The sequence below is a fragment of the Mytilus trossulus genome, chromosome 6, assembly GCF_036588685.1.
Source record: "Mytilus trossulus isolate FHL-02 chromosome 6, PNRI_Mtr1.1.1.hap1, whole genome shotgun sequence".
Lineage (NCBI taxonomy): Eukaryota > Metazoa > Mollusca > Bivalvia > Mytilida > Mytilidae > Mytilus > Mytilus trossulus.
Genome location: NC_086378.1, coordinates 79,095,555 through 79,148,958, shown reverse-complemented (window position 1 = coordinate 79,148,958; position 53,404 = coordinate 79,095,555). Strand labels below are relative to the sequence as shown.

The window sequence follows — 53,404 nt, the reverse complement described above, 5'->3', positions numbered from 1 at the left end:
TTTATAAAGATTAACAAAGATCTTCTAACAACGCCAAATGTTAGCAAAATAAGGACATTTAGATTTAACCCAAGACAACCAATGAAACATGATCAATACAGAATCACTGAAATATGAAAATCATAATAACTCTTTTGTAGATAGAACAGTTAGCACTGAAGGTAGACAATGTTTTGTTTGTTTACATGATAACAGTTATATTTCTGTTTTGTTTGTTTTTGTAGATGACGGCAGTTATAGCATCATTTTGCATGTGTCGCCAGATATCTGCTGATCTAGATCATTCGAATAATAAGAGAAAGAATGCCAACAAGAGATGGATCAAACATAAAGACAATGCATGAATACCTTTTTTAACAATATTTTTTTTTTAAAGCAGTTACTTTTTAAATAAAAATATTTATCGCGTATTACTTTTTTAACAGATTGTCTAAATTTTGTAAAGCGTTATATGAAATCTAATGCAATATGTCGTCTTTAATTCTTCACTATTTCTTATTCAACAGCAACAAATGCATTTTACCATAACCAGATAAAAAAAATCTAATACTATCAAATGTTCTTTAACCCTACTAAATGAGCTATTCAAATGTGCAGCCGAAAAAGGTAAAAATCATTAAAAAAAACTTAAGCTGATCGTTTTCATATAAAAATATGATATTGTAATTTGATAACAAATATTTCAATGTGCAATTCTAATATTTCCTAACCTATTACGCGAAGTTCCTCTGATGTCCAATATTTATATTACCCATAACAGGATCGTAGAACTTGAATTACAAATGAAAAATACAGTATAAACCTCATCAGCCGTCAAAACTCCGACTTCTCAGGAAAAAAACCCGAAGACAATCAACAACGAACAATACATAGTGGAAACAGCCTGATAGGGCAAGGCACCCAATAAAGTGTTGATAAATTACCTTTACGTGCTCGCAATCCACCACCAATGCTCATCAATACTGTAATTTGTAGTGTGTGTTACACTACATATTTTTGAATTACAATTTCAAAATATATAATACCTATAACATTTACACAAAAATAGGAATCTTAACACCTTCACATTGTAGTTATCAACCGAATGGCCACCAAAGTTGGAGGTGGAAATTCAAATAACAAATAATTTGAAAAGCATGGCCGAAATCATAAGTAACACATTTGGTCCCAATATTGATAACTCGTCTACAAGGAGAAAACCAAAAACAGATGAACAATATGTGAAACAAAATTGGCTTTGTGTAGTACATGTTTCTACTTCAAAAATTTGTTTTCAGGTCTTATAAAAGATTACCTTTTCCGATGGCCCTTTGAATGCATAGTTATGAATGTTACTTTGTGCAAAGATGTTTGTGCAACTATATTATCGTTTGAGAAAAACGAGCATTGAATTTCAAAGAGTTTATGATGAAAAAAAGACAACTGTTTATATGTATAACTTATATCGGTCACTGACCAGTGACCTTAATAAATATTTAAATAGTATACACACCTATAACGTGTGTATTTCTAACACCAATATTAAAAATGTAACGGGTAAATATCCATTAAAGTGCTATACATACCTGGGACATTAATCAAACTACTTTATAAACAACTTTTTATCTGATAAAAATGCACTATATGTGAAGATGAGTGAAAATACTAGGTGTTCTTATGATTATTTACCTTACAGGTAAGTTACTAGTTTCTATGCAAATAATAAACATTGGGGATATATTGAATAATATTTGTTGATATATCGTATACAAATATAAAATATGAAAACTCGACTTTGTTTGAATCAGTCTTTATATTTAGACGTTTTGCAGCATGAAAATGAACAGAATTTTGTATTTATGGCTTTTCCAATATAATCAATACACACTGTCAACTGTTTTGATTTATATGTAACGGCTATATAAAAACGTAAATACTAATGGTATATACTGTTAAATTTACATTCGTAGTCTTTCATATATGAACTTAAAAATGCATACAATTTTCAGGTATCTCATCAAATATGACTTTTCAACTGAGCAGACAAAAAGACACTATCAAGCACAAATCTTAAAATGAAATTTGTTGTAAATATTACACTTGTGAACATGGGGGAAAATCTATAGTAATCGATACTTGATTTTAATGTATAAGCTTCTGTGATAATATATATATATATGTGGGGTTATTTACCCTGATTATTGTCTATATTGCCGAATACAGTCGTTGTTATGCAGTCTCATTGATTGATATGTAGCCAATTTTCAATTCTATGTGTGTCGTTCTTATCATTTGGTTTGAATGAAAAAACTCTATCCACTTACTAGTAATATACATGTAGATGTATAAACCTACAACTACTAAAATATGTATAATTTGGCTTTTCAAAACCCATTAACATCGAAATTTTCAATGACTTAGTTTTAAATTAACCATTTCAATGTGTAGAATCTTTTTTTTTGTGCAATCTGCTGTAGAATACCAATGGTGATTTTATTCTATACTTCAGCTATACTGAGCTTCACTATGTACCTAGTGCGGAAAAAAGGATTGCTGCAGGGAATTTGTTTTATTAACTATTCTGTACGGGGAGGGTAGGGTGTACAACCCCAACTATAAATAATGATGTATGTTCTATTTTAATGGTGATTTCTTTCTACTGATAATAAATGTATTGTACGAGACGATTTACCTCTTTTCCTAACCTAAAAAAGAAATGTTCCCTCAAGATGCAATTTCAAACAATAATTCACGGTAAAATTAGAGATCTCAGTGCATAACTTCTGTCACCATCCTCAAATTCTATAGCATACAGTTCACAGTGACCCAATGCTAATTTTATTTCAATTTCAGATAACACTGAATGAACGTAGAAGAAACAGTCGAAGCCTGTATAAAATAGAGTAACGTTGCTCCTCATCATGAATATCTTTGGTACAGCTGGAATGGTGTTCCTTATCGTTCTCAATATAACATTTGTTGTAAGTTGAAATTAACGATACATTCCTAGATCATCGGTGACCAAAAATCTTAGTAACTGATCTACAGCAATTAGTAGTTTAACAACACTGATGTCTTACTTTCAAACCCTGCTCGTAGCTGGTTAGTTCAACTTTGATCTTAATTGACTGTTCTCCTGGAGAATGTTGGTGGTTGGTGGTTCTTAACAGGCACTCCGGCTTTCTCAACCAAATAAATAAAAACAAAACTGGCCGCCACGGTATATCAAAACGGGATAGATCCGATTTCTCCAAAAAAATGCGTCCTTTTGCGCCACAACGCCAAGTAGAAGGAAAATGACTTCCATATTTCTTTGTTCGGATTGGGAACCGACAGTTTACACGGCAAACGATTCCTTTCTAAAACATATCTTCTTCTTACTGCTGCTGCATGGGTACTTCCCAATTTAATGTATGTAGTAGCTTGTAACTTCACTTTATTGTCCAAAACAAGAACATTGAAGTTCATAAAACAGTCGATAATATTTCCTAAAAATAATAAAGACCATACGCATGTTGGGAACAAAACACTGATTAATCAATATATGTGCCTTAAACACAATCTTCTCTTTTTGCATATTTTGTGTTAATATTCAGCAAAGCAATACATTATCTTCTCTCTCTGTACATGAATTGTATAATGCATTTGAAGTCATTTTTCTCCAGATGATCATCTTCATGGTGAAATATCTCCGAACATATGATAAATTAAACCAAAATTTAGAATACGTATATATTAATCATTTTATTTATGATACTAGAGGTGTGTAAATTGGCGCAAATGAGTTCCGAATATTGGCGCAATTGATACATTTGGAAAATAAAATTTGATACCCCTGAAAAACAGTAAATGGCGCAAAAGGACAGCAGCCATCAAAACGTGACAACGGTGACTTTAAACACATATACCACCAAAAATCGATCAATCATCAATCGTATGTCAACATTAAAAATTAGAAAGACAATTCATTGTCTAGAATATCAAGTGCATTTATCTTGCCAACAGGAATGGAATAACACTTGGTTCAATCGAGTATGCAAAATAATAGAAATAGCTTCAATGTAAAGATAATGTTGTGGAAAACATATACTTTTTTAGTTGCGGAAAACACGTCAGAACTGTGATTAATGTTTATGTACCCTTCTGTAGCCATTTTTGTACGAATTTTTCAAACCTCAATTGTACTAAAACTACAGATATAATGAATAAAAGACATAGTACATATTCCAAGGGGAAACTTGATGCAAACCATTATTTTTTACTGTTTCGTTGCATTTGATAGAGAAAGAGGACTTTGTGGCAAATAAATCAAGATTTCTATAGAAAATCCACAGCCTTTAATACAGAGATTTTTGTTATAAAATTTGAAACATAAATTACTCACTTGATTTTCTATGATGTGCTAGTGGGTTTTTTTTACAAAAAGTTATAAGCAGCCTGTAAATTCCAAAACACCTCGTGCTGAGTCGCTAAAGTCGAGCGCACCCTAAATGGTGTACTTGATTTTGGCCATATTTATATTTGTTTTAACCAACTACTACATTTATAAACTTGTTTTAAGGAAATCAATGCTAGCACTGCATGCAATAATCCTATATTTATCAGTCATCAAATTGCCAAATATGAGAGTACAAGGATACAGACTGTGGATTTTCTATAAAAATCTTGCCACAAAGTCCTCTTTTTCTATTAAATGCAATGGCACAGTAAAAAATAATAGTTTGCATCAAATTGCCCCTTGTAATATGTACGAAATGGCCTATCTCTATTATTCATTATATCTATAGTTTTGATACAATTGAAGTTTGAAAAGTTCGTTTAAAAATTGTCTACAGAAGGGTACATAAACCTTAACAAAACAAATATTTTGACTGCAAAATTCATTATAACAGGTAGCGCCTGAGAAAATATAACTTTTCGTACAGGGTGTCACCAAGACACCAAATTAAAATATGGTACGCATATAAACGTTAAACCGAAAAGGCCCAAAATACAGATAGAACCAATTTAAATCCTTTGTTACATGCCGTGGTTTGATATTTTACCAATCTTTAAATTTTCATAAGATATAAACATATATTATGCAAAAAATGTATACTAGTATTTAAACTATGAAATCACCGAAGCGCTTACATTTTTGACTTAAGAGCTGTAAATTCAATCTGATGACAATTGTGAAACCCATTTAGTGTTAACTTTTTATATAATTTGATCATGTTTAAATTTATGTATGATCAAACCATATTAGAAAGCCAAATAAGAATTAAGTTATTTACGTAAGGGATTGAGCCTACGCTCGGCGAAGTTGAGCATACACGTCAATTTAACTCTGGCTACGCCACTGATTTCAGGAGTGGAGCCTGTTCTTTTAAATTAAAACTATGAAAATAACAAAAATAAACTTGTTAAATTCGAATCAGCTAGAGAAATGTTGACTTCCGAATTAAAATGTGTTTTGAAAAGAAAAGAAATAAGGATTCCATGGTTGAACAGGAGACAAATTGCCGTCAAATACTTTGAACAGCAAAAAATATACAACTGCGTTTTCGATCATTTATTCAATATTAAACACATTGCCAGTTATGAGATCGATTAATAAACCCTCAAGTAGTCGAAACTTCGAAAAGGAATGAAATGTATGGCACATTTTTAGATTTTGAATATTTAATACCAGGCTGAAGCTAGCGAACAATAGCTAGCGAACAATAAGTCAGCGAACAATAAGGCGATATATCGAGAAACCAAAAAACAGAATAAGACAACAACGGCCGTTAAATAAAAAAATATTCAAAAAGGCAAAAAATCAGTTAAAATATAGCAATTTTAACTCAATTTTGAAATGGTTTTTATCCAATCTATTGATTTAACAAGTCGCATAACTTGTTACGCTAATATTCAGTACCACAATAACTCTGCTTTTATCACAGATTATTTGTAGGTGTAGGGCCACCTATGCACCCTCTTCAATTTAGAACGTATGTAAAAGTAGTCCTACCCTGTAAATTATAGCACCTTTTATGTCATTGTTTAAACTAGACTAGAGCTCAAAATTTGAAAAAAATGTCCAAAAATTAGGGGGGGTCGGCCTATTCCAGGGCTTCTAGAGAAAAATAATGAGGGGTGTCACGGGGAATGACTATATAGGTCTTGTAGAGGAGAAACAGGCGCTTCTTTTGCACTAGGTATCGAAGGGCGCTATGTTCAAAAATCTGAAACTAGAGCTCAGAATTTGAAAAAAATGTCAAAAAATTAGGAGGGTCGGCCTATTCTAGGACTTCTAGAGAAAAATAATGAGGGGTGTCACGGGGTATGACTATATAGGTCATGTAGAGGAGAAACAGGCGCTTCTTTTGCGCTAGGTATCGAAGGGCACTATGTTCAAAATCTGAAACTAGAGCTCAAAATTCGAAAAAAATGTCAAAAAAATGGGGGTAGGGCCGGCCTATTCCAGGAGTTCTAGAGAAAAATAATGAGGGGTGTCACGGGGTATGACTATATAGGTCTTGTAGAGGAGAAACAGGCACTTCTTTTGCACTAGGTACCAAAGGGTGTTATGTTCAAAAATCTGAAACTAGATCTCAAAATGCGAAAAAAATGTCAAAAAAATGGGGGTAGGGTCGGCCTATTCCAGGAGTTCTATAGAAAAATAATGGGGGGTGTCACGGGATATGACTATATAGGTCTTGTAGAGGTGAAACAGGCCCTTCTTTTGCGCTAGGTATCAAAGGGCGCTATATTAAAAAATCTGAAACTAGAGCTCAAAATTTGAAAAAAATGTCCAAAAATTAGGGGGGTCGGCCTATTCCAGGGCTTCTAGAGAAAAATAATGAGGGGTGTCACGGGGTATGACTATATAGGTCTTGTAGAGGAGAAACAGGCGCTTCTTTTGCGCTAGGTATCGAAGGGCACTATGTTCAAAAATCTGAAACTAGAGCTCAGAATTTGAAAAAAATGTCAAAAAATTAGGAGGGTCGGCCTATTCTAGGACTTCTAGAGAAAAATAATGAGGGGTGTCACGGGGTATGACTATATAGGTCTTGTAGAGGAGAAACAGGCGCTTCTTTTGCGCTAGGTATCGAAGGGCACTATGTTCAAAATCTGAAACTAGAGCTCAAAATTCGAAAAAAATGTCAAAAAAATGGGGGTAGGGCCGGCCTATTCCAGGAGTTCTAGAGAAAAATAATGAGGGGTGTCACGGGGTATGACTATATAGGTCTTGTAGAGGAGAAACAGGCACTTCTTTTGCACTAGGTACCAAAGGGTGTTATGTTCAAAAATCTGAAACTAGATCTCAAAATGCGAAAAAAATGTCAAAAAAATGGGGGTAGGGTCGGCCTATTCCAGGAGTTCTATAGAAAAATAATGGGGGGTGTCACGGGATATGACTATATAGGTCTTGTAGAGGTGAAACAGGCCCTTCTTTTGCGCTAGGTATCAAAGGGCGCTATATTAAAAAATCTGAAACTAGAGCTCAAAATTTGAAAAAAATGTCCAAAAATTAGGGGGGTCGGCCTATTCCAGGGCTTCTAGAGAAAAATAATGAGGGGTGTCACGGGGTATGACTATATAGGTCTTGTAGAGGAGAAACAGGCGCTTCTTTTGCGCTAGGTATCGAAGGGCACTATGTTCAAAAATCTGAAACTAGAGCTCAGAATTTGAAAAAAATGTCAAAAAATTAGGAGGGTCGGCCTATTCTAGGACTTCTAGAGAAAAATAATGAGGGGTGTCACGGGGTATGACTATATAGGTCTTGTAGAGGAGAAACAGGCGCTTCTTTTGCGCTAGGTATCGAAGGGCACTATGTTCAAAATCTGAAACTAGAGCTCAAAATTCGAAAAAAATGTCAAAAAAATGGGGGTAGGGCCGGCCTATTCCAGGAGTTCTAGAGAAAAATAATGAGGGGTGTCACGGGGTATGACTATATAGGTCTTGTAGAGGTGAAACAGGCCCTTCTTTTGCGCTAGGTATCAAAGGGCGCTATATTAAAAAATCTGAAACTAGAGCTCAAAATTTGAAAAAAATGTCCAAAAATTAGGGGGGTCGGCCTATTCCAGGGCTTCTAGAGAAAAATAATGAGGGGTGTCACGGGGTATGACTATATAGGTCTTGTAGAGGAGAAACAGGCGCTTCTTTTGCGCTAGGTATCGAAGGGCACTATGTTCAAAAATCTGAAACTAGAGCTCAGAATTTGAAAAAAATGTCAAAAAATTAGGAGGGTCGGCCTATTCTAGGACTTCTAGAGAAAAATAATGAGGGGTGTCACGGGGTATGACTATATAGGTCTTGTAGAGGAGAAACAGGCGCTTCTTTTGCGCTAGGTATCGAAGGGCACTATGTTCAAAATCTGAAACTAGAGCTCAAAATTCGAAAAAAATGTCAAAAAAATGGGGGTAGGGCCGGCCTATTCCAGGAGTTCTAGAGAAAAATAATGAGGGGTGTCACGGGGTATGACTATATAGGTCTTGTAGAGGAGAAACAGGCACTTCTTTTGCACTAGGTACCAAAGGGTGTTATGTTCAAAAATCTGAAACTAGATCTCAAAATGCGAAAAAAATGTCAAAAAAATGGGGGTAGGGTCGGCCTATTCCAGGAGTTCTATAGAAAAATAATGGGGGGTGTCACGGGATATGACTATATAGGTCTTGTAGAGGTGAAACAGGCCCTTCTTTTGCGCTAGGTATCAAAGGGCGCTATATTAAAAAATCTGAAACTAGAGCTCAAAATTTGAAAAAAATGTCCAAAAATTAGGGGGGTCGGCCTATTCCAGGGCTTCTAGAGAAAAATAATGAGGGGTGTCACGGGGTATGACTATATAGGTCTTGTAGAGGAGAAACAGGCGCTTCTTTTGCGCTAGGTATCGAAGGGCACTATGTTTAAAAATCTGAAACTAGAGCTCAGAATTTGAAAAAAATGTCAAAAAATTAGGAGGGTCGGCCTATTCTAGGACTTCTAGAGAAAAATAATGAGGGGTGTCACGGGGTATGACTATATAGGTCTTGTAGAGGAGAAACAGGCGCTTCTTTTGCGCTAGGTATCGAAGGGCACTATGTTCAAAATCTGAAACTAGAGCTCAAAATTCGAAAAAAATGTCAAAAAAATGGGGGTAGGGCCGGCCTATTCCAGGAGTTCTAGAGAAAAATAATGAGGGGTGTCACGGGGTATGACTATATAGGTCTTGTAGAGGAGAAACAGGCACTTCTTTTGCACTAGGTACCAAAGGGTGTTATGTTCAAAAATCTGAAACTAGATCTCAAAATGCGAAAAAAATGTCAAAAAAATGGGGGTAGGGTCGGCCTATTCCAGGAGTTCTATAGAAAAATAATGGGGGGTGTCACGGGATATGACTATATAGGTCTTGTAGAGGTGAAACAGGCCCTTCTTTTGCGCTAGGTATCAAAGGGCGCTATATTAAAAAATCTGAAACTAGAGCTCAAAATTTGAAAAAAATGTCCAAAAATTAGGGGGGTCGGCCTATTCCAGGGCTTCTAGAGAAAAATAATGAGGGGTGTCACGGGGTATGACTATATAGGTCTTGTAGAGGAGAAACAGGCGCTTCTTTTGCGCTAGGTATCGAAGGGCACTATGTTCAAAAATCTGAAACTAGAGCTCAGAATTTGAAAAAAATGTCAAAAAATTAGGAGGGTCGGCCTATTCTAGGACTTCTAGAGAAAAATAATGAGGGGTGTCACGGGGTATGACTATATAGGTCTTGTAGAGGAGAAACAGGCGCTTCTTTTGCGCTAGGTATCGAAGGGCACTATGTTCAAAATCTGAAACTAGAGCTCAAAATTCGAAAAAAATGTCAAAAAAATGGGGGTAGGGCCGGCCTATTCCAGGAGTTCTAGAGAAAAATAATGAGGGGTGTCACGGGGTATGACTATATAGGTCTTGTAGAGGAGAAACAGGCACTTCTTTTGCACTAGGTACCAAAGGGTGTTATGTTCAAAAATCTGAAACTAGATCTCAAAATGCGAAAAAAATGTCAAAAAAATGGGGGTAGGGTTGGCCTATTCCAGGAGTTCTATAGAAAAATAATGGGGGGTGTCACGGGATATGACTATATAGGTCTTGTAGAGGTGAAACAGGCCCTTCTTTTGCGCTAGGTATCAAAGGGCGCTATGTTAAAAAATCTGAAACTAGAGCTCAAAATTTGAAAAAAATGTCCAAAAATTAGGGGGGTCGGCCTATTCCAGGGCTTCTAGAGAAAAATAATGAGGGGTGTCACGGGGTATGACTATATAGGTCTTGTAGAGGAGAAACAGGCGCTTCTTTTGCGCTAGGTATCGAAGGGCACTATGTTCAAAAATCTGAAACTAGAGCTCAGAATTTGAAAAAAATGTCAAAAAATTAGGAGGGTCGGCCTATTCTAGGACTTCTAGAGAAAAATAATGAGGGGTGTCACGGGGTATGACTATATAGGTCTTGTAGAGGAGAAACAGGCGCTTCTTTTGCGCTAGGTATCGAAGGGCACTATGTTCAAAATCTGAAACTAGAGCTCAAAATTCGAAAAAAATGTCAAAAAAATGGGGGTAGGGCCGGCCTATTCCAGGAGTTCTAGAGAAAAATAATGAGGGGTGTCACGGGGTATGACTATATAGGTCTTGTAGAGGAGAAACAGGCACTTCTTTTGCACTAGGTACCAAAGGGTGTTATGTTCAAAAATCTGAAACTAGATCTCAAAATGCGAAAAAAATGTCAAAAAAATGGGGGTAGGGTTGGCCTATTCCAGGAGTTCTATAGAAAAATAATGGGGGGTGTCACGGGATATGACTATATAGGTCTTGTAGAGGTGAAACAGGCCCTTCTTTTGCGCTAGGTATCAAAGGGCGCTATGTTAAAAAATCTGAAACTAGAGCTCAAAATTTGAAAAAAATGTCCAAAAATTAGGGGGGTCGGCCTATTCCAGGGCTTCTAGAGAAAAATAATGAGGGGTGTCACGGGGTATGACTATATAGGTCTTGTAGAGGAGAAACAGGCGCTTCTTTTGCGCTAGGTATCGAAGGGCACTATGTTCAAAAATCTGAAACTAGAGCTCAGAATTTGAAAAAAATGTCAAAAAATTAGGAGGGTCGGCCTATTCTAGGACTTCTAGAGAAAAATAATGAGGGGTGTCACGGGGTATGACTATATAGGTCTTGTAGAGGAGAAACAGGCGCTTCTTTTGCGCTAGGTATCGAAGGGCACTATGTTCAAAATCTGAAACTAGAGCTCAAAATTCGAAAAAAATGTCAAAAAAATGGGGGTAGGGCCGGCCTATTCCAGGAGTTCTAGAGAAAAATAATGAGGGGTGTCACGGGGTATGACTATATAGGTCTTGTAGAGGAGAAACAGGCACTTCTTTTGCACTAGGTACCAAAGGGTGTTATGTTCAAAAATCTGAAACTAGATCTCAAAATGCGAAAAAAATGTCAAAAAAATGGGGGTAGGGTCGGCCTATTCCAGGAGTTCTATAGAAAAATAATGGGGGGTGTCACGGGATATGACTATATAGGTCTTGTAGAGGAGAAACAGGCACTTCTTTTGCGCTAGGTATCAAAGGGCGCTATGTTAAAAAATCTGAAACTAGAGCTCAAAATTTGAAAAAAATGTCCAAAAATTAGGGGGGTCGGCCTATTCCAGGGCTTCTAGAGAAAAATAATGAGGGGTGTCACGGGGTATGACTATATAGGTCTTGTAGAGGAGAAACAGGCGCTTCTTTTGCGCTAGGTATCGAAGGGCACTATGTTCAAAAATCTGAAACTAGAGCTCAGAATTTGAAAAAAATGTCAAAAAATTAGGAGGGTCGGCCTATTCTAGGACTTCTAGAGAAAAATAATGAGGGGTGTCACGGGGTATGACTATATAGGTCTTGTAGAGGAGAAACAGGCGCTTCTTTTGCGCTAGGTATCGAAGGGCACTATGTTCAAAATCTGAAACTAGAGCTCAAAATTCGAAAAAAATGTCAAAAAAATGGGGGTAGGGCCGGCCTATTCCAGGAGTTCTAGAGAAAAATAATGAGGGGTGTCACGGGGTATGACTATATAGGTCTTGTAGAGGAGAAACAGGCACTTCTTTTGCACTAGGTACCAAAGGGTGTTATGTTCAAAAATCTGAAACTAGATCTCAAAATGCGAAAAAAATGTCCAAAAATTAGGGGGGTCGGCCTATTCCAGGGCTTCTAGAGAAAAATAATGAGGGGTGTCACGGGAAATGACTATATAGGTCTTGTAGAGGAGAAACAGGCGCTTCTTTTGCACTAGGTATCGAAGGGCGCTATGTTCAAAAATCTGAAACTAGAGCTCAGAATTTGAAAAAAATGTCAAAAAATTAGGAGGGTCGGCCTATTCTAGGACTTCTAGAGAAAAATAATGAGGGGTGTCACGGGGTATGACTATATAGGTCTTGTAGAGGAGAAACAGGCGCTTCTTTTGTGCTAGGTATCGAAGGGCACTATGTTCAAAAATCTGAAACTAGAGCTCAAAATTCGAAAAAAATGTCAAAAAAATGGGGGTAGGGCCGGCCTATTCCAGGAGTTCTAGAGAAAAATAATGAGGGGTGTCACGGGGTATGACTATATAGGTTTAGTAGAGGAGAAACAGGCGCTTCTTTTGCGCTAGGTATCGAAGGGCACTATGTTCAAAAATCTGAAACTAGAGCTCAAAATTCGAAAAAAATGTCAAAAAAATGGGGGTAGGCCGGCCTATTCCAGGAGTTCTAGAGAAAAATAATGAGGGGTGTCACGGGGTATGACTATATAGGTCTTGTAGAGGAGAAACAGGCACTTCTTTTGCACTAGGTGCCAAAGGGCGCTATGTTCAAAAATCTGAAACTAGATCTCAAAATGCGAAAAAAATGTAAAAAAAATGGGGATAGGGTCGGCCTATTCCAGGAGTTCTAGAGAAAAATAATGGGGGGTGTCACGGGATATGACTATATAGGTCTTGTAGAGGTGAAACAGGCCCTTCTTTTGCGCTAGGTATCAAAGGGCGCTATGTTCAAAAATCTGAAACTAGAGCTCAAAATTTGAAAAAAATGTCAAAAAATTAGGAGGGTCGGCCTATTCTAGGACTTCTAGAGAAAAATAATGAGGGGTGTCACGGGGTATGACTATATAGGTCTTGTAGAGGAGAAACAGGCGCTTCTTTTGTGCTAGGTATCGAAGGGCACTATGTTCAAAAATCTGAAACTAGAGCTCAAAATTCGAAAAAAATGTCAAAAAAATGGGGGTAGGGCCGGCCTATTCCAGGAGTTCTAGAGAAAAATAATGAGGGGTGTCACGGGGTATGACTATATAGGTTTAGTAGAGGAGAAACAGGCGCTTCTTTTGCGCTAGGTATCGAAGGGCACTATGTTCAAAAATCTGAAACTAGAGCTCAAAATTCGAAAAAAATGTCAAAAAAATGGGGGTAGGCCGGCCTATTCCAGGAGTTCTAGAGAAAAATAATGAGGGGTGTCACGGGGTATGACTATATAGGTCTTGTAGAGGAGAAACAGGCACTTCTTTTGCACTAGGTGCCAAAGGGCGCTATGTTCAAAAATCTGAAACTAGATCTCAAAATGCGAAAAAAATGTAAAAAAAATGGGGATAGGGTCGGCCTATTCCAGGAGTTCTAGAGAAAAATAATGGGGGGTGTCACGGGATATGACTATATAGGTCTTGTAGAGGTGAAACAGGCCCTTCTTTTGCGCTAGGTATCAAAGGGCGCTATGTTCAAAAATCTGAAACTAGAGCTCAAAATTTGAAAAAAATGTCCAAAAATTAGGGGGGTCGGCCTATTCCAGGGCTTCTAGAGAAAAATAATGAGGGGTGTCACGGGGAATGACTATATAGGTCTTGTAGAGGAGAAACAGGCGCTTCTTTTGCACTAGGTATCGAAGGGCGCTATGTTCAAAAATCTGAAACTAGAGCTCAGAATTTGAAAAAAATGTCAAAAAATTAGGAGGGTCGGCCTATTCTAGGACTTCTAGAGAAAAACAATGAGGGGTGTCACGGGGTATGACTATATAGGTCTTGTAGAGGGGAAACAGGCGCTTCTTTTGTGCTAGGTATCGAAGGGCACTATGTTAAAAAATCTGAAACTAGAGCTCAAAATTCGAAAAAAATGTCAAAAAAATGGGGGTAGGGCCGGCCTATTCCAGGAGTTCTAGAGAAAAATAATGAGGGGTGTCACGGGGTATGACTATATAGGTCTTGTAGAGGAGAAACAGGCACTTCTTTTGCACTAGGTACCAAAGGGCGCTATGTTCAAAAATCTGAAACTAGATCTCAAAATGCGAAAAAAATGTCAAAAAAATGGGGGTAGGGTCGGCCTATTCCAGGAGTTCTAGAGAAAAATAATGGGGGTGTCACGGGATATGACTATATAGGTCTTGTAGAGGTGAAACAGGCCCTTCTTTTGCGCTAGGTATCAAAGGGCGCTATGTTCAAAAATCTGAAACTAGAGCTCAAAATTTGAAAAAAATGTCCAAAAATTAGGGGGGTCGGCCTATTCCAGGGCTTCTAGAGAAAAATAATGAGGGGTGTCACGGGGAATGACTATATAGGTCTTGTAGAGGAGAAACAGGCGCTTCTTTTGCACTAGGTATCGAAGGGCGCTATGTTCAAAAATCTGAAACTAGAGCTCAAAATTCGAAAAAAATGTCAAAAAAATGGGGGTAGGGCCGGCCTATTCCAGGAGTTCTAGAGAAAAATAATGAGGAGTGTCACGGGGTATGACTATATAGGTTTAGTAGAGGAGAAACAGGCGCTTCTTTTGCGCTAGGTATCGAAGGGCACTATGTTCAAAAATCTGAAACTAGAGCTCAAAATTCGAAAAAAATGTCAAAAAAATGGGGGTAGGGCCGGCCTATTCCAGGAGTTCTAGAGAAAAATAATGAGGGGTGTCACGGGGTATGACTATATAGGTCTTGTAGAGGAGAAACAGGCACTTCTTTTGCACTAGGTGCCAAAGGGCGCTATGTTTAAAAATCTGAAACTAGATCTCAAAATGCGAAAAAAATGTCAAAAAAATGGGGGTAGGGCCGGCCTATTCCAGGAGTTCTAGAGAAAAATAATGGGGGGTGTCACGGGGTATGACTATATAGGTCTTGTAGAGGAGAAACATGCGCTTCTTTTGCACAGGTATCGAAGGGCGCTATGTTCAAAAATCTGAAACTAGAGCTCAGAATTTGAAAAAAATGTCAAAAAATTAGGAGGGTCGGCCTATTCTAGGACTTCTAGAGAAAAATAATGAGGGGTGTCACGGGGCATGACTATATAAGTCTTGTATAGGAGAAACAGGCGCTTCTTTTGCACTAGGTATCGAAGGGCGCTATGTTCAAAAATCTGAAACTAGACCTCAAAATTTGAAAAAAATGTCCAAAAATTAGGGGGGTCAGCCAGCAGCGGCATAACAAAAAAAAACTCATCATAAATACCAGACGCGCGTTTCATCTACAAAAGACTCATTAGTGACGCTCGAATCAAAATAATGGTTGAAAGGCCAAAATAAAGAACGAAGTTGAAGATCATTGAGAACCAAACATTCCTAGCAGTTTTGCCAAATACAGACAGTTTATTCCTGGTGAAGAAAAACCTTAGCTTTTTCAAAAATTCAAAGCGGTGTTACTTTATAAATAAAGGCAACAGTAGTAAACTGCTGTTCAAAACTGATAAATCCATGGACAAAAAACAAAATCGGGGTATCAAACTAAAACCGAAAGAAACGCATTAAATATAAGAGGAGAACAACGACATAACACCGAAACGTAACACACACAGAAACGGACCAAGCATCAGACAAAACACCACGAGAATAACAAATATAACATGAAAACCAAATACATGAATTTGGGATAGACAAGTACCGTGCCACGTCTTATCTCAATATCTCAAAAATAAGAGAAAAAACAAACGACTCAACGTTAAAATGCAACACACACATAAACGAACAATAATATAACAATGGCCATCTTCCTGACTTGGTACAGGACACTTTTAAAGGGGAATGAAAGTGGTGGGTTGAACCTGGTTTTGTGGCATGCCAAACCTCGCACTTTAATGGCAAAGTTTAATATAACATTGAGATGACAACATAAAATTACAGGACTACAATACAGATAAATAGGAGAACATATTAGACAAAGAAAAACATGATTAATAGATAACAAAAAGCATCAGGTTTAAAATTCAATACGCCAAAAACGCGCCTTGTCCACACAAAAATCAACAGTGACGCCCAGATATAAAAGATCGAAAGTGAAAAAAGTACAAAGTTGTACAGCACTGAAGATCAAAAGTTGAAAAGGTTTCGCCAAATACGGCATTGTTTTTATGCCCGGGATAAGAACATTCTTATTATATAGAACAATTCATGCTATTGCAAACAGTAAATTTTATCAAATGTATATGAAAGAGTTAACATAAAGAAACTGAGGTATTAACTAATTACAGAAAACTAAACCCGAATACATAACTCCAAGATATAAAAGATCTAAAGTGAAAAAGGTACAAAGTTATACAGACCTGAAGATCAAAAGTTGAAAAGGTTTTGCCAAATACGGCATTGTATTAATGATAAGCCAAGTCAACACAAGTGCCAACTACTGGGATGGTGATACCCTCGGGGCAATAAATATCTACCAGCAGTGGCATCGACTCAGTGGTTGCATTTTAAGTTTTAACTCATCATAGATACCAGTATTTTAATTTTGTATTTACGCCAGACGCGCGTTTCGTCTACAATATATCAGTGAATGTCCTGTGAAGGGAAAATAGGCGCATCGTTTGCGTCAGACTTCAAAAGGTGCTATGTTCAATTTTGTCGAAAGTAACTAAAACAATTTAAGGAAAAACTCAATTGTCAGACAAGAACGCGAAAACAAAAAAAAAACAACATATCAGAGTCAGTAAAAACTAATTTTCAAATCTTGTCATGTAAAGTCATAATTTCCCCACCCGAATAACACGATAAAAGAGTTTGTAAAATGTGTTATGTAAATACTGATAAAAAGAATGCTGATTACTGGCTGATTTTCTTTTTCAAGGGTATGTCGAAAAGAAACCGACGAAGATAAAAGAACGTTAGTGCGAATGCCAGCTGGTATTTAACCTAAAGTTCTATATACACTTACAGACTTAATAGACAGTCTACTTTTTATTCTTTCAACAGTTTTTTCATATCAGAGGTTTTGTACCAGATAACCAAAATCAGCAAAGAGTACCGCATTGTTAAAAAGTATGATAGTAAAACTACATACAGACAGGGTAACTTTATCAATGACAATACAAGCGCCACAACCTTAAAGACGGTATAAGTACCCTCGTCCACGTGCGGGTGTTGTCTGATAAAAATAGATGTATACACATGGAAAAAAGTATTTTGTAAAATGTGTTATGTTAATACTGATAACAAATGCTGATTACTGGCTGATTTTCTTTTTCAAGGGTATGTCGAAAAGAAAACGACGAAGATGAAAGAACTTTAGTGCGAATGCCAGCTGGAATATAACCAAATTGGATTTGAAATTAAATAAACACTCTTTATTTTTTTCTGATTTAATTTGTTAAAATAGAACTTGTTAAACACTTGTTAAACACTATTTAAATATCACCTGAGTTTGATCAATAATTATCGACTCGATAAGTTCTTATCTGCACATGCAGTTACTGTACCCGTACACAGCAAAACATGTGTTTTTATCCTCATTGTTTTCAACACTTTAAATAATCAAGTTTATAAAGTTATGTGATTGACACCTTGAAATATGTCCTCCACAACTCTTAACCGCAGCAAGATGGCAGATTATCAGCATGAGAGAGGCAGGAATGTCGCTGTGACAACTTTACGTATTGTCGGTCATCACTTTTCCACTATAACACGATATAAAAGACTATCTGAGATCAAAAAGACCCCCTATGCCACCTGCTAAGGAAAATCAAGCATGATGAAGCTTAGTCAGAAAGAAACCCATTGCATAAAATATAATCCTTAAAAGAGAGAGGTGGACATACAGCAGCCTTTTAACAAAATTGTTCGAGATTGAATCATCCCTTCTGGTTATTGTGCGATAAGACCATTTCAGGGACGTTTGCTTACGAACAGACACACAGTTATCCGTATCCAATGTAGTGCAGAGCTCGCCAAAATTGGAAATAAGCATCGTGGAGGAAGATCCATTGTTCAAATAGAATTCTGTTTATCTTCCTTGGTCCAATCATAGCCCGGATTTGAACCATATCAAGGATGTATGGGACACCATTGGGCGTAATTTGCACAAAAGGACACCCCAGTCCAAACACGTGATGAAATAAACAATGCCCTTCATCAGAAATGATTGCTGCTACCTAAGCAACAAATTAGTCGATTTATGGCAGAAATCATAATACGTTAAGTGGCGGTTGACCGTTTAAATAGGACTGCGCACAAAGTACTATTTCTTTGGCGTATAAAGATTAACCATGATGTGAACAATCATCTTAAGAATAATTTTGAAATGTCTGACATTGTAAAGTTCGACTACAGTAAAAGTTGTAAAATGCAGTTTTTTGTACAAAAAAACACCTCATTTTGGTTTTAGAATTGTGGTTACATAAATATTTTTTTTTCAAACATTTTTGTTCGTTAAAATGCCAATGTTTTCATAAACTATGTTTCAATATTATTTTACAAATATGTTTTCATATTCCATCCAAAATAAAAGGCTGATTATTCAAGTTTTAAAAAATCAATATTTTGCAATACTTTTTTCCATGTGTATATATAAAAAAAGAAACATTACTTTGCTTTTTAAGTAAAATATATTTAATATATTAGTTTGTAATATTTTCACGATTAAAACTAATGACCTGAATAATCTATTCATGATCATTTAGTATTTTTTTTAAATTCGAAGATAACTTTACGCTATTTTCCGATTTCAAACAAATACGCATTTTTTCAACCATTTACCTTTATAGAGATGGAACGGAGTTGTCCTTTTGATCATTAAATGTATCGAGCACTATTCAATGTCTCTAGAATGACTTTGAAAGGCGCTAAAGAATCGTCTTAGAGATACTGGTACAACATTTTAACGTCCCCGAGGTTGCAACTCACGTGAAACGAAGTTATGTGAAGATTGGCAAATCCGTATTATTCATCTCCGTAGTCGATTTGGAGAAACTCATGGAAGAAGCAAAAATAGGCTATATGCGCAAACAGTTTGTAACCGTCTTCATCTAGGCAGCCTAAGAGTTCGTCGTTCGTTGAAGTGACCTATCCTTACGCAGAATCGAAGGATGTCGCGAGTTAAATGGAGAGGGTACAGATTCGATGACATACTAGTAGACTTTCATGGAGACTAATCCTTTTTGCTGCTGAATCCAAATTCAACTTGACATTTATCGATGGCAGAGACATGGTCTGCCGCAGGTGCAAGGCATGCCTTTTGATGCGTACGTACAGGAAACAAATTGGCTTTAGGGTGGCGAATTAATGGTATGGGATGGATAACCTACCAGGAAAGCCCCGATCTGACAATTAGTAAAGGAAACCTAAATGAAAAAAGGTATAGGAACGAAATTCTGGCTCCACTAGTTCTCCCGTCTCTCCGAAAGCATCGTTAAACTACATTTTTAACAGAAAACGCCCGTTGTAAACACATTTTAATGGGGTTTTGGAGAATAATCCCATTCGACTGTTGACGTGGCCAGTATTGTCTTCAGATTATCGCCAATGGTACATCTTTGGGACGAACTTGGACGACTCACCAAAAAGAGCCCAAATCCATCGGAAACGGTCATCCAACTTGAATAACACTTTTCGGGGAAAATAACAACAGAAAGGGTCATTGATAAAAAGGGACGATCAAGTGTAGTTTCTTCAGATACTGGAACATGAATGACCACAATATCACCATCCTGAAAGCTCTGAGGGCCATTTCGGATGCTGTAATGAAATGTTGGTTCATTCAAAAGCACGTATGAAACGGATATAAAATGGATGCAAATAGAATATGATGCAGCAATAAAAGAACGTGAGAAAAAATAATGAACAAGCTGGACAAGTATGACCACAAATTCAAACATGCAGAACCATTGATTTGTTAACTTCACGAAAATAAAAAGGCAGCTGAGATCCAGGTGATGAATGTTTGGTAAGCAAAATAAGAAGAACAAGAAAGAGAAATTGAATAGATTCACGGAGTGAGATGTGTTGAGACAAACTAGAGTAGATATCGAAACCTTGAAAATTGAGGGTAATACGTTGCATCATACTCATACCTCTCGTAAATACCACACACATGGCGTTTACTATGTGCCGCACTCAATGTAATGTCACGTCACTTTGACATCTTTCTATGATTAATACATCTCTCACATAGTTTAGAAGTCCTTTATTTCTATTTTAAGAAAGGAAAAGTAATACAAAGCTTAAAGCCATTTGTTCCGGAAAAGAACGAGCACTTACAAGACTTTAGAAGAATTTTGGATACATCACTGGATAGTTTCGATATAAAAATTGAGAAATTTTAGATTCATACTCACAAACAAATGATATTTATATAGGTCATCATGATAAAATTGCAGAAGATTGCTCGTATAAAAAGGTGGTGGAAGAGATTTAGCAAACAAATCAGTATAGTTCGTTAAGATTAAGAAATCCGTCAAATTAGATTTTTTGTATTCAATCCTCACAATCATCTATTTATAACTCACCCGTCAATACTATCGTTTTTTAAGGTAGCCATGTTACTGCCTCTAATACACCAATTCATATCATAATTTCACCTACAGACAATGTGTACCCGCAAGTCAATCCTCTCAATAGTACCGGCACGCCAATGAAATTGATGCACGTCGACATCTCTTTTTTTATAGAATGCAGCATATATTCATAGTAGTTACTCTGATTTATCAGAGAAAACCGCTGAATCATTGGTTACAAGTAGTAACCTTTACATTCTCATAACCTTTACAGTCTTGGAGAATCATCAAGAATATAGACCTTCTAGAGATGTCAGGTTAAGCATAGTTATTTTGGAAACAAGTTATTATGAGTTAAATTAATCATACCCCTTTCTACTTTTATTGTGCGAGTGCTGCCTTGTAGCGCCATTAGCCTGCTCTTTTTTGGAAGCTATCAAGTTGTCTTTTACGTGCAAGTGGTATGACTCTCTTTTAACACGTGATCAGTGGCGTATCCTTCCGACAGACTATCGTTGTTCCAGAAGATAATACTCGCAAATGGTGTGAAGGAAGAGCCGAAAATGTGGTCCCAGAAATTGTCTCCCAGAAACGGAGATGGAACCACGAACCTTTGTGTTTCAAAATAGAGGTTGTGACTCCATGTCTTATTGTTTGAACCAAGAAATAAATGACTGAGAATACCTTTCCATTCCTCCAAGAGATCATTTACATCACCCAAGTATACGATTATTGATGCGATACGCAGTATTTAGAAGTTCGGGAACCCTGTTTTTCCTCATTGTTAAAATTCTGGAATTAGTAATCACGCGGAACTGACCCTGCTGTATAGTGAGTATGTCTGCATACAAGTTACACTTCACCTTATTATCTTTCATATTTCTTATAAGTTGCGGCCACATGTCCTAAGTCGATCTCTGTTTGGTGGTGTTTTTGTTTGTTAATGAGATCATCTAAAGTACCAATCACGCAAGTGCGAATATATTTGGCCATAAAGTATTTGTTCACCTTCCCCATCATGGTATGTTCTCAGTGGTCGAGAAAAACTCGAGTTTCCTCAAATCTTACGGGATCGATCATTTGTCGATAGAGTAGACATCAAAGCAGTGTTTTATACATAGTACTTTGATCTCTTTGTTGTTGAATTCGGTAATCTTTTCCGTCCATAGTTTTATGAAAATGCTTGACTTGAATATGGTATGAAAAGCAACCTGGATCATCACAACTTCTTGGTCTTGGGCGGCACTTAGTCATATTGGCAAGTAAAACATAAATGAATCGAAGAATAAACGTGAATTCTTTATTCTGTTGAAACAGAACTGTAATCCAAGTTTCACTGAAACGAACAACGATCAAGCATCGTTTCTCGAATTTACGTCGAAATATTTTATCCGTTTAACAAACTTTTCTAAAGAGATATCTATACCGATTTGTACTTTTGTGAAGATGAGGTTTGTTTAACGGCTGACTAGATGAAGTCGGTTACATAGTGCATAGTTAACAACCCATGTTCTTAAACTCACATAGTTGCGAGTCGTTGTATTCTTATGTTGAGCATCGACCGCTTATTTGCAATAGGCGAGTGACTTATTTCAAAAAGACGCTTAGTTAACAACCCTAATGGACCCATTTTACGCACGGATGGATTATATATACACATGGAAAAAAGTATTGCAACACCTAGATTTTATAAAACTTGAAAAATCAGCCTCTTTTTTTGGATGAAATATAATAAAATATGTGTATGATATTATTGAAACATAGTTTATGATAACATTGGCAACCACAATTTTAATACCAAAATGTAGTGTTTTTTGTACAAAATCTGCATTTTTCAACTTTTACTGTAGTCGACTTTACAATGTCAGGTATTTCAAAATTAATCTTAAGATGATTGTTCGCATCATGGTTAATCTTTATACGCCAAAGAATTAGTACTTTGTGCGCAGCCTCCAATCAAACGAATTACCGCATCTAAACGTCCTTTGATTCTTTCTGATGAAGGGCATTGTTTATTTCATGATGTATTTGAACTGGTCTGTCCTTTTGTGCACTTTCCGCCCATTAGTGTCCCAAATATGCTCGATATGGTTTAAATCCGGGCTACGATCAGGCCAAGGAAGATGATCCGAATTCCATTTGCACATTGGATCTTCCTCCACGATGCTAATTTCCAATTTTGGCGAGCTCTGCACTACATTGGATACGGATACACTGTGTGTCTGTTCGTAAGCAAACGTCTGAAATGGTCTTATCGCACAATAACCAGTAGAGATGATTCAATCTCGAACAATTATTGTTAAAAGGGTTCTGTATGCCCATCTCTCTCTTTTTAGGATTGTATTGTATGCAATGGGTTTCTTTCTGACTAAGCTTCATCATGCTTGATTTTCCTTTGCAGGTGGCCTAGGGGGTCTTTTTTTTTTTTTTTTTTTTTATCTCGGATAGTCTTTTATATCGTGTATTGCCTAATTTTTATTCTCTAAACGACTTATAGTGGAAAAGTGATGACCGACAATACGTGTAATTGTCACAGCGACATTCCTGCCTCTCTCATGCTGATAATCTGCCATCTTGCTGCTGTTATGAGTTGTGGAGGACCTATTTCAAGGTGTCAATCACATAACTTTATAAACTTGGTTATTTAAAGTGTTGAAAACAATGAGGATGAAACACATGTTTTGCTGTGTAAGGGTACAGGAGCTGCATGTGCAGATAATAACTTATCGAGTTGATAGTTATTGATCAAACTCATGTGATATTTAAATAGTGTTTAACTAGTTCTATTTTGACAAATTATATCAGAAAAAAATAAAGAGTGTTTTTTTAATTTCAATTCCAATTGGCTGGCATTCGCACTAAAGTTCTTTTATCTTCGTCGTTTTCTTTTCGACATACCCTTGAAAAAGAAAATCAGCCAGTAATCAGCATTCTTTTTATCAGTATTTACATAACAGATTTTACAAACTCTTTTATCATGTTATTCGGATGGGGAAATTATGACTGTATATGACAAGAAATTGAAAATAAGTCTTTGCTGACTATGATATGTTGGTTTTTTTCGCGTTCTTGGCTGACAGTTGAGTTTTTTATTAAATTTGTTTAGTTCCTTTCGACAAAATTGAACATAGCACCCTTTGAAGTCTTACGCAAACGATGCGCCTGTTTTCCCTTCACAGGAATTCACTGATATATTGTAGACGAAATGCACGTCTGGCGTAAATATAAAATTTAAATACTGGTCTCTATGATGAGTTAAAACTTAAAATGCAACCACTGAGTCGATCCCACTGCTGGTATAGATTTGTTTCCCCGAAGGTATCACCAGCCCAGTAGTCAGCACTTGTGTTGACTTTGCTTATCATTGATATAATCGTATAAATTAACATCGCTTTGAATTTTTGAAAAAACTAAGGTTTTTCTACACCAGGAATAGACTGCCTTACCTGTATTTGGCAAAACTGCTAGGAATGTTATGTTCTCAATGTTCTTCAACTTCATCCTTTATTTTGGCCTTTCAAGCATTATTTTGATTCGAACGTCACTAATGAGTCTTTGTATATGAAACGCGCGTCTGGTATTTATGATGACTTTTTTTGTGTTATGCCGCTGCTGTCTGACCCCCCCTAATTTTTTGACATTTTTTTTTCAAGTTTTGAGCTCTAGTTTCAGATTTTTGAACATAGCACCCTTTGATACCTAGCGCAAAAGAAGAACATGTTTCTCCTCTACAAGACCTATATAGTCATACCCCGTGACACCCCTCATTATTTTTCTCTAGAACTCCTGGAATAGGCCGGCCCTACCCCCATTTTTTTGACATTTTTTTCGAATTTTGAGCTCTAGTTTCAGATTTTTGAACATAGTGCCCTTCGATACCTAGCACAAAAGAAGCGCCTGTTTCTCCTCTACAAGACCTATATAGTCATACCCCGTGACACCCCTCATTATTTTTCTCTAGAAGTCCTAGAATAGGCCGACCCTCCTAATTTTTTGACATTTTTTTCAAATTCTGAGCTCTAGTTTCAGATTTTTGAACATAGCGCCCTTCGATACCTAGTGCAAAAGAAGCGCCTGTTTCTCCTCTACAAGACCTATATAGTCTTTCCTCGTGACACCCCTCATTATTTTTCTCTAGAAGCCCTGGAATAGGCCGACCCCCCTAATTTTTGGACATTTTTTTCAAATTTTGAGCTCTAGTTTCAGATTTTTGAACATAGCGCCCTTTGATACCTAGCGCAAAAGAAGGGCCTGTTTCACCTCTACAAGACCTATATAGTCATATCCCGTGACACCCCCCATTATTTTTCTCTAGAACTCCTGGAATAGGCCGACCCTACCCCCATTTTTTTGACATTTTTTTCGCATTTTGAGATCTAGTTTCAGATTTTTGAACATAACACCCTTTGGTACCTAGTGCAAAAGAAGTGCCTGTTTCTCCTCTACAAGACCTATATAGTCATACCCCGTGACACCCCTCATTATTTTTCTCTAGAACTCCTGGAATAGGCCGGCCCTACCCCCATTTTTTTGACATTTTTTTCGAATTTTGAGCTCTAGTTTCAGATTTTGAACATAGTGCCCTTCGATACCTAGCGCAAAAGAAGCGCCTGTTTCTCCTCTACAAGACCTATATAGTCATACCCCGTGACACCCCTCATTATTTTTCTCTAGAAGTCCTAGAATAGGCCGACCCTCCTAATTTTTTGACATTTTTTTCAAATTCTGAGCTCTAGTTTCAGATTTTTGAACATAGTGCCCTTCGATACCTAGCGCAAAAGAAGCGCCTGTTTCTCCTCTACAAGACCTATATAGTCATACCCCGTGACACCCCTCATTATTTTTCTCTAGAAGCCCTGGAATAGGCCGACCCCCCTAATTTTTGGACATTTTTTTCAAATTTTGAGCTCTAGTTTCAGATTTTTTAACATAGCGCCCTTTGATACCTAGCGCAAAAGAAGGGCCTGTTTCTCCTCTACAAGACCTATATAGTCATATCCCGTGACACCCCCCATTATTTTTCTATAGAACTCCTGGAATAGGCCGACCCTACCCCCATTTTTTTGACATTTTTTTCGCATTTTGAGATCTTGTTTCAGATTTTTGAACATAGCGCCCTTCGATACCTAATGCAAAAGAAGCGCTTGTTTCTCCTCTACAAGACCTATATAGTCATACACCGTGACACCCCTTATTATTTTTCTCTAGAACTCCTGGAATAGGCCGACCCTACCCCCATTTTTTGGACATTTTTTTCGAATTTTGAGCTCTAGTTTCAGATTTTTGAACATAGCGCCCTTCGATACCTAATGCAAAAGAAGCGCTTGTTTCTCCTCTACAAGACCTATATAGTCATACACCGTGACACCCCTTATTATTTTTCTCTAGAACTCCTGGAATAGGCCGACCCTACCCCCATTTTTTTGACATTTTTTACGAATTTTGAGCTCTAGTTTCAGATTTTTGAACATAGCGCCCTTCGAAACCTAGTGCAAATGAAGCGCCTGTTTCTCTTCTACAAGACCTATATAGTCATACCCCGTGACACCCCTCATTATTTTTCTCTAGAACTCCTGGAATAGGCCGACCCTACCCCCATTTTGTGGACATTTTTTTCGAATTTTGAGCTCTAGTTTCAGATTTTTGAACATAGCGCCCTTCGATACCTAATGCAAAAGAAGCGCTTGTTTCTCCTCTACAAGACCTATATAGTCATACACCGTGACACCCCTTATTATTTTTCTCTAGAACTCCTGGAATAGGCCGACCCTACCCCCATTTTTTTGACATTTTTTACGAATTTTGAGCTCTAGTTTCAGATTTTTGAACATAGCGCCCTTCGAAACCTAGTGCAAATGAAGCGCCTGTTTCTCTTCTACAAGACCTATATAGTCATACCCCGTGACACCCCTCATTATTTTTCTCTAGAACTCCTGGAATAGGCCGACCCTACCCCCATTTTGTGGACATTTTTTTCGAATTTTGAGCTCTAGTTTCAGATTTTTGAACATAGCGCCCTTCGATACCTAATGCAAAAGAAGCGCTTGTTTCTCCTCTACAAGACCTATATAGTCATACACCGTGACACCCCTTATTATTTTTCTCTAGAACTCCTGGAATAGGCCGACCCTACCCCCATTTTTTTGACATTTTTTACGAATTTTGAGCTCTAGTTTCAGATTTTTGAACATAGCGCCCTTCGAAACCTAGTGCAAATGAAGCGCCTGTTTCTCTTCTACAAGACCTATATAGTCATACCCCGTGACACCCCTCATTATTTTTCTCTAGAACTCCTGGAATAGGCCGACCCTACCCCCATTTTGTGGACATTTTTTTCGAATTTTGAGCTCTAGTTTCAGATTTTTGAACATAGCGCCCTTCGATACCTAATGCAAAAGAAGCGTTTGTTTCTCCTCTACAAGACCTATATAGTCATACACCGTGACACCCCTTATTATTTTTCTCTAGAACTCCTGGAATAGGCCGACCCTACCCCCATTTTTTTGACATTTTTTACGAATTTTGAGCTCTAGTTTCAGATTTTTGAACATAGCGCCCTTCGAAACCTAGTGCAAATGAAGCGCCTGTTTCTCTTCTACAAGACCTATATAGTCATACCCCGTGACACCCCTCATTATTTTTCTCTAGAACTCCTGGAATAGGCCGACCCTACCCCCATTTTGTGGACATTTTTTTCGAATTTTGAGCTCTAGTTTCAGATTTTTGAACATAGCGCCCTTCGATACCTAATGCAAAAGAAGCGCTTGTTTCTCCTCTACAAGACCTATATAGTCATACACCGTGACACCCCTTATTATTTTTCTCTAGAACTCCTGGAATAGGCCGACCCTACCCCCATTTTTTTGACATTTTTTACGAATTTTGAGCTCTAGTTTCAGATTTTTGAACATAGCGCCCTTCGAAACCTAGTGCAAATGAAGCGCCTGTTTCTCTTCTACAAGACCTATATAGTCATACCCCGTGACACCCCTCATTATTTTTCTCTAGAACTCCTGGAATAGGCCGACCCTACCCCCATTTTGTGGACATTTTTTTCGAATTTTGAGCTCTAGTTTCAGATTTTTGAACATAGCGCCCTTCGATACCTAATGCAAAAGAAGCGCTTGTTTCTCCTCTACAAGACCTATATAGTCATACACCGTGACACCCCTTATAATTTTTCTCTAGAACTCCTGGAATAGGCCGACCCTACCCCCATTTTTTGGACATTTTTTTCGAATTTTGAGCTCTAGTTTCAGATTTTTGAACATAGCGCCCTTCGATACCTAATGCAAAAGAAGCGCTTGTTTCTCCTCTACAAGACCTATATAGTCATACACCGTGACACCCCTTATTATTTTTCTCTAGAACTCCTGGAATAGGCCGACCCTACCCCCATTTTTTTGACATTTTTTACGAATTTTGAGCTCTAGTTTCAGATTTTTGAACATAGCGCCCTTCGAAACCTAGTGCAAATGAAGCGCCTGTTTCTCTTCTACAAGACCTATATAGTCATACCCCGTGACACCCCTCATTATTTTTCTCTAGAACTCCTGGAATAGGCCGACCCTACCCCCATTTTGTGGACATTTTTTTCGAATTTTGAGCTCTAGTTTCAGATTTTTGAACATAGCGCCCTTCGATACCTAATGCAAAAGAAGCGCTTGTTTCTCCTCTACAAGACCTATATAGTCATACACCGTGACACCCCTTATTATTTTTCTCTAGAACTCCTGGAATAGGCCGACCCTACCCCCATTTTTTTGACATTTTTTACGAATTTTGAGCTCTAGTTTCAGATTTTTGAACATAGCGCCCTTCGAAACCTAGTGCAAATGAAGCGCCTGTTTCTCTTCTACAAGACCTATATAGTCATACCCCGTGACACCCCTCATTATTTTTCTCTAGAACTCCTGGAATAGGCCGACCCTACCCCCATTTTGTGGACATTTTTTTCGAATTTTGAGCTCTAGTTTCAGATTTTTGAACATAGCGCCCTTCGATACCTAATGCAAAAGAAGCGCTTGTTTCTCCTCTACAAGACCTATATAGTCATACACCGTGACACCCCTTATAATTTTTCTCTAGAACTCCTGGAATAGGCCGACCCTACCCCCATTTTTTGGACATTTTTTTCGAATTTTGAGCTCTAGTTTCAGATTTTTGAACATAGCGCCCTTCGGTACCTAGTGCAATAGAAGCGCCTGTTTCACCTCTACAAGACCTATATAGTCATACCCCGTGACACCCCTCATTATTTTTCTCTAGAAGTCCTAGAATAGGCCCACCCTCCTAATTTTTTGACATTTTTTTCGAATTTTGAGCTCTAGTTTCAGATTTTTGAAAATAGCGCCCTTCGATACCTAGCGCAAAAGAAGCGCCTGTTTCTCCTCTACAAGACCTATATAGTCATTCCCCGTGACACCCCTCATTATTTTTCTCTAGAAGCCCTGGAATAGGCCGACCCCCCTAATTTTTTGACATTTTTTTCAAATTTTGAGCTCTAGTTTCAGATTTTTGAACATAGCGCCCTTCGAAACCTAGTGCAAATGAAGCGCCTGTTTCTCTTCTACAAGACCTATATAGTCATACCCCGTGACACCCCTCATTATTTTTCTCTAGAACTCCTGGAATAGGCCGACCCTACCCCCATTTTGTGGACATTTTTTTCGAATTTTGAGCTCTAGTTTCAGATTTTTGAACATAGCGCCCTTCGATACCTAATGCAAAAGAAGCGTTTGTTTCTCCTCTACAAGACCTATATAGTCATACACCGTGACACCCCTTATTATTTTTCTCTAGAACTCCTGGAATAGGCCGACCCTACCCCCATTTTTTTGACATTTTTTACGAATTTTGAGCTCTAGTTTCAGATTTTTGAACATAGCGCCCTTCGAAACCTAGTGCAAATGAAGCGCCTGTTTCTCTTCTACAAGACCTATATAGTCATACCCCGTGACACCCCTCATTATTTTTCTCTAGAACTCCTGGAATAGGCCGACCCTACCCCCATTTTGTGGACATTTTTTTCGAATTTTGAGCTCTAGTTTCAGATTTTTGAACATAGCGCCCTTCGATACCTAATGCAAAAGAAGCGCTTGTTTCTCCTCTACAAGACCTATATAGTCATACACCGTGACACCCCTTATTATTTTTCTCTAGAACTCCTGGAATAGGCCGACCCTACCCCCATTTTTTTGACATTTTTTACGAATTTTGAGCTCTAGTTTCAGATTTTTGAACATAGCGCCCTTCGAAACCTAGTGCAAATGAAGCGCCTGTTTCTCTTCTACAAGACCTATATAGTCATACCCCGTGACACCCCTCATTATTTTTCTCTAGAACTCCTGGAATAGGCCGACCCTACCCCCATTTTGTGGACATTTTTTTCGAATTTTGAGCTCTAGTTTCAGATTTTTGAACATAGCGCCCTTCGATACCTAATGCAAAAGAAGCGCTTGTTTCTCCTCTACAAGACCTATATAGTCATACACCGTGACACCCCTTATAATTTTTCTCTAGAACTCCTGGAATAGGCCGACCCTACCCCCATTTTTTGGACATTTTTTTCGAATTTTGAGCTCTAGTTTCAGATTTTTGAACATAGCGCCCTTCGATACCTAATGCAAAAGAAGCGCTTGTTTCTCCTCTACAAGACCTATATAGTCATACACCGTGACACCCCTTATTATTTTTCTCTAGAACTCCTGGAATAGGCCGACCCTACCCCCATTTTTTTGACATTTTTTACGAATTTTGAGCTCTAGTTTCAGATTTTTGAACATAGCGCCCTTCGAAACCTAGTGCAAATGAAGCGCCTGTTTCTCTTCTACAAGACCTATATAGTCATACCCCGTGACACCCCTCATTATTTTTCTCTAGAACTCCTGGAATAGGCCGACCCTACCCCCATTTTGTGGACATTTTTTTCGAATTTTGAGCTCTAGTTTCAGATTTTTGAACATAGCGCCCTTCGATACCTAATGCAAAAGAAGCGCTTGTTTCTCCTCTACAAGACCTATATAGTCATACACCGTGACACCCCTTATAATTTTTCTCTAGAACTCCTGGAATAGGCCGACCCTACCCCCATTTTTTGGACATTTTTTTCGAATTTTGAGCTCTAGTTTCAGATTTTTGAACATAGCGCCCTTCGGTACCTAGTGCAATAGAAGCGCCTGTTTCACCTCTACAAGACCTATATAGTCATACCCCGTGACACCCCTCATTATTTTTCTCTAGAAGTCCTAGAATAGGCCCACCCTCCTAATTTTTTGACATTTTTTTCGAATTTTGAGCTCTAGTTTCAGATTTTTGAAAATAGCGCCCTTCGATACCTAGCGCAAAAGAAGCGCCTGTTTCTCCTCTACAAGACCTATATAGTCATTCCCCGTGACACCCCTCATTATTTTTCTCTAGAAGCCCTGGAATAGGCCGACCCCCCTAATTTTTTGACATTTTTTTCAAATTTTGAGCTCTAGTTTCAGATTTTTGAACATAGCGCCCTTCGAAACCTAGTGCAAATGAAGCGCCTGTTTCTCTTCTACAAGACCTATATAGTCATACCCCGTGACACCCCTCATTATTTTTCTCTAGAACTCCTGGAATAGGCCGACCCTACCCCCATTTTGTGGACATTTTTTTCGAATTTTGAGCTCTAGTTTCAGATTTTTGAACATAGCGCCCTTCGATACCTAATGCAAAAGAAGCGTTTGTTTCTCCTCTACAAGACCTATATAGTCATACACCGTGACACCCCTTATTATTTTTCTCTAGAACTCCTGGAATAGGCCGACCCTACCCCCATTTTTTTGACATTTTTTACGAATTTTGAGCTCTAGTTTCAGATTTTTGAACATAGCGCCCTTCGAAACCTAGTGCAAATGAAGCGCCTGTTTCTCTTCTACAAGACCTATATAGTCATACCCCGTGACACCCCTCATTATTTTTCTCTAGAACTCCTGGAATAGGCCGACCCTACCCCCATTTTGTGGACATTTTTTTCGAATTTTGAGCTCTAGTTTCAGATTTTTGAACATAGCGCCCTTCGATACCTAATGCAAAAGAAGCGCTTGTTTCTCCTCTACAAGACCTATATAGTCATACACCGTGACACCCCTTATTATTTTTCTCTAGAACTCCTGGAATAGGCCGACCCTACCCCCATTTTTTTGACATTTTTTACGAATTTTGAGCTCTAGTTTCAGATTTTTGAACATAGCGCCCTTCGAAACCTAGTGCAAATGAAGCGCCTGTTTCTCTTCTACAAGACCTATATAGTCATACCCCGTGACACCCCTCATTATTTTTCTCTAGAACTCCTGGAATAGGCCGACCCTACCCCCATTTTGTGGACATTTTTTTCGAATTTTGAGCTCTAGTTTCAGATTTTTGAACATAGCGCCCTTCGATACCTAATGCAAAAGAAGCGCTTGTTTCTCCTCTACAAGACCTATATAGTCATACACCGTGACACCCCTTATAATTTTTCTCTAGAACTCCTGGAATAGGCCGACCCTACCCCCATTTTTTGGACATTTTTTTCGAATTTTGAGCTCTAGTTTCAGATTTTTGAACATAGCGCCCTTCGATACCTAATGCAAAAGAAGCGCTTGTTTCTCCTCTACAAGACCTATATAGTCATACACCGTGACACCCCTTATTATTTTTCTCTAGAACTCCTGGAATAGGCCGACCCTACCCCCATTTTTTTGACATTTTTTACGAATTTTGAGCTCTAGTTTCAGATTTTTGAACATAGCGCCCTTCGAAACCTAGTGCAAATGAAGCGCCTGTTTCTCTTCTACAAGACCTATATAGTCATACCCCGTGACACCCCTCATTATTTTTCTCTAGAACTCCTGGAATAGGCCGACCCTACCCCCATTTTGTGGACATTTTTTTCGAATTTTGAGCTCTAGTTTCAGATTTTTGAACATAGCGCCCTTCGATACCTAATGCAAAAGAAGCGCTTGTTTCTCCTCTACAAGACCTATATAGTCATACACCGTGACACCCCTTATAATTTTTCTCTAGAACTCCTGGAATAGGCCGACCCTACCCCCATTTTTTGGACATTTTTTTCGAATTTTGAGCTCTAGTTTCAGATTTTTGAACATAGCGCCCTTCGGTACCTAGTGCAATAGAAGCGCCTGTTTCACCTCTACAAGACCTATATAGTCATACCCCGTGACACCCCTCATTATTTTTCTCTAGAAGTCCTAGAATAGGCCCACCCTCCTAATTTTTTGACATTTTTTTCGAATTTTGAGCTCTAGTTTCAGATTTTTGAAAATAGCGCCCTTCGATACCTAGCGCAAAAGAAGCGCCTGTTTCTCCTCTACAAGACCTATATAGTCATTCCCCGTGACACCCCTCATTATTTTTCTCTAGAAGCCCTGGAATAGGCCGACCCCCCTAATTTTTTGACATTTTTTTCAAATTTTGAGCTCTAGTTTCAGATTTTTGAACATAGCGCCCTTCGAAACCTAGTGCAAATGAAGCGCCTGTTTCTCTTCTACAAGACCTATATAGTCATACCCCGTGACACCCCTCATTATTTTTCTCTAGAACTCCTGGAATAGGCCGACCCTACCCCCATTTTGTGGACATTTTTTTCGAATTTTGAGCTCTAGTTTCAGATTTTTGAACATAGCGCCCTTCGATACCTAATGCAAAAGAAGCGTTTGTTTCTCCTCTACAAGACCTATATAGTCATACACCGTGACACCCCTTATTATTTTTCTCTAGAACTCCTGGAATAGGCCGACCCTACCCCCATTTTTTTGACATTTTTTACGAATTTTGAGCTCTAGTTTCAGATTTTTGAACATAGCGCCCTTCGAAACCTAGTGCAAATGAAGCGCCTGTTTCTCTTCTACAAGACCTATATAGTCATACCCCGTGACACCCCTCATTATTTTTCTCTAGAACTCCTGGAATAGGCCGACCCTACCCCCATTTTGTGGACATTTTTTTCGAATTTTGAGCTCTAGTTTCAGATTTTTGAACATAGCGCCCTTCGATACCTAATGCAAAAGAAGCGCTTGTTTCTCCTCTACAAGACCTATATAGTCATACACCGTGACACCCCTTATTATTTTTCTCTAGAACTCCTGGAATAGGCCGACCCTACCCCCATTTTTTTGACATTTTTTACGAATTTTGAGCTCTAGTTTCAGATTTTTGAACATAGCGCCCTTCGAAACCTAGTGCAAATGAAGCGCCTGTTTCTCTTCTACAAGACCTATATAGTCATACCCCGTGACACCCCTCATTATTTTTCTCTAGAACTCCTGGAATAGGCCGACCCTACCCCCATTTTGTGGACATTTTTTTCGAATTTTGAGCTCTAGTTTCAGATTTTTGAACATAGCGCCCTTCGATACCTAATGCAAAAGAAGCGCTTGTTTCTCCTCTACAAGACCTATATAGTCATACACCGTGACACCCCTTATAATTTTTCTCTAGAACTCCTGGAATAGGCCGACCCTACCCCCATTTTTTGGACATTTTTTTCGAATTTTGAGCTCTAGTTTCAGATTTTTGAACATAGCGCCCTTCGATACCTAATGCAAAAGAAGCGCTTGTTTCTCCTCTACAAGACCTATATAGTCATACACCGTGACACCCCTTATTATTTTTCTCTAGAACTCCTGGAATAGGCCGACCCTACCCCCATTTTTTTGACATTTTTTACGAATTTTGAGCTCTAGTTTCAGATTTTTGAACATAGCGCCCTTCGAAACCTAGTGCAAATGAAGCGCCTGTTTCTCTTCTACAAGACCTATATAGTCATACCCCGTGACACCCCTCATTATTTTTCTCTAGAACTCCTGGAATAGGCCGACCCTACCCCCATTTTGTGGACATTTTTTTCGAATTTTGAGCTCTAGTTTCAGATTTTTGAACATAGCGCCCTTCGATACCTAATGCAAAAGAAGCGCTTGTTTCTCCTCTACAAGACCTATATAGTCATACACCGTGACACCCCTTATAATTTTTCTCTAGAACTCCTGGAATAGGCCGACCCTACCCCCATTTTTTGGACATTTTTTTCGAATTTTGAGCTCTAGTTTCAGATTTTTGAACATAGCGCCCTTCGGTACCTAGTGCAATAGAAGCGCCTGTTTCACCTCTACAAGACCTATATAGTCATACCCCGTGACACCCCTCATTATTTTTCTCTAGAAGTCCTAGAATAGGCCCACCCTCCTAATTTTTTGACATTTTTTTCGAATTTTGAGCTCTAGTTTCAGATTTTTGAAAATAGCGCCCTTCGATACCTAGCGCAAAAGAAGCGCCTGTTTCTCCTCTACAAGACCTATATAGTCATTCCCCGTGACACCCCTCATTATTTTTCTCTAGAAGCCCTGGAATAGGCCGACCCCCCTAATTTTTTGACATTTTTTTCAAATTTTGAGCTCTAGATTACACAATGACATAAAAGGTGCTATATTTTACAGAGTAGGACTACTTTTACATACGTTCTAAATTGAAGAGGGTGCATAGGTGGCCCTACACCTACAAATAATCCGTTGATAGATGCATAGTTATTGTGGTACTGAATATTAGCCTAAAAAGTTATGCGACTTGTTAAATCAATAGATTGGATAAAAAACTTTTCAAAATTGAGTTAAAATTGCTATATTTTAACTGATTTTCTGCCTTTTTGAATATTTTTTTATTTAAAGGCCGTTGTTGTCTTATTCTGTTTTTTGGTTTCTCGATATATCGCCTTATTGTTCGCTGGCTTATTGTTCGCTAGCTATTGTTCGCTAGCTTCTGCCTGGTATATTTAATGCATTTTTATATTTAAAACATAATGCATGAACTTTCGGATATTTTATATTTTGATACGTTTCAGATACTAGGACTCGGTTTGATTATTGCTGGTGGTATGTTACGTGAGAAAAGTGAGACTGTTAATGATAAAGTTTTACCACTACTAAACGAGATAGGAATTGGTCCTGGTTTTACAATGGGAGATTTGCTGGAGGCAATAGCTATACTTGTTATAATCATTGGGATAATAGCCTTTACCTTATCTGCGATCGGAGGATTCGGAGCCTGTTGTAAAAACAGAATATTATTAATAATTGTAAGTGACTAAAATCACAACATAGATTTGTATACTAGTATGTGTAACTGTTCTTCAAATGAATTTTCTGGTTTTAACCATAAGACCATTTTTGTCTTGTCAAAGAACATTGAGAACGGAAATGAGGAATATCTCAAGCGTCCCGATCAAAGAGCAGATATCAGCCGAAGGCCATCAGTTGATCTTCAACACCTAGATTCGGCTTTCAGCTGATCCCTAAATAAAAATACTAGTTCAGTGAAAGTGGACGTCATACTAATCACCAAAACATTTTAAAATGTCTTGTCCATTGAATTATGCATATTTTGATGTAGATAACTTGTCAGTCTTACATTTTATAAATAAAAGGTTATAAAAGGCAAATAGCAAAGAGTACATACATTTGTTTGTACATCATAAGTCAAAGGAAACCATGACTTGAAATACGTAGCAACTAACACCAAAAAGAACGGGTACTGCATAGAAAACATAAGAATAAATAAAAAAATCTGTCAATATTCTGGGCATGAACATTCAGTAGTTCCTGCAATCCCCCATGCACAGTTATCGATCATTGCTCTCTCTCAATTGAAATTGAGCGAGAACAAGGACCGATCACTCTGCATAGGCGAGTTTAGTTCCTGGAAAGGAGTTTAGTTCCTGTTCCACCACTGAAACCCGACGTGTGGCTCATAACAAGCAAAATTCCGATAACGAAGTTTCCTGTAATTATCTATCTTAAATATAAGGATAATCTTTGTAATTGATATAAGTATTTTAATTTCATTTTATAGTATGGAATAGTTTTGATCTTTATATGTGCAGCTGAGGTATTTGTTTTGTTTTAATTTAATTTTCTAGTATGGAATAGGTGTGATCCTTATTGGTGCAGCTGAGATATTTGTGCTGAAAGCATGGACTGATTTGAAAAGAGAGGTAGGAAAAAATTATTTATGATTACAGTGTCATTTTGTCTTCATCAATCGGAGAGTAAACTTTTATAGTCATCTCAATCATGAATCAACTTACAAGATTCCAATACCTCAGACAAAGTTGCCCCTGATGGATTTGACAATTTTTTAGATCTGTTTTTTGTAATATAGCTCTTAAACTGTTTCGGTTCTAATTATACATTCTTGGCTTTCAAATGTCAGGCTTTGGACCTGTGATGGTAAATCGAGAAAAGCGTTTCGAACGCATGAAATACAACATGTTGTTTTCATTTTTCACAAAGATAGTTGTTGCATAGAAAACAATATAAAGTATTCCTTCTCCCTCTTCAAGCTTTTATACAACTTAAATTAATTTGATAATTTTTGCCGATCGTAAAATTAAATTGTTCATGTATATTCAACAAAATTGATTAAATAATACATTCAAAAGGTAGGCAAATATTTTGCAAAGATGAACAAATGGTATGAAAGGAAGAAATATAGGTTTGCAACCTAAAGGTATGTTGAATTTGGGCCAAATATTTGACCTACAATTCAACCCACAAGAGAAAATTTTCTAGAGTTGTATTGCAGACATTGTGACACTTTTCCTTATCGAGATATAGAATTTAAAATCTCAATTTCGGGCTGGACGTGGCTTTGAGTCATAAAATAATTTTATAGAAATAAAGTTTTGATGTAATTTAGAAATTTAACTGTGTTTTCTACTTAACTTGGTAAAATTGTCTATCATTAGCAGCCATCTAAAAAAGGTTCATTTTATTATAAAACTAAGGTTTCAACCTCCTCAGGCAAAGTTGGCTTTAGATGAATTTGGCAATATAGTTTATGTATTTATGACATATAGCTCTTTAACGATTTTTGGTACTTATCCATTTATCCATTTTCGGATTTCAAATGTTTGGCTTTGAGCGTTCCTGATGAAGGTAAATCCAGAAAAGCGCTTCGGACGCAATAAATTATAATTTTTATTGCATGTGTAGTATTATCCGATCGTCAATTTTTTATAATTGTTCGAAGAGCTCCAGGAAAAAATATAAAGAGATTTCTATGCAGATTTAAGATTTTCATGGTAATTCTTTGAATAAATGAGATCCAAGTCTTTTACCTTTTTATCGCTGAATTTATTTATTTATAGAAAAAGATGGGTCCCATTAGAAAATGAGTTTAATAGTTACTACGAAAATGATAAACAGAGTTCAATGAATTACTGAAAGAAAGGAAGATGAGTTAAACATAGATACTACACGTGTGTAATGCATAAAGGTTTGCGTAATTTAAAGATCGGCATTGTAATTTAAAGACTTAAACAGGATGCTTCAATGAAAGAAACTGATGCAAAGACCTTCTAACAACTCTTAAGACGAAGACCAGAAATGAATTAATAGCATAAGACATTGTTATTTTGCAGTTATCTGTACAAAATTATATAATGTCTTTTCCTTTCATCGAAGTGATATATGAACATTATTTTTGAAAATTTGAATACAATCGGTTAGGTATTAAGCAATTTGATGCAGAAATTTCTATTTATTTTACAGTTAAATGAAACAATAAAGAGTACACTGTTGAAACTGCTGAACGATTACGAAGGAAATACAGACGATATTCTCACAATTGCATGGAACTTTGTCTTTATTTTGGTAAGCGTAATATAAAACAACTATAGGTCACCGTACACCCTTCAACAATTAGCAAAGCCCATACCGCTTTAAAAGGACCCGATAAGACAATGCAAAACAATTCAAACGAGAAAACTAACGGCCTTATTTATATATAAAAAAAATGAACGAAAAACAAATATGTAACTCATCAACAAACGACAAACACTGAATCACAGGCTCCTTACTATGGATAGACACATACATAAATAATGTGGCAGGGTTAAACATGTTAACGGAATCCCAACACTCCCCCTAACCTGGGACAGTTGTATAACACTACAACATAAGAACGAACTATGAAAATCGGTTGAAAATGGCTTAACTCATCAAATGGACAAAATTACAAGTGGACGTGGCCGGGTACTTATACATCCCGACACAAAAAGACACAATGAACAGATCTGTGAGTACTCGAAGTTATCTGACAGCTACTTCAAAGCCACTAACAACTAATGAAAAAGCATGCATCTAAGACTAAACTTTATTAATCAGTTATAGCGCTTCGGACGCAAGAAATAATTAAACGTGGTGTTTTCATTTTTTTTTTATAGTGGATTACTGTTATTATCATATACAGAAAAAAAAGCTAATAACATAAGCGATACTAATAGTTTGCATCAGATGTGCATTTCAACAATCGATGTTTCTTCGTTGATACTATTTGAAAATTCAAAGCTTATTGGAAAGACGCGTACGAAGATCTATAAACCAAAAAAAGGACAAAAGTATAGACAAAGCTGGGAAAGAAACCAGAGCTTTGCATGATGAATGTACATTTCTTAATTTAATTAAAATTGCAATATTTTTTAAAGAAAATAACTTGAACAGTTGCCTTGTCTAATTGTGTTGCTTATGGACATTCTAGATGAGTAAACTGTAACTTTGTTATTTCAAAAGCAGTCACAACTTTGGAGAAATACGAATCATTATCATGATGTACAAGTTGTAAGCATGACAGTACTTACAGTGATGACTGACGGACGTTTTATAATGCATCATAATTTGAAAGCTATTCTTTGAAACTTCTGTACCAAATTTGTAGTTGTTTTCCGGTCGTTACTAATGTTGATAGAGTCTCATTTTTGGTTTTGTCAGTTTTAATGGACCTCCCCCTTTTTGAAATTTTAGTATTTTTGTTATTATGTTGTTTTCTTTATAGCGCTCTTATATGCATTAAAACCAATTTTCAAAGTATTAGTAAAAAGAGTATAGTTGCAGTAATTCAAAATAACACTGGTTTTCTCTGTCAATAATTGCAAGACGGAGATCGCTGACAAGATTTTTGTACACTATTATTTTTTTGCGCAATAACTTGCATAGTTATTTCATACCATCACGTTTTTCCGCATTTAATCTAGATTTTGTTGATAAAAAAATTATTACACAAATTCGTCATGAACTACATAAATTAATACGCGCGACATTTTTATGTCCTTCGTTATTTCCATACAAAGACCTAAAATAATTCAAACAATTTTAAGGGTCAAAAGTCCAAAAATGGTATTATGTTGATTCGTTTCTTTTTTCGTGGGTATCAACTTTCGTGGATTGAGGAAAACTACTCTCGTGGATATATGATATCTGAATTTTGCCAATCTCTGCATACCGATCCTATATACAATTTGTTATTCGTTGAATATTCAAATTCGTGGTTCACCTATACCCACGAAATCCACGAAAATTTGTTTCAAACTAATGATAATCAATTCACAATAGATAAATTATATTTGTTTCCTCCTCTATAATTCAAGTTTGATTGCTGTGGAGTAAATACACAATCTTCCGTTGACGATTTCACAACAACAACTTGGGCATCAACGACACGTGGTACTGACGTCATACCAGGCTGGTGTTGCAAAGAAGCAACCATTGATACTGCGTCATCACTTTATGGTACAAACTGCACAATAACACCAACAACTTCAAATTCTTACATTGGAACAGTAAGTAAATTTTAAAAATAATATAATAGAGAGGATGAGTATAAGGTAAAACAAAAAGTACAGAACTTCGAGGAAAATTCAAAACGGAAAGTCCCTAATCAAAATAATGTCAAATTCTTAAGTTTGAAAACATCAAACGATTTGATAACAACTCTCATTTGCCTGACTTGGTACCGGAATTTTCTTATGTAGAATGTTGCTTAAATTGATTTTATAGCTAAACAACCTGTTACTTGTATGACAGTCGCATAAAATTCCATGACATTGACAATGATGTGTGAACAAACAAACAGATATAATAGGTTAAAAAGACCCTCTTTCCGATTCTACAAAGAATGTGTAAGTGTCATACATTTATATGTAGATAAACGAAATTATATAATTTTATTGTTTTAATTTTTAATTGTGTTAGATCTAAAGTTAAGAACAATTTAAAAATGCGTAAATTGTTCTCCCGTATAAGTAACAATTTTTTTTCTCTCAAATATAAAATGTATGTGGAGCTCCTCCACCTGATTTGTTACTATATTTAAATATGTGTTAACTGTTTTTACTTAAGGATAACTAGTTTTTTATAGAAACAAATATATCTCGAAACATACATATAAATAACAGTGTGTGTAGTTATGCATGATGTTTAGTACTTTACATATAAAGAATGAGTGGTTCGTATTAATTTAGTTTGTAAAATGAAAAAAAACCCATATCATTTTTTGCGATATTGTATGTAATTTAATTTGCCCAAAGATCTTGCAAATATATTTATCATTTTACAGGGATGTTATACGGCTATAGAAAAGATTTTAACTACATACAGTTCAACTTTTATATCAATATGTACAATAATATTATTAGTAGAGGTGAGATAGCAATTTGGAATTTAGTTTCCCATACACTACTTATTATATGTAATGTATTTGTCTTTCTTGCAGCTTCTAAAAATGGCAACGTTTTAAATATCACAGAATTTTTCATTCAAATAATAAAAAACTAAAAGTCAAGTATTTTGAGAATAAATAAACTTTTCTACAATATGCATTAAACATGTTTTCGAAATGAGATATTTGTATTCATTATATAATATTGAGAATGGAAATGTGTAAATGAGACAACAACCCGACCATAGAACAGACAACAGCAGAAGGTCACCAACAGGTCTTCAATGCATATAAACGAATATGAGGTAATGAGAAACAGTCTTTCAAACTAGAAAAAAGTAGATAAAAATATGACTTATTTCCCTTTGTTTATATTTTTCCTGTAATACCAGACACCAACATGCCAGCTTTACGAAGCAAACACCTCCAACAAAGAAAAGACTATAATAAATACTCAACTATTTTAGTACATATCTTTAATTTTGAGAGTAATTTCTACTATTGACTCGTCATCAGTATTCATGCCATATTTGTCACTTGACTGTTCGTAAGGGACAATAAACATTTCATTTGTTATTAGTTTGTATTTTCGTTATGAATGTTTTGCATTGTTAAATGCCTTATTTATTTGAAATTTCATTTTAGATCATTGCTGTTATTTGCGCGATCGTTATGGTGATTCAAATAACAAATGACGTAACTTCAAATAGAAACAGAGAAGGCATGGTATTACACAGCATAAATAAAACCAGTCCTAATGTATGAATTGACAATCTGAGGTTGTGACAATTGAAATATTTATCATTGATATCAGTCAAATGTGTTCTAAACCAGTAAAGAATGGTCCATTTAACAAACATAACCAACAATATAAAGCTTTGATTCGGATGCACAAGTCCTTTACTAGGTCGATCGTACAACTGCTGTTCCATCTCGTTAAGAAGGTATTCAGTGGAAGTGAGACAAAGTGTAATAGTCTGCATGGTCGCCACGTGTCATGGGAATCTAGAGAAGATGTTCATCATGAAATAAAATATATTCTATCATACAGTTAGCGTTGATATGGCTTTTATTGTCTGTGTAAATAACTAGATGTAAACATCAAATTTAGAACTAGCACACAATTTAACGCGACATTGAAAAGCAACTGAAGACAACACGGAAAACTATACAAACTCGAATGGTATAGCACTAGACAAATTTTAAATATTATGTTGGAGTACCATTTATTAACTGATAGTTTTCATTCACCGTAATATGTTTTTCAGCGTTTTTCGTTAACTTGCGGTAATTTTTGTTAATTGTTTGCTCCGTTTTCTATTCTATATTGTTAATCTTAGTTATAAGTCGTTTTGATTCTAATTAAAAAGTAAAATCACAAAAATACTGAACTCCGAGGAGCAGTAAAACAGAAAGTCCCTAATCAAATGGCGAAATCAAAAGCTCAAACACATCAACGAAATGGATAACAACTGTCATATTCCTCACTTGGTTAAGACATTTTCTTAAGTAAAAAAAATGTGAACACCCTATTTGTTGATATCGTTTGAGTAAATCAATACGAGTCCAAATAGAAGCATGGTTATCTGGTCCTTTTTTGTCTGGCAGTAATAACACATAGTGGATGAGTAATGTGTGATCGAATGTTGAAATCTGTGAAGGTTTCCTTAGGTTAACTTATCGATTAAATGTTTTCTCTTTCTATTCTTTAGTTGTACACCCTCTATTTGCAGTTCTAATTATTATACAGATCCGTTCACAAAAACTGTATAATTGTTTTATTAGTCTCAATATGCATAAAATGTTTGCAACAGGACATTAACCACAATTGAGTCAATCAAAGATATATGAATGTACATTTCTTACTAATTCAAAATGTTTTCATAGTGAGATATCCATTTGTATTTGAAAACTAGTATATTTCATAAATCTCATGATTTTTCAAATGTCATGTAAAATATATAACTTCTACTGTGATGTTAGACGTCTAACAAGATACTCAATTATTTTCCTCTCCTTTACATGATATGTAAAAATAACTATTCAATTCATAATTCCCTCAATGGAATTAATTTCAACTGGCTAATTTCAAGTCATAAACATTTCAAACAAATTTCGAATCTGGATCAACTAACTCGGTTGACCGTGACTATTCACTGAGCTGTTTGACATTCGCTTTGTATTGGTATATGGTTGGATACAGATGCTTTTTACCCACACTACTGTTTATCAACCAAGCAGATGGAATCCGGTTTATTTTCTATAGTATAAATAAAGTAATTCCATAAATAGAATTTCATCAACACTGTATCATAGAAACTGAAGTACACAATGTCAAAATAATTAGGTGACATAATTTTTTATCTATTTATTTATTTATATCATAATGACTTTCATCATTATGGTTTCATGGTCTTTACACGTTATTACTTTTTAAACATTTAAATACTAGGCGTTTAATTATCATTACTTCGAAGTGAGAGGTGTAGATAGTGGGATAAATTTTAAGACAAGGTAAGTTTATTAATAAACTTAAAAAAACTTTATATTTCAGAAATACTTCGGCTTTTCTAACTCAGGAATATATTGTCTTAGTTGTATTTGACAAAATATTTAGAAATATTTGGTCATCAATGCTCTTAAACTTCGTACTCTATTTGGCTTTTTAATTCTTTTTACTAGTAGTTATAGCGTCACTGGTGAGTCTTTCGTAGACGAAACGCGTGTCTGGCACAAACTACGGAATTTCAAATCTGATATCTTTCATGAGTTCATTATAAATAAGTTACACTGAATTAACAAAAAATAGAGTTAAAATAGAGTTAAACCAATACATTAAATTATATTTTACATCTTGATTTTGCTTTTCGAAAACGATTTTGCTGAAGTTTACTAAACTAAATAAGACTACAGGCAAACCAAAGTGGTAAGTTAAAATGAAATCCTGTATGAACTAATTGTACTGCTTTTCATCTACATCTTTATTTCGATTTCTATTTAGGTTTTGTCTTCGGATTAAATACGACAATTTCAGGTCAGTTATAAAGTCAATCAGAATTGTGGTTATAATTACTATTTGCCTGTTGCAATCACAGGGTATACGTAAATAGCACATATTAATACAATATAAGTTTGTAATTTTTATCCATATTGACGGGACTCCCAAACAAAAACCTAGCAATGCGATTTGGAAACGTACGGATACACATTATACGTAACTTGTTACAGTTTCTAAGTTATACCAGAAAAATAAGCGCCGTATCCTATTCTGTTAAGTTCAAAATTCAAATTGCCTTAGTCGGACATGTCGTAGGCGATATATTGCCATATTTTTATTTTTCTTATCTATGTTGCCACTTACTTTAATTTAAGTAGATATTTTCGATTTTCCCGTAGTAACACGAACTGTAAATATAAGAACTTTACATTTCAACATTTGTGTATTATTTCCTTCCCTCCCTAAATTATTATTATAAATATATTCTGATGATTTTTATGAAAAGTAATTCACATTTATAGACCCTATATATCTGTTTATATTAATTATTTTTACTTTACATCGAAAATAAATCAAAATATTCATTTAACATATATATTTTTGGGGGAAATTAAAACACTATGTGGTCACAAAAGTTTACAACAGAATTTTATCATGTTTACATAGTAAAACATTTAGTATGATTATAAGTGTAATATCAATGTTGAATACTTACAAAAAGCAAACATGACCAAAATTACGCAATTTGTTTGGGACATAAACAGTCGTAACGGATATGATGAAGTTTTTCCTTTTTTGTTGTATCCATGTAAATACGGCATATTTTAGTAACTGATACGTTATAGAAGTTCTATGAACAGTCATTGGACCAATTAATTAAATGAAACCTTTTCCTCAATGAAAACCATGACTTAAATAGAAATATAATTATCAATATTTAATTGACTTTAAGATGTTAATAATTACATACACATTTTTTTCTTCTTAATATATCTGAAACATGGCTTTGAAGAAATATGACTTGTTTCCTTTTTTTTTTGGGTGTGCTGATATCAAAGGCATGGTTGTTTTATTGACAATAAGGGTCTTTGGAATATCTATCACTAGGGCGTAAAGTATTTCAAGTTGAAATGTTAGTCATTTCTAGGTGTTATAGAATGATATTTTGTTTTAATATTAATACTTTGATAGGGTTCGATTTTGTTTTACTTACATTATAAAAGAAAAGGTGTAAAAGCGTCCGTAACATTTTTAAAGCGATACACTTAACTTCTCCACCAATTACCCAGGGTCAAAAAGATTCAATCATAAAGAGGAAAAAACCATCCAAGGAATATCTTACATCTCAGATTAAATTTTCTTAAGAAGTCCATGTACGGATACGTCCGAATAAAATGCGAAAGTCTGCAAAGAGGATCACAGTACACTCTCACATGAATCCCTTCTTGGCTGTGTTTTGAAAACACTTGCACTGTAACGAATTTAGTTTCCTGCAACATTGTTAACCATTTTTTTTTTTTTCTTCTGAGAAGGACTTCCTCAAGCAAGGTATTGTACATTCGTTTGTTACTAGTATTCGATTTTTAGATTTAAAAAAATAGTTGATTCTATGTTAAGACAAAGAAATAATTATATGAAGAGTAGTTGAGTAAATTTTATGTACAGTGGAGCAGCTAACTTATATGTATCCTAAACGGGAGACAGAAGTCACCAAAGGTACAATCAAAAATCAGTAAGAGAAAGACATGTCAAAAATATACACCTAATCAAAAGAAAGAAACATTCAACAAAACACTGACGATTGGGCAACAACAACCTCATCAAAATGAGGTGAACTCAGTTGCTCCGTAAGGATACAAAGTCACATATCCTGTACCACATGTTGCATCCGTTTAGTTTCTTATGCCAAGGTTAGTAAACATCAGTGATCAGTCTTATTCGACAATTTTAAAGTCGAGGAAAAAGAACCGGATTGTCACTAGGACAATTTGAACATACCGTGATCTTCAATCAGACAAATTATATAAATATGACGATCAACAAAATCATGATGGTCTCCGTAAAGTATTTGAATGAATGACTTTATCGTACCACTTTGTTTAAAAATTACCTTAAAGGTAGCAAACGACTACCAAGAAAGTCCTGATAGGAGATGAAATAATTGGCATGTTGTAATACATCTTCCATACGTAGACTCTACAGGAATGAAGCCGCGTAGAAATTGAAAGTTTTAAATGAGAAAACTAAAATCCTCTTTTTATCGTAAAGGTTTTGTCCTCCGGCGACCATCATTGTCAACTTAACAAGTTGTGGATTGTAAAGCAATAAATTCCGCCAAGTCACGATTCACTTATCGAACAAAGTAGAACAGTTGCTTTTGAAACCAACTTTGAGCACTGATGGATGATATTAATTTGGAAAATGTTTGAAAAAGTATTTGGTAGAGCGAGCAACACAGTGTTTGGTATAAGTTTACACATGAAATAGAGAGATCCATTAGAATTAAGATAAAAACAAATCATTTCGGTATCGTTGATTTTGATTTCAAAGGAACAAAAAAACTTACCATTCATTTTAATCGAGTGAAGTTGTTGTGTTTGATTTCCATAACAAAAGACTAAAAGGGGCCACAAATAATATTTTTTTCATGTTCAAAAAAAATGCCTTATTTATTCGTTCATTAGATGTATGCAAAACTATACCCCAAATCCGTGATAAAGCCAATTTTTTTGTTTGATCTTGTTGGATTTATGCTCCCTCTGTTTTGTGTTGTTGTGTGGCTTTTACTCATTATCAACTAGGATAAAAAAAAATCCTGCTTCTGTGCTTCAACGATTTCATTTTAAAGTACAAGCTATGTTTGGCTAGATTTGTTTGTCGTGAGTATTTGTATTTGCAGTAAAAATAAAATTACTTTAATTCTCAACATTTAGTAATATTTCCTTAGATATCGCCACGACGCAGTATATGGTTTGATGATATAAGTGGAAAGTAACATATATTTATAGACCTCCTGCTCCTGCATATAGAAATATTTTTGAACCTGCTGAGAATTCATTAAAATATTAATTCAAAATGCTCTTTTTTGGTGGAAAATAAGCGTATTATACAACGAGACCTCACACCTGCATATCATGAATTCATCAGGTTTGAAATATATAGTGTAATCATAATGTTAATGTCAAAGTACAGTTAATAAGGAAACGATACAAAATATTCGTTTATTTTTTGCTGTAGCTATGTAAATACTGCATACTTAACAGTCAGTGAACCAATTGATTACATCTAAGCTGTTACCCAATGACGATTACGAATAACATTTAGATGTAACTTTATATTTCATTCACTTTTGAAATGATGTGATTAATTTAAACATAAGGTTTTTTTTATATTAATTTATCGGAAGCATGTCTTTTACGTATAAGGAATTGATGCATACATTGCTTATATCATCGACATGATGACTGGCGCGTCGTATAAAAATATTAATGAAATATTACCACCAACTAGAGTGGCAGGAATGTTAAGTAGAAATTTCTGGTTCTTAACTGGACGCATCTTGTCTCTATATTGTTCCTTTTTGTGGCTTTTGACTTTACAACGTGGTTTAAAATCTTTCTAGAAGTGAGCCTTTAATCAGGGAAGTGATGAAAGAAAACGGATACCATGCCACTTTGTTAGAACTGGAAGATACATTTTCCATATGTAAGCCATGCCAAAATGATCCTACATAGACATAGAAAGTTAATCTTTGATAGCTGAAATCTCGTTTATTATATGGTTTCGTTCTCAACCGATGCTCGTCGGCATCTAAAGAAGTTTTTAATGCATCTACATATGATAGATATCGCCATGCCCAATAATTCCCGAGAAAGTTGTTTTACAGTTTCTTAAAGTTCCACTTTTAAATTCCGATGTAATGGATGATTATCATTTGGAAAATGTTTTACTGAGTATTTGGCAGACCAAGCAATAAATTGTTCGTTATAAGTATACTTATGTATCATGCAGATTCAGTTGAAGTCTAACTTAAATAAAATTTGAAAATTAAACTGACCTAGAATGGAATGCTTTAGTGAGTGTTGCTGTCATGTTTCATGTTTCACAGCAAAAGACAAAATGATTCCGCAATACATATTTTTTTCATGGTTTAAGACATTATCTTTCAATTTTATACAACTAAAATGGAATGAACATTTCTTTTTGTTATATGTGTCATTAACTTTGAATATAACCATCAAACATTACTGAAAAAGGATCTTTGCATATTAACAATGAACTTATCTTCATATATTCCAATAATATTGCTGACATATTTCATAATCCATTAACACAAACGGAAATCTTAACTACTAATGTTCAGACCGTTTAAATGGGTCATGTTGAACAATAAAACTCTTAATCGATCCTTTGCTTTTATTGATATAGCTGAACGACATTTAAGGATGGATTCAGCACAGAAAAATAGACACATACATAGACATATAACCGAGGGAAAGGGAAAAGTTTGAACGAACGGCTTGTTTTGGCAAGAAAACTCTTATCTTTGAATTTTTTTTGCCAATAATTTTGTTTGCCTGTTATATTTCATATTCATTTGTTTTCAGCACATGCATCAAATATTTGTCACTGGACAACAACCAATCAAACTATCATTTAGAGTTCCGAGTTTACATTTTCTTTCAACTTTCGCGAACATGAGAGGCCAATATAAAGCCAATATAAAGTTATTGGTATAATAGTAAGTTACTAATGCACGGAAAAGATACCAGTAACAGATAAAATCTAACTGCGAAAAGACCTGAACCGGCTGAGAGCATTTTGAATGATATAAACAACGATAATATACGTGATAAAAAATTCTATTAAGTCGGAAACAAACACGTTTTTATGGCATCAAAGTATTAGAACTTGTCAGAAGTAACCTTCAGATAGTTAGTATAATACCTATTTACACTTTCTTTAAATTAATCACAAAAAGGTTTATATTGTCCATTGGTATCTAATGATGGAATGTGTATAGTATGTAAGGTTTTTGTTTTTGTTTTTGTTATTTTTATTATCATTTTCTTTTCATTACAGAAACTATTAACTTCAATACAACAAAAAATATAGAACACAAACAGCAACAAAGAAGCTAGAACATAACAAATGGCTGATGTATTGTATCATTTTGTGATTTTTATGATTGTACCGGTTTATGGACAGAGTACGTATAAACAGTGTGTTCAGTAATAAATTAATATAACAGACCCCAAAAAATAGAGAAAATATGCAATCCTCAGTTTTGATGTATGTGAAAGTAAACTCTTTTTTTTTTTTATCACAATGAAGGGTTTCTATAGTGAGTCATTCTATTATAAACAATCCTTGTCATAATTTACATATAAACATAAGAAAATGTGGAATGATAGCCAATAAGACAATTCCTTACAGGGGACAACATGACACAGAAATTAACAAGTATGGGTCACCTATATATTCAAACTAGCATAGTCCATTTTAAGTTGCCATGACCATGTAAGCTAATTTCCTTAGTAACTTGACATTTTGTTTACATCCGAAATTTTTGCGATGATCGAGACCAAGCGTGGATCAAAATGTGCCTTTTGTGTTTGTTAGATACACACCAAACAATGCCCATAAACGCAAATTCGCAAGATAGTCCTAGTGTATCTTATAAGAAATAATCCGCATAGCAATGGCGCTGTTGAATAAGAAATTAAAAATTTTGTCAAAATTCTTTTACCTTCTATTAAGAAGTAATTGATCTAAGTAAGTTGCCTCAATAATCAATATTCAAAAACTTTTATTTATAAAATACCACTGAAGGTGATGTTTCCTGGAGTCGGTTTCACAAAAAACTTACGATTAAGTCATTAACAATTCAGTAAGGTTAAGACCGATCTTCGTTCTAATTTGTTTTTTGTGAAACCGACTCCTGGAACCTTAAAACGCTCTTACTTTCTATGGAACATTTGTACATTAAAGTATGTTTTATTTATAATTTCGCATTGAAGGTGAATATCGCATTATTTTCATGTCCCTTTATTTACCTTTTAAATGTCAAATAGTTTACATTGTGTTTATGTAACCAAAACGACTTACCATATACTAAGCAGAAAGGACTAAATGTATGCTGTTATCAATTTTAGTTCCTCCAGGAAATCCTGCCATAACTGGACCATCAGAAATTTTGCTAAATGATAATGTTACACTCACATGTTCGTCAGCTGGCGGTGACCCATTTCCGACATTGACCTGGCTGAGAGGGGATGTAAAATTGAATACAACCCAAACGACAGTGAATGGGTTTACTACATCAACGATAGATTTTATTGCTTCAAGAGATGATCATCTAAAAGTTTTCGAATGCCAGGTGGATAATAAAGTTCTTCAAAATGTTCTCGTTAGATCATTTTATGTGGAACTTCTAAGTATGTACAACGATATCTTTTTTTCAAAAGTGACAGAATAACAAGAAAAAATAAATATGTATCTGTATATAGCAATCGAACATGACAAGTTGAACACACATCATACACATCAAAGACTCGTATATAACAAAAGACAGGGGTACTTTGATTTTAAAGGAGTTGGACATTTATTTACCTGTTCTTATATCTTGTTCTCTGTCTAATATCTTGTTAATTGTTGGTAGGGAAAATATATGTTGATAAAGTTCCAAAAACTACCATATTTATGATGTTTATACAACTTGCATCTATCATATTACAGCCTATCGTTATGTTCTTCCTGAAAGCTTATTTCTTACTCGTTACCAAAATTTTAACGAACACCAGATCATTTTAAAAGTTTAAACAAATCTATAGTACTATATAATATATATGTTTTGCCTAGGATATTGAATTTTAAATTCCTGTGTGTTAATCAATTGTCTGTTTTACAGTTCCGCCGGATCCTCCTGTAATAAATGGACCATCATTCCTGATATCAGGACAATCTGGTACCTGGATTTGTACTTCTATAAATGGATACCATGCACCGAGTATTTCAATGGAAATACATGGCAAACATTTTGACGATATAACTGTTGTTTCAAAATATGACGGTTCATCAAAAGCATATATTGTGACTGGTTCTATAAACTGGGCTCCTACTACTGCAAATGATGGACAGACGATACTATGCGAAGTGAGGCACCAAACTTTGACGACACCACAAACAGTCGGTCTAACGATAGCTGTAAATGGTTTGTTTATCTTTTAATAACATCACGTCGATATTGTAAAATTTCTCTGACGAAATTCATCTGTACTATTTGCCCGAAAAGAAAATTATTATTAAAACACATATATGATAATCATAAACTCGGATCGCCAAAATGGCATTCCTGTGTAAGGCTGTGTTTATTTTATTCAGAAAAGACCACTGACATAAAAGGGCAATTATAAGTATATTAAAACGATTTAAAATGAAAATAAGATGTGCTGATATTGCCAATGAGACTATTGATCACCACCAAATTTCAAATAAACTGAAAGTTCAATACTATAGATCAAATTACAGCTTTCAATAATGAGCCAACCAATACATTGTATTTGAAGCTATAAAAGACCCGACATGACTATTTGTTCAACAAATTAAGTGAGAAAACTAATTTCATGTTAAAATCCTAACTAAAACCGAATATGATATATAGCTAACAAAAGACAATCGCTAAATTACAGGCGTATACATTTGAACATGTAACATTCGCTGCTGTGTTGAGGGCGTCTTATCATCTCGTGATGTGGATAAGTGATTTTACAGCATAACATTAAAAAAAAGTCAAAAATATCATCTGAAAAATGCCCGACTCATCCGTTCTGAGATTACATGCCGTTTATGAAAGGCATTTCAAATTCAATAGCCAATTATGATTGGAGAGCCGTTGTGTATTGGTTATTGCATCGTACTACTAACACAAAGGTTCCTGGTTCGATTCCTGTCCGGGATTAAAAATTTCAGGGACTGAATTTTCGGCTCTCCCTTGACAACATTTTCGAGTATGGCCTTGAGGAAACGATGATAGTTCATCGGAAGGGGACGATAAACGGCTGACCCGTGTTAAGAGAGAGCCATATCTCTTGCACGTTAAAGACACCTTTGAAGATTTCGAAAAGAGCAGTCTAAAGCCGCTACAATGCAGCAATTATACAAAGTGGAAATGGATTAATATAAGTTGCAAAACTTGTTTCCCAATTCACTATAAACAAATATGTTTAAACTAAATTATGATTAAATAAAATGTCCAAGACTAAAATATATCATTATCGCTTCTCATTATATTATTAAGGTGGTACCTAACACTACAGGGAGATAACTCTGTAAAATCAGCAGAACGTTTTAATGACGTTGTGTTCTAAAGGGAATATTTTAAAAGCTTCTCAATGATCAAAATCACTGTTTGTCAAACTGCTATATAACCAGTGTATTTTTTCTGATTAAACGGTTGGTTCAAATTTTTGAATTTTTTATGTTTTTGTCAAAGGGTCAAAGTAAATACTTTGTTAAAATCTAAAGAAAATTAAACGAGCAAAATTAATTTTAGTTAAGGTGTTAGGTACCACCTTAACACGTTTATCTTGAACTTTAAAAAAAATAATGAAATAAGCATTTAAGAGTTAGAATATCCCTTTAGTATCTTTCGTCTCTCTTTTGCAATATAATAACATATCAAATCCGTTCAATGTGTGTTCACCACATTGTATAGTACAAATGTGTCTTCTTTGAAAAAACATGTGATCTATGCAAGTAAACAATATAATGACAATGCATTTAGGGTTATTAATGTTCAAAGAAGGCAACTCTATCTCTTATCGCATAATCTGATTTAATGTTCCCATCCTGATCAAATGTGGCTGCAAAATGTATGCATTAGACACAGACAAAAAATGCCCCTGTTAACAAGTGTTTACTGCAGGTCGGAAGAAGACCAATGCTGACCATACTCTTTTACCCAAGTCGACCTGCGGTTTTCCTTTTTGTGTGGTGTGTGATTTTGTTTGTCTGTTAGTCTTTTTGTATTTTAGCCTGAGCGTTTTCAGTTTGTTTCCGACTTAAGAGTGAATGACCCTCTAGTATCTTTCGCCTGTCTAATTCTATACCGACGGTAACTGGTACTTACATAGAACAAACGTTGGATTTCATATTTTTGTTTTGAATACAATACATACAGTGTATTTCATTCATTTCAGCATCAGACACTCTGCAAACAGTCATTCCAATGTCTTCACCAGAACTGACATGGGGAGAAATTGTTG

The 53,404-nt window shown here is 35.8% G+C and overlaps 1 protein-coding gene and 1 long non-coding RNA gene across 2 annotated transcripts in view; both read left to right on the top strand.

The window, feature by feature from the left end:
- The first annotated feature begins 2,818 nt into the window (after positions 1 to 2,818).
- LOC134723782 (tetraspanin-18-like) lies at positions 2,819 to 42,714 on the top strand. The gene is made up of 7 exons (XM_063587331.1): positions 2,819 to 2,960; positions 35,490 to 35,723; positions 36,564 to 36,638; positions 38,197 to 38,298; positions 40,071 to 40,262; positions 41,039 to 41,122; positions 41,786 to 42,714. Exons 1-7 carry the CDS (start codon positions 2,901 to 2,903, stop codon positions 41,903 to 41,905), a joined length of 867 nt encoding a protein of 288 aa, XP_063443401.1. The 5' UTR covers positions 2,819 to 2,900; the 3' UTR covers positions 41,906 to 42,714.
- Positions 42,715 to 51,254: 8,540 nt separating this feature from the next.
- LOC134723781 (uncharacterized) overlaps positions 51,255 to 53,404 on the top strand; it is a 3,229-nt gene continuing 1,079 nt past the window's right edge. The window contains exons 1-2 of the long non-coding RNA XR_010108177.1: positions 51,255 to 51,351; positions 53,339 to 53,404. The exon at positions 53,339 to 53,404 is cut by the window's right edge and continues 60 nt beyond it. This is a non-coding gene — a long non-coding RNA (uncharacterized LOC134723781). The remainder of the gene's footprint in view (positions 51,352 to 53,338) is intronic.

Coding starts and splice junctions, on each gene's coding strand:
- LOC134723782 (XM_063587331.1), top strand. CDS start 2,901: ATGAATATCTTTGGTACAGCTGGAATGGTGTTCCTTATCGTTCTCAAT. Junction 36,639..38,196: donor GGACTGATTTGAAAAGAGAG/GTAGGAAAAAAT, acceptor TTTATTTTACAG/TTAAATGAAACAATAAAGAG. Junction 41,123..41,785: donor CAATAATATTATTAGTAGAG/GTGAGATAGCAA, acceptor ATTTCATTTTAG/ATCATTGCTGTTATTTGCGC.